Consider the following 72089-nt stretch of genomic DNA (forward strand, 5'->3'; position numbering starts at 1 on the left):
ATAATTAAGACTGAGCTAGCAGATGAGAAATCCTAGTCATTGGCCAAGCAGCATTTGAACTTGAGCGGCCTGGCGAAAAGCGCACATGTGGAAGCAGGGGTCCGGTGGCTGTGGTGGAAAGACTTATTGTAACACAGGCCCAAGGGTTCTTTAGAAAATACTAAAAGTAAACCAAAAGGATGGGGTATGCAAATATTTTTGTCTGAGTTTGAAGGCCTAGTACTTAGGAAGACAAATATAAAAGATGATAATCTGTGCATGTTATTTGTGATGTTTAAGTTTTGTTGGGAGCATATTATATTGTGACAGGGAGGACAGTGCAGAGGTTCTTCTATCTTGTATTCCTGCTGAGACCATTTCAGATTTAACTAGAATTTGATCTTCTTGATAGAGAATCCCATGGAAATTACCCAACTCCATTCTAGGAAGCCAAGCTCAAGATGCCCCAGCTAATTTATCTTATCCTCTGTTAAACTTCTTGCTTGTGCAGATCACCCCCCCCCCCAAGCTTACAGCTTATCTTGGCTTCTGTTAAACTGCTTGTTTTCACAAACCTCCCCCTTAAGTTGCTGATTAAGATAATAGGATGTGGTTTTTGCCTTTTCAAAGCCTGTTGGTCTAAATGCTACTGACTGGAATTAAGACTTTCAATTGGCTATAAACTGTGTCTGAGTAGTTGGCCATCTCTGTGGGCTGTCCGTAACAATAGCAAGTATTGTTATAAACATTTATACTCATTATATATCCTCAGAGACAGCCCTGTTATCTGCAAATGAGAAAACTGAGAACCCAAATCAAGGGTGCCCAACTAGCAGACGTGAAAGGAGGTGAGAGCTGATTGATGATGGCAATCTGGCTCCAAAGACCACACTCTTAAGCACAAGACTTTGTGTGCTCATTAGTTGATTGGTAAATGCCTTGTTATCTTACTAATGTCCCCAGTGTTTCTTAAGGGAGCATTAAAAAAGATCTCCACAGGAAAACATGACAAACTCACTATATCAGCAGGAAAGAGTGAAACTGTGTAAAAGCAACAAAACGTGGAAACTGTCATTTCTTTGACAAAAAAAAAAATGGTTACAAGAATATGGATTTTGAGGCTGTGATCATGGAACATGGAAGATACATAACAAGCTCCATGTAACTCTAGACTCCTAAAATGTATAGTATGCAAATATCGTGAAGGAGCCTTGGAGCAGGGATTAAGAGTCTATCCTGGACCACTAAACTAGTAACAGCAGGAAAAAAGCATTTTCAACTAAGACTCAGAATTACTCATATTTGCATTAAGTGCTTGTCATTTTCTTGGCATATGTTTCTCCTTTCATCGATGAACTACATGAGAGACTGTTTCAGGTCTGCCTCCCCGTCACTGAGGTTCAAAAACACAAAATTCCAGCATTCCTTTGCATGAAGGACTTTCCCTGACATCAAAGGTTTTATTCATCTGTACTAAGACCTAAAGAAGCGGAATTCCAGACATTATTCGTCTTTCTAACCCCTCCTTCACTTTTATTTATTGTTATTTACTTTTTTTGTGTGTGTGAGAAAGGGTCTCACTTAACCCCTGCTGGCCTCAAACTTAACATATAGCTGATGACCCTGAACATCTGACTCCCTACCAAACTGTTTTTAGAGCCTGGTGCCTGCTGGGCAAGCATCCTACCAACAGAGCAAATCCTCAATCTTTTGTATATACCTCTGCCTTTCCTGATCAATCTTCTATTTCATGCAGCAGATCAAAAAGCTCTTATTTCAAGCTTTGCTTGTGTTGGTCACCATTCTGTGTACTTTATACTTGTCAACAGTGTGAGGCTATGACAGAACATGTGTGTCTAACTCCAGACGGAGAGAGCAGGCTGGAAACATGTACACCTCTTCTATGCTTCCATTGTGTCTGCAAAGGGAAAACAAGGCTGCACTCTACTCACTTCACAGACAAGGGACTTGAAACACAGAAGATAATAGATTCTTTTAAGATCACAGTGCTGTAAAGAGGCAGGATCAGAATTTGAACCCAGTCTGACTCCAGAGTCTGCACCTTCATCCTCCCCTGCAGGAGCCTTGTATTCACAGACAAGCATTAGTTGAACCAGGCCATTAAATACACATTGTTGTTCCTTCAAAAGGAGAAACACATAACCTGTTTTCTGCCCAGAAGGCTGGGAATGCATGTGGTTAATAGCCTGGTGACTTTTGTGCTGTTTGTTTGCGACCACACAGGATCCTGTCTTATCATGAACTTGTCAATCTATAGAGCCCATCTTTATGGAAGGTGTCGCATGCATTTTACAAGGAGTTTTGATGTAGACATGTCTTAAGCTTTATTATGCACATGGGACTGAGTCACCAGGAAAAGTTTTCACAAAATTGTGCTGTGCTTAAGTACGTCTAAGATAAACTACTTGGTGTCAGACTCCTGAAGTATGAACTACTTGGTGTCAGACTCCTGAAGTTTGAACTAACACTGGCAACGTAAATTGTGTTGAACCAAACTGCCTGCTTTCCTCCATCAGATCATTACTCTGCAGGCCATGGCACGCCCCCCCCCCCAAACGCACCTTTCCTGGCCAGGTGTGTTGGTGCGTGCCATTGATCCCAGCGCTCCGGAGGCAGACAGATCTGTGAGTTCGAGGCCAGTCTGGTCTACAGAGTGAGTTCCAGGACAGCGAGGACTACACAGAGAAACCCTGTCTCAAAAAACAAAGTACTTTTCTGCTCTGTGTCCGTGGGCAGCTGAACACAGTTGAGGATAAGCAGCCAGGTTGTTGATTGTCTTCACTTCAAATTCATGCCTTGCATTGGTCAAGACCCTACTCTACCTTTTTGTTTTGTTTTTTGGAGACAGGTTTCTCTATGTAGTGTCTGCCTCTGAGTGCTGGTACTAAAGGCATGTGCTACCATGCCAGGGTTCTACCTTTCAAGTCAACTCATTTGTTGATTCTGTCACATCTTCTTTCTCTTCAGAACTGTGGTCACATGTCGATTGCAGTTTATTCTAAGATGGAAGCTCTCCTTAAAACTAAGATGCTAAGGGAGTGATGAAACAACAGGATATTTTAAAATGTTTACACAGAAGTGAAACAGAAGGGTGTTCTAAAGGGAGGCAGAACATATTCATTCTCACTAAACTCAGGTAGTAAGCACCACAAAATAATTTCAGAAAGCCCCAGAAATTGACCAGATTCTTTAGGCTGCTTATCCCCAAGCAAGACTGCTGAGAGTCACCGTTAGATAAGCTGAGCTACCTGGAAGAAGTAGAGGTCAGCACAGCTACCCAGAGGAGGCTCAGATGCCCAAACTTCCTTAAAAGAACACCCTTCAGCATGTGGAGCTGCCTGTAGGCTGTGCAGCGTGCTCCAGGTTCCCAGTGTTTGTGAGCTGTCATCCATGCATTCGGGGTGGATTTTGGTGATGCAACTGTGTGAGTCACTTCTGGTCCTGTAAGCAATCCCTTCGTTAGCAGTCCTGTAAATAACTCCAACACAACACATTGATTCACCAAGTTGGATTCTGGTAGCATTCATACTTTGGTCTGTCATGGGTTCACTATCTGTGGTGAGTAAATACATGTTTGTTCACACATCCACTGTTCTGTGTGAGAGGCAAAGTGATGTTTGCTCCTCATCAAAAGGGACCCTTCTAAAAGTAATACAGACTGATCAAAAGCCTATGTGCCCTGGGAGCCTTCACAAATGATGACTCACAAAGCCTGCCCAAGGAACATTTTTCTTGTCAGATTCATTGAAAGTAGACAAACTCAAGGATGAATAAACGTGACTATACAAAGAGGGCATAATTTGTCAGGTGGTGGTGGCTCACACCTTTGATCCCAGCACTCGGGAGGAAGAGGCAGGCAGATCTCTGTGAATTTGAGACCAGCCTGGTCTACAAGAGCTAGTTCCAGGACAGCCTCCAAAGCCACAGAGAAACCCTGTCTCAAAACAACAACAACAACAACAACAAAAGGGTATAATTTAACAGCATTTTTTTTTTTTTTCCTGAGAGCAGTGCTACCAATGACCTCCCCCGGGTAGCCCAAGTCTTCAGCACATTGAACCATTGTGACTTCAAAAACAAAGTACAAACACAAAGAATGTTTCCTTCTGGATTATCTGGGTTACAAATTTGTGGATTATATAAAAAAACTACCATGTGGTGTTTTGTTTTGTCCTTTTTTTTTGAGATCATCTCACCATGTAGCCCCAGTTTATCTGGAATTCACTATGCAGACCAACATGGCTTCAAACTCAGGAGATCCAAATGCAGCTGCCTCTGGAGTGCTGAGATTAAGGTCCTGCTTTACCTTGATTGGCCCAAGGTGAGCTTCTTGAGATACTTAAAGGTTTAGATCAGGCTTTGCCTAATAATGGTAGTCTACCCTTGCACCTGATGTTTCTTACAGTACCTGGAAAACTATTCAAATAACCTGGAAATCAACATTCATGAAGAACACTTTACCTAGGCCAGTGTGGTGACTTACTGGGCAAGGGGGCTTGCCCCAAAGCTTGCTGTTCAGAGTCCTAGGAACTAATATAGTAGAGCAAATTATCCTCTGACCTCTGCATGCATGCTGTAGGTCCACGCATACATATGCATGCATGTGTGCCCATGAACATGCACAATAAATGTAATACAAACTTAGAAATATAGCTGCTAGTATCATCAAGATCTAGTACTGTCGATATTACACGTGGTAGATTTGTATGATTAGTATTAGAAAGAACGTATTATTTGTGTAAATGAAAGATGCAGAAACGTGTGACAGTGTCATCTTCTTGAAACACGATGTGTAACAGGAACAGAAAGGAAAGGAGACAAAGCGAGCCGACACTCAGAGCTGGGTGCATCTGTGCTCAGCATTTCATACCCTTCTCCAGAGTGCCACATCCTCAGGGCAAATCTTTTTTGTTGCCTTTTACCATGGAGGGAGGTCAGAAGGTTAAGGTCCATCCAGCTACTGAGGGGGAAAGTCAAATTTGTATGTAGGGCTTTGACTCTTTTGCCATTTTCACCATGCTGCATTTGGGCTTTAAATCTTTCTACAGTAAGTCTTGTTTATTGTGCCAGTGAGTAAAGCCAGGAACCAAGTGGGGTGGGGGCAACAAAGGAGTTCTTTTTAGCCTGCAAATGTCAAAGGTGATAATATGTAGCTGTATTTTCACCAACCAGCTAGTCCCACAACCGGTTGGCTTTTGTGAACAATGGAGGGAACAAATTCTCCATGGCACTTATAACAAATCAAATAATGAGAAAATGTGTCTACAGGCAGTCACAGGACTTCACCTTTTCCTTGGAACCCATCCTATGATGCAAGAACATGAATCAACTAAAACGTATAAAGTGTATTTGCTCATCTGTTCTTGCCAGATACAACGAGGTTTTATACCTAATAGGGTTTAAGATCTCCCTGAACTTGCTTATCAGTGGGCAAAGAACTGTGATAAAAGGGCTATCTTTTACATGTGGTTCAAAGTATATCAGAGACATTTTCTAAAAAAGATACTTTCACAACTGCCCCAGTAGCAATAAATCTAAAACTACAAAAAAAAAAATTGACTTAACTTATTCAAGGCAACGTAATTTATTAAGTGCCATTTGAATGTCGAACTGCTGGGTACCACACACAAAGAAAACATAGTGTACTCAAACTAGTTAATAGCTTTAGAAATCCTTGAGGCCATCCTTTTGTGAGTTCCCAGGCAATGCAAAAGCTATTTGGGATGAGCTATATCCTGGACACAAAGAAATCATTTGGGTTGGCCAGCCCAACGTCTTCACAGTAAGGAGGACTGAAAAAGGGCAGTCTTGTTTCTTAATTCTTTGCACAACCAACCTACATTTAATCCTTAGGCACCATCTCAGTCAACCCATCTTGCACATTGCTTTCAATCTATGCAGAAACAATCTAATACTCTCCAGAGTTGGCAACACTTAGAAATTGTTATAAACCTTAGCCAACAATTCTCCTGAATAACACGTGTATTAAATTCAGTGCTTTGTCTTTTTGTTGGGATGGCTGCCCTACATGGTTTACTGCTTATATGCTAACTCCTTCAGTATGATAGCCATATTTTCTTTTTAGATTCATCTTATTCAGTTCTTTTGTTGCTGAAAATGTTCTCGACTTCATTCAACATTGTACTGTGCCAAGAATGTGTTTTGGTTTACATACATCCTTTTGTTTTTGTTCTGCTTTCTCAAGAATTTGCTATAACAGTCAACTTTCATTTGGAGCCACCAGTGTTACACTTTTCTTTTATGGAGCAGGACAATTGCTCATGGTGTTGGATCAGACTGTTAAATGTCAAGAAAAAGCTTATTGCAGTTCAAATCAGCCACACCTTTTCAAACTCATGTTAAGCATGTTTGTACTAAGATGAAAAACATACTTGCAAACAAGGGTACAACAGAAGGGGAGGAGGAAGAATGACACACTGCTTACGAATTTCCACTTATAAGGCCTAAAGGACCCCTCTGCCTGCACGTTTATACTCTCGAGTCTACTTTGGGCTTTTGAAAGTTCAGATGCAAGAAACCCTTACCTATGTAGGCAACCATATTTGCCCTAGGAACTCGTGGATGTTAGATATAACTTCCACGTTTGTGTTTTACACAACCTACCCCACTACCTTAACTCTCACTTTTATCATTCTTGAAGGGGTTGCTTTGAGAGCTCTTGCTACTCCCAAGACCTAGATGACAGTTTGGTGCAAAGTAGCTGTGAAAATGTTTGCTAAATGAAGCTGGGGTGCTTTACAAAGAAACAAAATGGTGGTGATTTGACTCTTTCCCCTCCATAGTTGATAGAATGAACCAAACATTTTAGGACAGAACTCATGTCCAGTCTCTGTCCTACAACTTCAAATGAATAATCTTTGTACTGATGAGTTTCCCATGTGAACTATGTTAGGTTATCACAATTTGTGGCATGTAAAATGACAACACATTATCAGTAGGCACATTTTGATTGGTCTGGTTTACAAAGTGAGTTCCAGGACAGGCAGGTCCCACAGTGAAACCCTGTCTTGAAAACCCAAAAACTTAACAGCTGAAAGGATTGCTATGGGCATGCTCCAGGGATGCAACAAGTCAATTTAGCTGGCTATCCTACTAACAATAGTTTATGGGTGTCAATGCATAATCCTTTGGTCATAGAGTTCAGGATTCGGTCTGAGCACATCTGCTGTACCTTGGTCATGTTAATTCATCCCACATGCCCTTGCTTACAAATGAGTATCTGAGTAGACTGTTTTCTTCTACTTAAATCATACAAATTTTTATATCGGTGACCATGATAGCTCCATAGTACACTAGTGAAGGTTTAGGAATGAAGAGCTTCTCATACAACAATGGTCTTAGTTTTGACCTATTAAAAATCAATGTGAATATGAATGGTTTTCTTTTATAATGTATTTATTTTCAGTGTGTTTTCGGGGTGCCTGCATGGCATGTGTGTGGATGTCAGAGGACAACTTGCAGTTCTCAGCACTTAATTCAGGTTATCAGGCCTTTACCTACTGGTCCATCTCACTGGCCTGAGAATAAGTCTTCTAAGATTGAGTTAAAAATCACAATGCAGAAAAATATTGAGTATTATGAGCTAGAGTATTTGGAGTTTTTGTATTTTCTGTACTTCTTAAAAAATATGTTTCCCCCTTTTTAAATATAGGCTTGATTTTACTTGCTATACAACCCAAGCTGGTCTTGAACCCACAATTCTCCTCCTTCAGATCTTCGAGTTCTGTGATTACAAGTGTACAATAATGTATCTGGGTCAAATTTTAAACTTTTAAAAGTTTTAAACATAAGAGTTTATCTTGCATATATGCTTTTATATATACAATTTCATCTTTTCTTTGCATATTCACTGTAAAGTGATATAAACAGGAAATGCAAAATATCATCAATTTAGTACACAAAAATCAATTTATTACATCACATTAAGAGAACACACACACACACACACACACACACACACAAAAAAAAAAAAAAAAAAACCCACCATGAGCTTGATGCAAAAAAACCTTTGGAAAAAATTCAATAGCCTTTAAGGGTAAAACGTATCAAATAAAGTAGGAACAGAAGAACTCGCTCAAAATAAGACCTAAGGGCCAGACTGTGGCAACAGCTTGGTGGTGAAGCCTACAACATGTGAAACACTACCCTCAGCATGAAGGAAAGAGATAAACAGGTGGGTATTTCCATAGAACCACACTGCCCAGATCATTAGACAAGAAAAAGAAAAGGCATCCAGACTGAAAAAGAAGAATAAAAGTATCTCTGTTTTCTGGTAACATCACCTTATCTGTAAAAAAAAAAATCCACAAAGACCTGCAAAGCTACAAAATATAATCAATACACAAAACATACATATACGCATACACGCACGCACACAAAACAGTAGCAACAAAGAAAAAATACATTTCCTAAGGTATCTAAAAGGATGCACTAAACTTAATCAAGGATGTGAAAAATCTGTACACAAACTGCTGTAAAACATTGCTAACCACCGAAGCTAGAAGTAACTGCAAACACATTCACGCCCATATGAACATTTCATACTGTACCGGGAATGATGCAGACTCACTGCGATGCTCACCAGTCACTGTGCATCCTTTGCACAGATGAGAAAAGCTACTCTAAAATTCATAGGGGATCTCAAAGGCATGAAAGGACTCCATCTTTAGATTCTTAAGGCTAATTCTACTTGGAAATGTGGAGACTGAGAAAATAAGAAGTATTTTAAATACACACACACACACACACACACACACACACACACACACACACACACACACACACACACACGCGCGCGCGCGCGCACGCGCGCGCAGTTACACATGCACATAGTTACCTGTTCCCAATGGGACTGTGTAAGCATTTGCAGCTACATCTCAGGTACTACAACTGGAGCTGTTAAACACCCCACATCAGCCTCACAACTGAATATGTGGTATATAACACATATAACACTGAATAATCAGGATAAAGAAAAAACAACAAAGCTGGGGCCACCATGACCTTGAAGACCATGCCTGTACTCTATTTTCCTTGGCAGAGCCTTTGAAGAATTACCAAGAGAGAGAACTCATGACTTACAGAGCTCTGTTAAAGCTAAACCAGGTTGGGCTTTATCTGTCCTGGGAAAGAAAGAGGTTAATAGTAAGTTTGGTGACTACAATCTCAGTTTGAAAGGGACAGTCCCATGTATACCAGTTGTCTAAGCATTTCTATTAAAAGAACCTTCTTCACCTGGTTTGAAATATAAACTATGTGTGTCAAATTATGGACAAAGATAAAAGCCTGGTAAAAGACAATGGCCACGGAAACAGCAAAGGGCATTGCTGTAGGAGAAACCCTGGTGTGGTACAATGACTGCTTGTTTCTAGTCCAAGTCTCTGGTTTATAAAATCCCAATAATGAGGGAAAAGAAAGGAAAAAAAATCTAGGAGATTTGGGAGAAACAATGACTTTAGTTTGGAATCTGACACACTGGCAGGAAATCTATGTTGCTGTGAGCAGCTTACTGGAAATATGGGACTAGAGATGGAGCCACTCATGTGGAAGTGATTACTGAAATCAGGAAAGTAAGGGAGGCTGGCAAGGGACAGAATGCAAAGATGGCAGAGAAGCCTGGAGCACATGGAAAGGATGGATAGGAGATCCCTCCAATTTCAAGTTTCAAATACAGTTACAGGCAGTTCTGTTAACTGCTTCCCTATCAGCAGTGCAGAGGAAATTACCGTGCAGAAAGCTGGGTTTAGATATAGTCAGGAAACCAACGGGCAACTTCACAGCCTACTTACTTCCTGCTTAGTATTTCCATCAAGTTTTTTCTTGGCAAAAGTGGGAGGCTGGAGTAGGAATAGACCAAGTTTAGAGCCAGCCTGGTCCACATAGTAAGATACTGTATGAAAACCAAAACCAAACACAGTATACCAACTCAGCTATAACTCTCTGAAAGTAGGTAATGCGTTTTAGTGTCCTCTTAGAAGAGAACGTATGTGTCCAGTTAAGAATGCCAAACTGGGCAATGAATTCAGGCTGTTGTGGGATTCTGCAAGGTGCAGATTTTACTACTTATCAAGGCAACCACTTTTTTTGGTTGGCAGTATCTTTCAAATATAAACATGTGTTCAATATGGTCACCATGGAGAGCTGCTGTGTACACATATACATGTGTGGGGTTCATGGACACCTCAGGTGACATTCCTTGGAAACCACTATATTAGTTACTTTTCTATTGCTATGATAAAATACCATGACCATGTCAAATTATAGAAGAATGTTTTTGGGCAAATTTCAGTCCCAGAGGGCTAAGACTTGATCATCATTATGGCAGAGAAACATGGCAAGCATGGTAGCAGGAATGGATGAGAGTTAACAATCTAATCCCAAGCAGGAAACCAAAAGCTTGCATTAGATGTAGCTCTAGTTTTTGAACTCAAGTTTGCCTCCAGTGATATAATTCCTCAAGCAAAGCTGCAACTCCTTAACCTCCCAAACAGTGCCATCAACTGGATCTAAGTGTTCAAATGCCCGAGACTATGGGAGACACCTTATTCAAACTACCAGAACTGTGCACCTAACCTTGTGTGGGCCTGTGTACCATGGCACACATGTGGAGGTCAGAGATCAACTTTCAGGAGTGGTTCTTTCCTGTCACATGGGTCCCTGGGATCAAGCTCAGATCACTGGTATTGGCAACAAGCACCTTTACCCAGGAAGCCACCTCATGAGCCCTCCAAGACAGGGTTTCTCACTGGACCTGAGACTCTCTGGTTAGGTTAGACTAACAGGCCAATGAGCTTCAGGGATTCACTTGTCTCTGCCTCTCAGCACTGGAATAACAACCCCAACATTTTATAAGGCTGCTGGGGATCAAATTCAACTCTGCCTGCTTGTACAGTAAACAATTTACTTGCTGAGCTATTTCTGAAGTCCCTGGAAAGCTTATCCTTTAATGCTAAGCAAACCCAATAGTAAGTTGTAGAGAGTCATGATTTCAGTTTTTTGAAATTGGACTGCAATATTCATTAGAGTAAAATGACCCTGACTCATGGCAGTTATGTTTAGGACATATTAGCCTATGCAGATGATGTTCCAGAATAGTTTTACAGCCAAATGATCTCATCAGTAATGTGTTTACAGGACATGGCAAAATTATCCATACTGTATGCTCTCTTAATTTCTGCAGCCTATTTAAAAGTTCAGGTCTTGAACAGATGCCCTCCATTTGAGTGCTTTCCTCACTTATGATGGTGTTTCCACCGATTATAATGACCTGAAAATACCTTCACTAGTGACATCACAGCTGTTCTAATGTTGAAACAAGACATTACTTATGTTGGTGATGATGCTGGTGAAAATAAACTTACTATGCTGTCAATTTCACAGAAATCTAGCATATGAAAAGTCAGGGTATGTGAGTGTGCCTCCAATACCAGGGAGGTAAAAGTAGGAGGTTTGCTGGAGCACAGGACAAATTAATGCCCTGGCCAATATAATAAAAACTTGATTTAAAACAAACAAAAACTAACTAATTCCCTGGCCCCCAGTAGAATTATGCACAGTAACTGGCTGATGACATACAATCAGGGTACTGGTTTATGACTCCATTATATTTTAACATAAAGAGTGGACTTCTAGGCAGGTGGTGGTGGTTCATGCCTGGAAATCAGCACTCTGCAGACAGAGACAAGTGATCTCCAAGTTCAAGGCAAGTCTGGTCTACAAAGCAAGTTTCAGGACAGCCAGGCTACACAGAGAAACCCTGTCTCAAAAAACAAAAGACTTTTAAGCCAGGAACAGTAGCATGACATGGGCTTGCAATTCCAAGCACTTAGGAGGTGGAAGGAAGTAGGACCAGATTTTCAATGTCATTTTCTATGCACACCATTTTGAGGCCTATCTGCACTGTGAGATCCCATCTCAAAAACAAACAAGTGGATTCTAATAAAAAGTATGCCATTGAAACAGCACACTGAATTATAGTGGCAGAAGAATCACACATCTGTCTATATCTGTCTGTGTAACTCTGCTGACCTCATCTAGGGTTCTGTTAGTGTTCTTTATGATGTTCCCACAATGATGAAACGAAAGGAGTTCTCAGAATGTATCCAATAGGAAATAACACAGCACCGTACTTTTACTGATGCAATACACCGAACACATGAGCTTCCATAAATTCTACAAGACTTTAGATATATTGTCACTGCATTGCATATTAAAACATCTCCAATAGAAAGCAAAACAATTTATTTGGGAGATTCTTAAAGATTGAATAATGAATTCAAATGATGAAATAATGAAAGTATTTTCGGACCATATGGGGCCCTCTTTCAATTCCCAGCACCACAAAATAAAACTACAGGGAGATTCATCAGTATGCCAATTTGATTTAATTAAATTCAGAAATTAAAATTCAGCAGGCTGTGAAGCTGGCCCATTGGGTCACCATACTGAATGCTTTCCATTTAAGAAAGACCATAAAAAGGCAAGAATGCCATTGTAGCACAAAAGCATGCAATCCATAAACAAATAGGGAAAAAATAACTCCTTAGTATATGGCTTAATGCCCCCACCCCCCAAAAAAGAGTCCCAAACAAAAAAACAGAACTACTGTTTGATGGCCTATATAGGTGTAAAATTAATTTGGTCTAAAACAACTGGTGTTGTATCAACTGGATTGTTCACTACATACAAAAACTGCATTTCGGGGGCTGAAGAGATGACTCAGAGGTTAAGTATGTTTACTGTTCTTTCAGAGGACCCAGATTCAGGCTCCCAGTACCCACATGGCAGGCAGCTCACAACCATCTGTATCTCATGTTCCTGGGGATCTGAGGCCCTCTTCTGGCCACCATGAGCTCCTTCATGTACGTGGTTTACATAAATTCACACCAGCACATATCTAGAATTAATAAAAATTTAACAAAATTCTAGCCTACCTTCTCTAAAACCAACCACATCAAGAGCAGGTGGAGTCTTTATATAAACTGTTGCCAGGCATAAAAACGGCACAGCTTTGGAAAATACCATGAAATTCTCTTTGAAATTTAAAGTATGAACCACTTGTTGCTGTACTTAGTCAAAAGATATGAAAGCACTGACCATAAAAAAGATTTGTCCACGACTCTTTAGGTAACTAATTGTAAAGGCCCCTAGCCAACAGGGTAATGAACAAATTGCATTATATGCATTCAGACAAACAGTATTTAGCAATTTCCAGAATGTACTATTATTGCCTGTAATTTCAAATTATGCCAAGTGGAAGCAAATAAATAAAAACATGATTCCAATAAAATTAGTAAAAATGTGAATTAACCTAGAGTTACTATTATTTCCCTGGGGATGTAATATCAAGCTGCTCATTTTAGGCAACGGTTACAAAGGTGCATGAACCATCTTGAGAAGATAATCATACATTAGATATTGACTATGCTTTTACTGGTAAATATAGCAGCTGTTACATATCAGACATGCACTGTCCCAATTTTACCTTAATAAAGCTGTTAAAAATTGAGTGAAGATATTTGAAAACTTATTTAGTTCCATCATAGGAATTTACAGGAATTTCTGTCAATTACAGGAATCTTTTTGAGACAATTTTACTATGTAGCTTTGGCTGGCCTCAAACTCTACTTCCCAAGTGCTGGGATCAAAGGTGTACATCACCCTACATTCACAACTTGAACTCACAGTTTGAAAAAGAGTTTTACTTAAAAAAAAAAAACGATGACCCATATCTCCAGAGAAAACCCAATGTAAAATACTTTTTCACCAAAGGGGCTTTGAACTTCTATAGGTAATGTATAGACTCTTATTCACTTAAATGAGACATAAAAGCCCATGAGCAAGAATAAACCTGTTAGCAGCAATGCACAAGAAGAAACCTGTTAGCTGCCTAAGTCTTCAGTCAGAACCTGAAATGCCACTGGCTCACTTTGGTTTTCCTAAGCTTTGACTGTTTGCCTCAGGACAAGTTCAGTCAGTTTGGCATTTTGTCTTTTAACTGAGGAAAAAAAAAAAAAAAAGATTGACAATCTTTTAAAAATAGTTTATGCCATGCAATTCTGTTCAGGGAACACGAGGAATGGTACTTTACATTATGTATTAAATTATCTTAGCCAGGCAGTGCTGGTGCATGCCTTTAATCCTGGCACTAGGGAAGTGGAAATAGGTGGATCTCTTGACACCAGCCTGGTCTACAAAGTGAGTTTCAGGACAGCCAGAGATACACAGAGAAATCATGTTTCATACTCCACCCCAAAATATTTATGTGTGTAAGTGTTCTGCACGAATGCATGTAAGTGTACCACTTGCACACCACTGCCCACAGAAGTCACAAGGAGTCAGATCACCTGGAACTGGAGTTGTGAACCACCATGTGGGTGCTGGGAACCAAACCTGAATCCTCTACAAGACAAATGCTTTTAACCACCAAGTCATTTCTGACTTGCATTTTTCTATACAGTAGCATGCTACATATAGACACAGAGGTATATGAATATTAGCATATTATTAAACTGTTGTCCCTGTGAACGCCCTTCTGGCCTTATAAACATTATGAGGCCCTAGCTCACTTGTTTTCACCTCATGGATACCTCTATTATTTGTACTTAAAAAAAATAAAAGTGTCATCTTTCATCCGTCATAATTTTGACTTGCACAGATGCCTATCATCAGAAATTACTCAGTAATAGACCTATCAACTATGAATTTTAGTTGTCACTAACTTTGAGGTAATCACATTTATAAAAATAAGGACTGAGCCGGGCGTTAGTGGTGGATGCCTTTAATCCCAGCACTCGGGAGGCAGAGGCAGGCGAATCTCTGTGAGTTGGAGGCCAGCCTGGTCTCCAGAGCAAGTGCCAGGATAGGCTCCAAAGCTACACAGAGAAACCCTGTCTCGAAAAACCAAAAAACAAAAAAACAAAAAAAAAAAAACCCAAAAAAGACCAAGAAGGCTATAAGTAGGAACACTTCCCCCCCCCCCCCCCTTTTGTTTTTTTCGAGACAGGGTTTCTCTGTGGCTTTTTGGAGGCTGTCCTGAAACCAGCTCTTGTAGACCAGGCTGGTCTCGAACTCAGAGATCCGCCTGCCTCTGCCTCTCGAGTGCTGAGATTAAAGGAGTGCACCACCACCGCCCGGCCTCACTCACCCTTAATGAAAACAGAGGCCATGACTTTGAAGGAGAGTGGGAACAGTTATGTGGGACGGTTTAGAGGGAGGAAATGGGAGGGAGACAAATCACCCTTTCAGGAGAGCACAAGGGCAGAGTAGATGTCAGGAGATGTCTATGGCCTCCTATAAAATCTACATGGCCTCGAGGCTGCATTTATTTTGAAAACTTTTTAGGACAAAGCTTTATTATGTAGTCTAGGCTAATCTAGAACTTCCCCCACCTCTCAGCCTCACAAGTGTCACAGGTTCCATCAGGCTGCATTTAAGATAGCTGGTACTTTGTCCTTTCAGTTAGAAAATTGCTTTGGGGGAAACATGAATGAATGAATGCACTAAAAATTGGAACAATCAGTTCAAATTAAATTACAGTTTTTTTCAGTTTTACATCATGAAACATGCCAAAATCATGGAACAATTACTTTCCTTCCCAGTAGGGGGTTGGGGATGAGTCTCCAGTATAAAAAAGTTAACAAACCAAAAACATACATAACTATTAAAACCAAGCTGGGTGATGGTGGTGCACATCTTTAATCCCAGCACTCGGGAGCCCGAAGCAGTCGGATCTCTTTGAGTTAGAGACAAGCCTGATCTACAAGAGCTAGTTCCAGGACAGCCTCCAAAGCCAGAGAGAAACTCTATCTCAAACCGCTTTCCCTCTATTGTGGATAACCAGAGAAAGACATCTAGGAACACCTTATAATTCTCAGCAGGTCAACCAAGTGGGGTAAGGTGTGTAATTACCACACCTAACTCCACATATTAACTGTTTTTCTGTCTAAATGTTAAATCACAAAACTACTAACCAAAACCAGGTTTACCTGCTCAGATTTTTTCCTTCTCTGGTCATTTTCAGTGTGAAGATTCCAGGATGAACACTCCTAAGCCAATGCATATTATCACATAGTATGTTTGTATCTTCTGAAGTTTCAGTTGCTGAAATAGCACTAATTAAGCATTCTCTGATACATTTCTGCACATGATAAAGGTTGTTCTAAAAACACACACGATTAGAAGTGATAATGACAACCTAACTAAGAATAACTAGAATAGTTTCCTAAGACATCAAAGTACAACTTAACATTCTCAGACTGAATGAAACACAGCTGCAGGCCGGGTGGTGGTGGTGGTGCACACTTTTTATTCCAGCACTCGGGAGGCAGAGGTAGGCGGATCTCAGTGAGTTCAAGGCCAGTCTAGTCTACAATGTGAGTTCTAGGACATCTAGGACAGGCAGGACTATTACACAGAAACCCTGTCTTGAAAAAGAACAAAACCAAACCAAAAAAACAAAACAAAACAACAACAAACACAGCTGCACCTTTGGAAGGAAACTAAAGTATAACTTACAATGGCCTTCCCCTGAACCATCCAGCTAGGTACGGATTGAACCCAGGGCCTTGTCCATGTCTTTGCATTACAGGACAAGGCTTACTAGATGCAGTAAGGCACATTAGGTCCTGGTACTTGAGCTCCATAAGGGTCTGCTAGTCTTCTGAAAATGAATCAGCAGTCAAAAATTTTGGTCTTTGGGACCAGGCACAAAATAATACCCTTGCATGGTAAATATCTTTGTGTTATTTCCACAAAGGACACCTCCATTATCACCCCTCCTATCACCCAAACAACAAACATAATAAAATCTAAAAAGGGAAAAACAAAACAAACAAAAAACCCACCAAAAGACTGAATAAGGTGGCACACTCCTGTAGCCCCAATACTTTGGAAGAGAGTTCATGATTACCCTTGGCTACAGTACAAATCCAAGGCCTGAACTATATTAAAACCCAGACTTAAAACAAACAAACAAAAAAAACCCAAAATGTCACTGCAGAGTTTGATCACTGACTTATTTGCAAAGTATTCACATTAATGGCTAGGCTATTAGAAAAACCAAATAACAATACACTTTCATTATTTCTGATATTCCCTCCTACAATACACATTCAAAACACAGAGAGATGATACCATAAAATAGGTTACACAGTTCAGGCTATATATATTGTCCAAAAAGATGTTGTCTCTGTGAAAAAAAAAAAAGTATAAAATTATCTATTTTATTGGATGAACAACAACAACAAAAAAAAAAAAAACAGTAAGAGAAAATATACAACATAAGAAAAGGTGTATTAAAAGTACCCTGTACTAATGTTTTATTCAGGTTTGTCACTGAAGATACAAAAAACTTTTGCCGGGCAGTGGTGGCACATGCCTTTAATCCCAGCACTCGGGAGGCAAAAGCAGGCGGATCTCTGTGAGTTCGAGGCCTTCCTGGCCTACAAAGTGAGTGCCTGGATAGGCTCCAAAGCTACAGAGAAACCCTGTCTCGAAAAGCAAAAAAGATACAAAAACTTTAAGGTTCATCACCAAATTCTACTTTAATTACGTGTCTATTAATCTCTACCAATTGAGAACTATTAGCTTTATTCAGCAAACAGTTATCATTAGGAATATATGCTTAAGGATCAAAAAATTCAAAACACAAGATTTTGGTAGTCTATTTTTTTTTAAAAAATCCATCTGCCTCTGCCTCCTGAGTGCTGGGATTAAAAGTATGGGCTACCACTAGCCAGCTTTGGTAGTCCATTTTTCATTCTGTTATTTTTTGAAATTCACTCACAGAAACACACATTTGAATTTGTAGTATATCAACAGCAAGCTAAGTACCTGGAAATATTTACCTAACAGTGTTTATAGTCCTATATTGAACAAATGTAATGAAGGTCTACAGTCTATAACATTCTCTATACAAAGTGTTCATCCTGGATAAGAGCTAGAAAACAAATTTCTCTTTACACTTTGAGGTTATCAATCAGCAAGATATACAATCTTTTCCTTAGTTAGATTTTGAAAGCAATTTTAGAAAACAGTTTTTTAAAACACAATTTTAGAACTGGGTTCTTCTGCACATTCTAAGAAAGCACTCTTACAGTGAGCTACATCTTAGTCCCCTAGTCAATACTGAAATTCACAGGTTAAAAAAAAAAGAGCTAAAACCCAGAAACTTAAGATATAATTTCTCTGAGGCAGAAAAGAGGTTAGGGCTTAGGTCACCTGATATTTTAATGCTATTTCATTTCCTTAGATAATTAAAAAAAATATTCTAAAAATCCACATTTGCAAATAACCCCATAAAAATACAATACCATGATGATTACGGTTATTTAGTACTAAGTATACCATTAAAAACCTAATGTCTAATGTGCCATTACTCTAAATTTTCAAGGAACATCAATGGCCAAAATCCTCAGCCCCAAGTTTTCTAGTCAATGTGTTTACCTTCCTGCAAACAGAATAATCAGATTCCAAGGAAGTATTTGGCTTAATTGTAGGGAGCATTTAATTAGGTTGGTGATCTAACAATTCTGGACCTAAAGAAACAGTACTTAGGTCTTTTTGGAAATGAAAAATAACAACTGTTAACATTGTCAGTACTCGGCTGGGCGTTGATGGCCCACACCTTTAATCCCAGCACTTGGGAGGCAGAGGCAGGCGGATCCCTGTGATTTCTATACCAGCCTGATCTACAAGAGCTAGTTCCAGGACAGCTTCTAGAGCCACAGAGAAACCCTGTCTCAAACAAACAAACAAACAAACAAACAAAAAATGTTAGTACTCCATGGTTATATAATATGCACCAAGAAAATCCATTAAGTCTGCCTCTGTGACACCTGTAACCAATATAACTAATATTTAATTAAAATACCAAGATAGGAATGTTAAGCAACTCTTCACAGGAAAAAAAAGGCTCATGGTAGGATTTGGATGTATGACGGTTTTTATTTACAACTTTATTGGCAAAAAGGGGGAGAACTTTAAACAGCTTTAACACAGGGCACTGTAGTTGACCTTGTTAGGTTGAACAAGTCTCATTCTCAGTGTCCACCTAATTGTCCAGATGTACAATACTGAACCTGCATATGCAGTTTCCTTTATCAAGTACAGTGCTCACCTTTCAGGCAGTCTTTAAAACATAAATACAAAGGAAAGGAAACCACTCATTAAAAACTGCATCAAACAGAAAGTATTTAAGTATGAATTTGTTGTTCCTGGAAGTTACACATGCCCAATGAAAACCAAAAGCTGGAGAAGCAGTTACACTTCCTACAGGAGTGGACAGGTACAACAACAATCATCTTCTGTAATGGCCACTTTCAATTAATCATCAACTACTCTGAACTTACTATGAGATGTAGTCAAAGTCAGAAGAGAGGACGCAGGGAGAGTATTCCTTTTTTGGAGGACAGTAGTCCTCCAGAATCATCGGAAGGAAGTAAACATCCTGTTGATTCTAGGTGGTAGAACAATTAACGTCAATTTCAGTTCATGTTGATCACGGTGAGCTGACCTAATTTTCTTCCTTGACTTGTTTGGTGTCATTCATCTAGATCAAGTGTGTTTAATTCTTCTTCTAGTTCATCCAGATCTTCCCCAGTGAACAGATTTTCATCAACAGGAACAGCATCGATGGACCCATTTTCTTGTGCTCCACTTCCGTTGTCCTCGTCCAAATCACTTCTTTCACCATTTTCAGCTCGACCTCCAGAAGCTTCACTTAATTTGTTATCTGAAAACCAAAACAAAACACCAAAATGAAACTGAAATCAGTGAGGCCTAGAAACAAAATACAGCACTACAGTAGCAGCCAAAAGGATAGACTAATATCTTCCTTCCTTTCCCCGAATTCCATGAAATTCCTTCAGCAAGGGCAGGCCTTCCTTTTCTGAGATTACTTGTACTGTACAATGAAATCCAATCTTTTATATATAATCCTGTGTTCCTTACATGATTTAGTAATTTGGTTCCAAAATAGTCAATTCCCACATATATTTTGTTAGAATAAAGGCTATAGAACAACTACAAGAAAGTGTCTATTATTAAGTAGTCACTTGGCTATTGGTTTAGCACATAGAGTACACTAGTTGTGATGCTTTGAGAACTGGGACTGGAGATGAGTTTAGGAGCAGAGGCCTAGGTCTGGTTTGTGGCACCACACAAGATCCTAGTACCACGCAACGTTAGCATACAGCTATGTGTAAATGAGAAACAAAAGATGCTGCCTCTTCTTGTTCAATGACAACATTTATAAAATGACAACTTCTAGTAGTCTTACTTAAGTTTTAGTTAATATAAACATTTCTGCATACAAGGTCATGGGGATCAGAACCTCCTTATCTCTACATTGTCTTGGTAAAACAATGACATATCCTAGTATCTCTTTGCCTAACTGCAACTAATAAATTATCTGTAATTCTACTTCCCGCCCCTTGAGTCTCTTAATCTTTTCACTGAGCACCGTTTTGTAGGCACCTCCCTTTTTGTCTGTCCTATGACACTGGTGTGTGCATATGTTCTAGACTGTTTATGCTATGCACTCTGACTAGCTGAGCTCCTTCATTCTGACACTAGTGCAGATGACTTTCAGCTTGTTTCTGTCTACAAATAATTATACAGAATTTTAGAAAATACCATTAAAAAGCTGTATCTCTAAACCTGTTTTTGGTCCCCTTCTAAGAAGAAGTTTAGTTCAGTTTCAATATCCACTAAACCATTCTTTTCTATAGATTCCACTACCTTTTATATTTAGCCAAAAGTTCACATTTCCAGTCTAGAGCCTGCATTCACTTGAGTTTGCCCAGGCCAGTTAGTTTCCTAGCTCTTTGGAACTCAGAAAAAGGCAGCACACTTACCATCTTTATCTGAAGCATACGTGCTGAATCTTTCAAGACTGGCTACAGTGATACCCGTCTCTTCTACATCTCTTGGGATGTACAGGCTTACATCTATGTCATTTACACCCATAGAATCATCCACCTTTAACAATTCAGAGAAAGCAGTTACCACAGTGAAGTTTCCTCAACTCAATTTTAATCTTGACACACTATCTTCAGGAAACAAAATTATTACCAATACCAAGTAAAAAACCCAAATGATAGCTACTGCTTGAAAATTCATCCCTGCCACCTAAATTTTTTTTTTTTGGGGGGGGAAGACGGGACGGGACGGACGGACGGACGGACGGACACTCTATCTGAAGTTTCCTTCTCTGGAATTACGGTTTTGGAGTATGACATTCTTTCAATGTGGAATTCTACGACATGACATAAAAAATTGTATGATGTATTAGCGAAACTGCTATTGTTGCATGCTCTTTACTATTCATGTAGTGGCCTTCTCCTTGACTGTTTTTACAGAACAAAATTTAAACAAAAAATTATTTTAAAGGGAGCCCCCCCCCACATCTACTGTACAAAGCACTTAAATGTATGCACCAAGCAGTATACTAAGTTATCAATGAACTCATTTATTCTCAGAAGTAGCCTGGGTTAGGAATTACTTACCTGCAGTGCTGGTCAGAGTGGAGGTCTAGAGAAAATTTCTTATTGATGGAATGGGATCTGAATTCCAGAGTCTGGCCCAGTGTTAGTACTTTTAACCATGTTTCTGTTTTCTCTACCATTTCTCCCCAGGAAGATCAATATGTAAGGTCGAAGCTTGGTCTTACCTCATCACTACCTGTTCCCTGAATGTAACGAGTATCATCTGCTTCCTCATCATCATCATTGACCAGCTCAGGACGAAATTCAAATACCTCACGACCACTGATCTACTCAGGAACACAAATACATCATCTCAGGGGAAAAGTTACCATTAACTTTAAACATTCTACATAGAGAAAGACAATCTCAAATTTTAACAACAGTGAGATAGAAGAATGAAGGACCACTGTTGTGAGTCTGGGACATACCACCAGAGCTTTCCCAGCTTTGAAGTCAGCTTTTCGTCTCTCCATATCTTGCTCAAGTTTATCGATCTTTTCTTGTCTTTTCCTTTTCTTCCATGCGAGAAAAGATTCTAGAGTGATTTTGGTAACATTTGGACCTAAGGCAGAACGCTGCAGAGGTAAAAAGATTTAAAGTCACTTAGAGTTAACAGCATTTTTCTTTTAATTCTTTCCCTATGATTGCCCTAAAATAGTAAACAGATGAAATTATGATACTTTTGCTTTGCATGGCAATGGGTGAAACAAGCATACACACTCACACACAAAAACAAACCTAACACCTGAAGTAAATCTCTTAACTTGAGCAGAAAAGTTTGTCATAAAAACTGTTGGTAAAACTAATAGATTTAAAAAACACCACAATAAATCCAAGCTTCATTTGTGTTCTTTCAGATGATAAAAACAAAATATCACTTGCACTTCTCAGTGGTAATAGGTAATAAATGGGTAGAAAAATATATCTGCCAGACATCAAGTGTTGGCGTCTCTCTCTCTCTCTCTCTCTCTCTCTCTCTCTCTCTCTCTCCCTCCCTCCCTCCCTCCCTCCCTCCCACCATGCTGATCTCCACAAATAAGCAGAGGGTGATGGGACATTTATCAAGCATGGACAGTTAGGAAGTGGTGGAACTTGGTGAAACCAATCTCAAGAATACTTGACTCTCACCCACACTTCATCATTTTATCCTGTGTGACATACAAACAACACAGCCACTTAAAGAGTGTATATAATCTTAGTATTAGTCACCCTCACACTGAAGCAAACACGATCATCTAGTGCCCCCAATAATCCCAATTGCACTCTATCCTCAATGCCCTTCAACTCGAACCATCACCTACTTTGCTGAGAGAGAACAGCTGAAGAAGCGTCTTTACTCAGACCACGTCTCCTCTAACTGGGTAGATCAGATACATAACCATAATGTGAAGAGGGGTGGTTTCTTTCCACACATTAGTGTGTTACAAAGAAAACAGGACACCAACAGGAGGCATAAACAAGCATTTAAAATGCCCCATGGTATGAAAACAGTAGTAGTTAGTACTTCAAAAACAAAGCAATCTTACATCTCCTATAATTAAAATATGTTTGGCTAATGTAAATGGGAAAATTTACATTTAAGATACTCAAGAGTAATTAAAGTATAGTAACTTTAGGAAAAGGACATGCTACTATTTTTCCTTTCTTAACATGCTATTGCCCAAGTGGTAAGTATTAGAACTTACAAAAATAGTTAAAAATAGCTTTTAAGAGAAAGGATACTTGTTACCTCTCTTTCAATTAGATCTTCTAATGAAATCTCATCTTCCTTCTCTTCTTTCTTTTTGTCTTTCTTCAGCACAAATCCAGGAGGAAGTGCATGGCGATACATGCAATTGTCGCCACCTCCAGGACACACCCAAAACCAGCCATACTTGTTATTTTCAATAGCTTCAAGGAAGTGTCTGCACACCTATAGAGAGAGTATTATTCAGAAGTGGTGGTGCAGTGTGTAAGTCCATCAGACGTTGAATTACTTAAGTATATGGAACAAGTAACAATACTCACATCCTAAGGCTAGCTTATGTGCAAAGCACACCTATACATAAAAATGTTTGAAAATACATCTAATACAAAGTCAGGCCTCATGGCTCACTCCTTTGTAATTCTAGCCCTCAAGAAGCCAAGGCAAGGCAAACTATTTAAAGAGTTCAAGGCCAGCCTGGCCTACATACAGTGCCAGACCCTGTCCCCAAAAAACAAGCTAGGGGTTAGAGAGATGGCTCAGTGGTTAATAACCACTGAGGCTTACAACTGCCTCTAGCTCTGGCTCTAGGGGAATCTGACTTGGCCTCTGGCTTCTACAGGCACTTGTACTCATGTGCACATACCACATAGACACTAATACACAAAATTTAATATATATAATTAAACCAAACTATGTAGTATAAAGCCAAAATCCAAAGCCCCTACTCTCGATGTGTTTCAGTTAGCCTTTGTAAATATAATTCAAAAGTCTGATTTTTAAAAATAAACCCAGCTCAAGGTCTAACTCCTAGCACTGCAAGGCACAATAAAGAAAAAAATAAAACAAAAACAAATCCTATGCGACAATGACAAAGCCTATTGGGATTACTTGACTAAACGGGCAGCTCTGTATATGAGTCATAAGGGTACAAGGTTCAAAAGGAACACAATAGTGATCTTAAACACAAATGGGCACAAAGTGCTAAAATGCCAGCCAATAACCTTCATAAATAAAAAAAAAAAAAATCACTAGTATCCATTTCCTAAAAAAAGCAGAAGTGTTTATGAAGCACAGTTTACTTAAGTCTTCCAGTGGAGCAGAGCCTTATTGGTCCTGTACGCAGGACACAGACACATGGACGTGAGTACAGAAGCTGAGCAGTAATAGGACTGTACAGGCAGATTTCCCAACACTAGAGCTATGACCTACCAAAAAACACTGTGGTGCTATCTTGTTTATGATCTAACAGATAGAGCTTGCCTGAAGATCAGAGTGCAGAGCCAGCCATACTAGTCAGCCACACAGGCCAGGCAGTGGTGGCACACACCTTTAGTCCTGGCACTAGAGAGGAACATGAGGTGTATGGAGACAGGAGTGCAGTGTGTTCAGTCTGCAGTCACTCTGAGGACAGTATCACCATTTTTTGATCTAGTGGTTGGCTGCTTTGCTTCTCTGATCTTCAGCTTGAACCCCATCTGTCTCTGGGTTTTTATTATTTCTGCCACAAAGCACATTTTGGAATTCGTATGTGAAAATATTTTTGACCTAGTAATTAAAAAAACTTCCCACGCTGGAGAGATGGCTCACGGGTTAAGAGCACTGACTGTTCTTCCAGAGGTCCTGAGTTCAATTCCCAGCAACCACATGGTGGCTCACAACCACCTTGAATGAGATCTGGTGCCCTCTGCTGGCATGTAGGCAGAAGACTGTATACATAATAAAATTAAAAACAACAACAACAACAACAACAAAACCCCAAAAAACCTCCCAAGTATAATTCAAACAATTTGTTACATGGGTTGGCTTAATAAGCCTACTTCCATCATTACTCATAAGACAGAAGATTGTTACCAGTCCTGCCTGGAATGTGCAATGGACCTACTGAGATTATAGGCATATGCTACCATGTCCAGCTATGCCAACCCCATAGTTAAGGAAGTCAAATCACTCTAGAAAAATTGCATTTAGGAGATTTTAGTTACTCAGCTTTTAGACCAATTTTGTTAAAACAATCTAATTAAAAAATGAAACAATCTGTAAATTCTAAAAATTAAAGCTTGATGTTGGTGAAATGTGATTTTCTAATATTCAACAATCCAGGAGAAAACATCAATACCTTGCCACAAAATTGTCCCTAATAATAAATGCTACAGCAACTCAATTCAAGAAAAGGACATACTATTTGAGTTTTTGGTTTTTTCTTTTCCGCCTCACCGTGCTTCTTGTTTACTACTTCTTCCAGCTTTTTCTCATCCCAATTATCCATAGTATCTAAATAAAAAGACACAGCAAACAATTTTTATCTCCTGCTCCCACAATATAGGCCTCTATACTGACAGGTACACTAAACTGTAATATTCATAATGTAACAATTTTCTCTGAAACAGGAAAGACAGCATACACAGTACTGCAAATTATCTACTCAAGTTCCCTAAGTTGTTGAGATAAATGAGACATTAGCACAGTCAAATCCAAATTAAATCACTGTATTCTAAGCATCTTGTATTTAAACTCTGTGCAAACCCTAACTGCTCTTTACAAATAATACTAGTTAATACTGTACTAATATGTTACTAAATAGTAAAGAAAATAAAAGGGATTTATTTTTAAACTTTAAGAGAAAGTTAAGAAATACCTTTTTCAAGTTCTTCATCTCTTGCATCAATGTAAACACTTCGTTTTTCACATTTTCTCTCCAAAGTGAGGTCATGAGAGAACTTACATTTATCTCCTTTAGTACACTGTCCTTGTTTGAAGAATGCACACACCACAGATTTGGGATCTGCACCTGTATCAAAGGGGAAGTAATACCTGTACTACAGGCAAGGGATCCATTTTTGGGACCTCCTGCCTGCTGCAGGGTATTGTTTGTTCCTCTGTGTCCTCAACCCCACCCCCAATCCTTCTTATAGGCTGCTAGATAACAAGCTTATATCTGGAATACAATTACTTCTGTTTAACTTACTATTTTCTATTTACTAATGTGAGAAAAAGTATTACTTAGAGGTCTTTGGTTAGATATTTCTTTAAAAGTTCTTTACATATCTTTTTAGCTATTTGTTTTTCTTTAATTCTTACCAAATAAGTGGCAGAAGTGGAAAAGCAAACACATAGGTTATTCTATAGGTTCTTGGCTGTGGAGTCAGTAAGACAGGAGGCAAAGAAAAACATAAATGGAAGAATACTGCCCCAAATATGTATGTGACTTATAATTTAAGAAACCATAGCTTTGTCTTGGCTACTAAAGACCACCCTCATCAAAACACAAAAATCAAAACTCCAGAAAACAATCAAGTTGTTTTTATTTTCTAAAGCAAGGTCTTGCTGCTTAGCTTTGGTTGGCCTCAAACACATACAGATCAGCCTGCCTCTACCTCCCAAGTGCTGGAACTAAAAGTATGTATTACCATGTCAGGCACAAATCAAATAAAAACCGTCACTCAAGCTCCCCACAAATCAAGTTTGAAACATGAATTATATTTGACAAAAACAGGCACTTCTAACATTTAAATTTTACCTTTACTTATTTTTTGTGCAGCAACTACAGGTTTGAACAACTCATTTAGTTCTTGCAGTTCTTTCTTCTTGTCATCTTTCTTCAGTTTCTTTTCAGCTTCACTTTGTGCTACCTACATTTCCAAGTTAAAAATGTAAATTTGATTGCTTACAAACTGTTTCACTATACAGTAATTACTAACATAACAAAGACATCTGCATATGTATACGAATGCAGTCTTTACATTAAGTGGCTTACACATTAGGTATTGTGGTTTAAACCATTAAAATTGATAAGCTTTGTCATAAATTCTTTTTTTGTCCTATACTGAGGCATCACACCTAATTAAAATACATTCAAAGCTCATGGCTAAAAAAAAAAAATCATGGCAACAAGCATTCATTAAACATTTAATCCTGGCATTTAGAAAATAGTTCTCAATTGAAGTATTTTTTTCCCCAATGAAAACAACCTATACCCTAGACATATGAGTGCATTTTGACATGAGATGAAAACATCCTGACATGTTCCATGACACAAAAATGGTCAGTCCCCAACAAACTATAGTGCCTTTATTGAAAAGACACTAATTTCATTAATGTAGGAAATAGAAGACACAATACATCCACAGTTCTAGTACATGTTTTACATACCTAATAAGATTAGTGTTACCTAAACATTCATACCTCAACCCCTATAGTAGAAGATATAATACAAGATACTTATATAAGGGGGAAGACTATAACCTAATATCTATAGTACCTTGAAAACAAAGAATGTCTATATGCTTAGAAAATTAGATTGAGCTGATAACTTTATAGAGGAGTTCTAATGAACAAGAAAGGAATGTAGCAAGAACCTGCCACTGTAAAGACAAAGGACCAGAAAACACCAAGATATGAGAAACATCAATGACAAGTTTGGATTTTATCAGTAGGTGAGAGACTATATATATATATATATATATATATATATATATATATATATATATATAAACACCAGATTAGGTCTCATTTTACAAAGACAGGGTGGCGACTTTGAGGACAGAATAGCAATCCAAGAAAGAATCTCCTGCAATTGTAGGTAGGAAGACACTAGTGTTTCAAATAGGTATTAGCACAAGAATGAGAAAAAAAAGAGAGCATTTAAGGAAGCAGAACTAAAGAACTGGCCATAACACAGAGGAGAAAGAGGAGCCTGGGATTAGCATATGCACAATAAGTGCTGCTGAAAAAGACAGGGAATACAGGAGGAACAGGTTTCAGGGCAGGAGGTGGAGATGAGCTCAGTTTTGGACATAGGAGCACGAAATGCTTACAGAGCATCTGGGTGGAGCCGTTTAAAGACAGCTGTACTGGACACGATACTGACTCCACTGCAACTAGACAGGGTCTAGTCTGAAATAAAACAGAACCTCATCTGTTAAAGAGACTCAAGAAACAGCAGGAAGAAAAATAAGTCAGTAAGAACAAAATGTGTTCAAAAAGGAAAAACAAAACAAACCTGGGAGAAGAATGAAAATGCTACAATTAGGTCATTCCAAATTCTGGCTTCAACTACACAGTGGAAGTGCTTAAATAACAATAAAATTCATTCTGCTTTCTTTTAAATAAACATAGTCCTTGGTGAGTATCTTATGTAGCATCTAGAAGAATACACTGGAGGCTACAAACCACTTGAAATATTTAGTTAGAAATTAACTGGGTCATAGTGGCACAGATCACTTAGTACTTAGTACTTAGGCTGAGGCAGGAAGACAGATCAAGCAAATGTTAAATCAAGGTGGTTGTCATTCTAGTTGACAAAAATCTTCTGGCCTATGAGGTTCAAATTTAAAATGCTCAGGGCTCCTTTTTATAGAGTTGCTCAACAAAGCATAGCAGTTGCAATGCAGCCAGTCCCTATTTATCCCTCTTTTGATTTATCCTGTCTCACAGTATCTATCTGTGTATGTGTTCATGGGTAGAAAGTGACAGGGAGGAAATGATATAGTAGTGGCTCTGCCCTGTATCCCTAGAGCACTCCTCTCAGGCTCTCAGGTAAACTGGCAGCACAACATATTCTCCCTGGAGATGGGAACGAGGAAGGGGCCTTCACACACCCTAACAGTTGCTTTGTGGAGCTGTGGAGCACAGCCTTGAGAGAATGTCTGGAAAATAACTAAGAGCAGGGCCATCCTTCCCGGCACACAACTCAGGGCAGATCCCAGGCTGGGTTTACAAACAGGATTGCTGTTCAGCGTCAAAGTAATATGTAGTAATTAGGAACTCTGTATTCAATTCTAGACCAACTTACCCAAGAAAGTATCACAAACACAATACTGAATGCAGTGACACACTTCAGTAGCTCATGAATTTCGTAACATTTCTAGGTCTATTAAATCTAAAACAAATATTCAAACTACTAGGAATATGTCAGAGGAAGGGGAAATAGTACTGGACAGGGAGCTTTAACCACCAGGGGAATCCTATAGGGGACAATTGCCCTTCCACTGTACAATAAAAACTAGTTATTTGTGAATAATTTAAAGTCATGTAATGAAGACTGAACTCAAGTCTATCGGGATCCAAGGCTTAGCAATATGGTGCCCTTTGGTACCTGTGGGCAGTGTTTCCAGAACTCTTCAGATGCCCAAAACCATGATAGATCAAGTTCTTGGAGTATTAGTTGAAATACCTAATACAATGCATGCTATCTAAACCATCACACTATATTGCTTAGAGAATAATAGCTTTCAAAGCTCTGTACCTATTCAGCACAAACACGATCAGCTTATTAGATTTAAATAGACCAGCCTTTTCTTTAAAAAAGAAAAAATATTTTTGAACTTAGTTGTTTCATACTGAAGACATTCTTACTAAACAATGAACAAGATAAAGTTAGCCCCCTGGAAGAACATTATCTTTTGGCTCTAGAATAAAGTTCTGATTCAAGAGAGAAAGAGACAATGATGGAGTCAGCATGAAAAGAATTAGGAGATGGAGATTAGTAATCTAACAGATATATTATGCTGATATTCTCAGACTAAATAAAAAACTGTACTTAAAAATATACTTGTGAGACCAGGCTAGTGAAACCCACAGAAACAGCTGACCTGAACAAGGGGGAGCTCATGGACCCAAGACTTATGCCTGAGAGACCAGCAGGGGACTGATCCAGATCCCTTGAACGTGGGTGTCAGTTAGGAGGTCTCGGCAATCTATGGGGCCTCTAGTTGTAGATCAGTATTTGTCCCTGGCTTACAAATGGACTTTGGGAGCCCATTCCATGTGGAGGGATGCTATCTTAGCCTGGAAGATGACTTTGGGGACCACTCATGGAGATCCTCACCCTCCCTGGAGAGGGAAGGGTGGGGGTGGGGTTTAATGGGGGGTGGGGAGGAGGGGAGGGAGATGGGACTGACATGTGAAACAGGCTTGTTTCTAATTTAAATAGAAATAAATTAAAAAACATAAGTAAACAAATAAAAACAAACAAAAATATACTTGATAATTTCTTTTCTACATTCAAAGAGTGTTGCCAAGAATTAAGGAAAAGAGACAATAAAAAAGGAAATACTGAAAAAAATAAAGATCATATTTGTAACACTTTATGGAATGAAAGGTCTAAAGAATCTGAAGAAAAACAAGTCAAAAGTGTTTGAATAAGTTACCAATTCTTATATAAGAACTTTCTAAGAAGCAGCAAGACTAAAAAGACACATTGTAACTAACAGCAGATCTATCTAGGTAGTAACCTTTTCACTATAATGAAAAACAATGTGATAATGACATAGACAATAAAAAAGCAGAACAAAAGAGAGAATCCAGAAAGAGATCCTAATGTATCAGTAGTTATTCAGTGGTGAAATGATACTGGACTGAGTAACTATTCAATTTTATAGACAATTTTATAGATATGTAAGATGTAGTAGAAAGTACAGACAGAAAAAAGGAAGCAACCAGAATGAAACAAGAAACTAAGAAAACTGTACATAATAATCCAACAGAAAGTGAGACAAAATTATTGTACAGCAAAATAGAGTTAAAACAAATTATCTGCAATGTTAACAAAAGTATTTCTTAAAATTTGTAAGAAAATTTGTAAGAAAAAGGCAGCTAATATTTGAGTGGTGGATGTGTAAAATGACAAGCATATGAGAAGACTCACTCTATTGCTGAGGAACACAATGAAATGCTACTTTAAACTTATTATCAGGGGAAACACTAAGAAACCTTAGCATCCGTATATACAGGAAATGAAAATGTGAAGTTTTAGCCCAAAGAATCTGTTCAGACAAACTTATTAAAATTAGAAGTTCAGGGTCAGAGAGATGGCTCAGTGAGTAAAGATATTTACTGCCAATCCTGAAGAACTCAGTTCAGTCACTGGAATCTACACAGTGGAAAGGGAGAACCAATTCTCACAAGTTGTCCTCTGACCTACAGACAAGCATTGTAGCATGTGTACTCATGCATAAAATAAATAAAAATGTAAAAAGTGTTATAAGTTCATTTTCCTTGTTCTAGAAAGAGAAAGTCTGTAGATAATTTATACAAGAGAAATAAAAGCTTAAGCACATTTAAGGACATGATGCACCAGAGTATTTCTTGTGCAAGTATTCTAAGTGTCAAAAAGATGGAAACAAAAGGATCACTTCTGAACAATGAAATAAAATAATATATTTGTACTGTAGAAGAGTATGCAATTATCATTAGAAAAAATGAGTTATATCAAAATGAGACACTACTGTAGAAGACGTAAGAAAGATTAAGATGTAAGAAGTTTCGAGAGGATATTCACGATGTAATCACAATACCAAGTAATCTGAGATAGATGCTATGTATCATATCCATCAGAAAATACAGCAATTTAAATTATTTACCTGACGTGGATTCTGTTGACCAAATTTCACTTGATGAGTGACAGCCTTAATAAACTTCTGTTGCTTTGCTCCTTTCTTATTCTTTAGACCGAAGGTTTTGTCCTAAATGAGAAAGAACATAGAAATATCTTTGATGTGTTAAATCATCTCTCTAGCCCTAGAAAATATATCCTTTATGATACAAAAATATATAAAACATCACAACATCAGGCAAAGGCAATATATCACTTAGTTAAGGGTTTCTATTGCTATAATAAAAATACTATGACCAAAAGAAACTTGGGGAGGAAGGATTTATCTTACAGCTAGAAGTCCATTATTGGGGGATGGAAAATGGGACAGAAACTGATACAAAGGCCATGGAAGAGTGCTACCTACTGGGTTGCTCTTCACAGCTTGTTCAACCTGCTTCCTTATAGCACTCAGGATCAACAACCTAGGGGGCACTGCCCACAGTGAGTTGGGCTCTCCCACATCAATCATCAATCAAGAAAATAAGGCCATCTTTTGAGGGCACTTTCTCAGTTGAGGTTTTCAAAAAATAAAAAAATAACTCTGGCCTGTGTCTGACATAAAACTATAATGAGCACAATGAATATGAACATATTTATCACTCAAAGCATCAACTATCATTATTCACAAAATCTGAAACTGTCACTGTCACCATTATATCTTACTATGCTGTTTTCCTTAGTATGTTTCAGATTATCAGTTCTTTGGGACCTGTGGAGTACTATTATACTGGTACAAGTAGTTCCATGGTCTAACAGGTCAAGAAAAATGCCATGAAAAGAGTATTCTTAACTCTTTTTCTTTTGCAGTGCTGGTAGTAGAACCTAGGGCAATCTGCATATGACGTAATCACTCTATTACTGAGCTGAACACCAAATCCTAGATTCTTAAGTCTTAAAATACAAGATATCTTAGCATCCCCTTTAGCAAGAGGGAATATACACAGCACTTTCAAAATTGAATTGATCTCAGGATGCACTTCTGTAAGCTTATGCTGAATCTGGTACTAATGTATAGGTGGAAGTTTTCTGTCTCGCTCGGTCCCACAGCCGTTTAGTCCCAAACAAACACACAGAGGCTTATATTTATAAACTGTTTGGCCCATGGCTCAGGCTTCTTATTGGCTAGCTCTCTCAATTATTAACCCATTTCTATTAATCTGTATCTCCACATGGTCTTGGCTTACTGGAAAATGTCCAGGCATCCTACCTTCCCAGTGGATTCTCCTACTACTCTTCTCTATCCCTATTTGGATTTCCTGCCTGGCTAAATCCTCCCTGTCCATTGACCGAAACAGCTTTATTCATCAACCAATAAGAGAAACATATATTCACAGCATACAGAAGGACATCCCCCATCACTGAGGAACTTACTTTGGGAAATACTGTACAAGAATGGGACACCTAAACTTCTGGACTAGTTTCTAGAACAACACCACAAATTTAACTGGGAAGCAATATTTTAATTAAATTTGGGATTTTATTAGTTCATTGGAAGCTTTCCATTTCGGAGGCTATCATTTTGTGTTCAGCACTTAGGATGAACCTTGGCTCTCTACCTCATATTTAATAGCTATGCTGAACAAAAGTCTTCAGAAAAGATTTCAGATATGTTTGTTTTTTTCGAAATAGCATTTCTGTGTAGCCCTGGATGTCCTGGAACTTGCTCTGTAGACCAGATTGACCCCCAACTCAGAGTTCTGCCTGCCTTTGCCTCCCTAGTGCTGTCATTAAAGGCATGCACCAACAGTGCCAGGCTGGAATTTCAGATACATAAGGATGCATACACATAGTTTTAGGTGCTGTAAGGAGATGAACAGCATTCCTTGGAAACTTTGAAAACCTGTATCTGCCACACTTCAAATTCGTCTTTATTTGGAAACAAGTCTTTGTGGATACAACCACAAAGGTTACACCAAGAGAAGGGAATGTGAAGACCGTAGAGAATTAACACAAACACAAGTTAAGGAACATCAAAGACTGCTGGATGACATCAGAAATGAGGACAAAGCAAGAAAATTTTTCCCTGTGGATTTCAGAAGGGGGACATGACCATATTGACACTTGGATTTCAGACTTCTCCAATCCAGAATGGTGAGAAAACAAGCTGTCTAGTAATGGTTTGGGGCTAATTTGTTAAAGCAGCCCAAAGAAACTAACACAGCGAGATCTGTCCTAACATGAATGGGTGGCACTACTATTTATGTAATTTCATTTCCCTGTAAGGATCTGGCAAGGAGAGATAAGAATGACTATAGGGCAGGGAAGGAAAACAGGTGGGGGACAGTTATCTTTTCATTCCTGCACAGATCCTGGACATTCTCAGGTCTATCCTTTGTTTTTTAGGAGTTAGAGAGGGCAGGTTTTACTATATGCATGCAAGAGAGCCTTGACATAATTCTCTTGCCTCAGTTTCCTGAGTATTTACATTATAAACGCACACTACCACATCTGGCTTCAGCCTCCCATTTTAACCACTTTCCCCATGGCCTCTGTGCCCAATGACAATGAATACACCACTCTCCATCTCTCCAAGGAATATACACCTGTTTGCTATGGTGGAGTCACCTTACTGAGCCGTAGTGGGTATTGACTATTAATGATTCTAGAATCTTTAATCCAGTTTCCAGCCTCCCACTTTCTGCACTACACAGTGTCTCCTAGTGTGGCGTTTCCCAGAATACTTCTACATATACATTCTACAGCTTATGCATACAAAAAAGGAAACATACAAGCTGAAATTATCTCTTATCAAGCTTTTTATAAATCACACCCTCTATTTTTGTACAAAGCTTAATATTCCAAGGTAAAATGGTCAAGCGTCATGTGACAGATGGAAGAGATTAATACAGGGCTGCAACCAAGTATGAAATGTCCCATCTTCTTTGTACAGTAATGAGCTATCGTGAGTGGGAAGAGGCTCTAGGTAAAATAACAGGACCAAAGTACATCAGCATCTATAAGTGCTTTGCCTGATATGCAATTATAGAGAAGCAGTAAACCATGAATAGATTAAACTGAATAGTAAAGCATATACTGACACAGAAATATTGAAGCAAGGAAAAAAACAAAGACCCCACAGGGGCGTGGCAGCTTGAGAACAAAGTACTTCCAACAGTAACTTCTAGCAAAGATATAAATTCCAGACCTGAAAAAGAAAAACAACAAAATACAAGAAAACAAACAAAAAAACCAAAAAAACCCCAACAAGCTTCCAGGTTCTAGCACTTAATTAACCACTTTAATAAATACTTTGGAAGGCTCCAATTTTAATTTATTTTTGAACAAGAATTTTTTTCTAGAGAAAGGGAAGACATTTACTAAGCACATTCCTGAATCCTCCCATCTATACAGACTCTATTGAGTCTCCTTCACAGACCTAAGATACCGCTTACCACAACTGTAGAAACTTTGACATGTTCCCAAGTTCTGTTTAAGAATATAATCTAAAATCTGGCACTAGGGAAATCTCCAGGGATCTACAAGGATGACCCCAACTAAGAATCTAAGCAACAGTGGAGAGGCTACCGTAAGTGCCATTCTAGTGCCTTCATCCAGTAGCTGATGGAAGCAGAAGCAGAGACCCACAGCTAAACACTGAACTGAACTCCTGGAATCCAGTTATAGAGGGAGGAGTGATGAGCAAAGGGGTCAAAACCATGCTGGGGAAACCCACAGAAACAGCTGACCTGAGCAAGTGGGAGCTTAAGGAAACCACTCTGAAAGCTGGGGAACCAGCATAGGACTGACCCAGGCAGGCCTCCTGAACGTGGGTGTCAGTTGGGGGACCTGGACAGTCTATGGGGCCTCTGGCAGTGGAACCAGTATTTATTCCTAGTGCACGAATAGTCTTTGGAAGCCCATTTCCTATGAAGGGATACTCTCTCAGCCTAGATCCTACCCCCAATGATGTGACAGACTTTGCTGATGCCCCATGGGAGGCCTCACCCTCCCGGAGGAGTGGATGGGAGTGGGATTGGGGGCTGGTAGGGGAATGAGAGGATAGGAGAGGGAACTGGAATTGGTATGTAAAGTAAGATTGTTTTTAATTTAAATAAAAATTAATTAAGAAAAAAATCTAGAGTCAAATTGAGCCAGGTAACTATGCCATAGAAAAATGAGTCTAACTTTAGCTTTCTAATTAAAGACAACAGTGAGGCACTACAGAAAGTAGCAAGGTCTGACAGCAAGGTCTTGGGGGCCTGACTTTCTGGGTTTAAATCCTGGGTCCTTGCTTGCCAGTTCAGTATACCTTGGGCAAGTTATTTAACTTTTGTGCCTGTTATTTCAACTGTATAATGGGTACTAATACTTATTTGAGACAAAGGAGCTATGTATCACTTATAGGTGGCTTTTCCCTTGTCTTCAAAATGAGAAACTGTCTATCTAGCTCAATATCCCTGAGCTATTCAATGACATAATATTTAAATTAAAATGTATTTGATCTAAGCCCTTACTCCTCCCATCACTAAAACTAAAACCTATGTTTTTACGAGTCCTGGTTAGGCTATAGATTGGTTTACTTTTGCACCCGCGCCGCCCCCCCCCAGCCACAAAGCCTAGGCTAACCTTAAACTGGACAGGTAGCTGAGGATGACTTTGAACTTCCGATCTACTTCCTTCTATTTCCAAAGTGCTAGAATTACAGAAACATACCACCATACCGTTTCTGTGGTACCATAGAGTAACCCAGGTCTTCATGTGTACTAGGGTAAGCACTCTACCTGAGCTACAAGTCCCAGTTACAAAAAGCTTTCTAAATAGCACATTCTGAAGTAACACTAGTACACCTTAAAAGTTGGATGGTTTACAACTCGGCTATTTCAATAAAACCTTTCTTGAGCTGGGAATAAACTCTTACCTAAAAATTGGTATGGATTTCGGAGTGGCAAGTATTAGGTAGGAAAACGTTTTATTACTCCCATAAAACTAGGAAAATACCTCTGAGGCTTCAAAAGTCAATTATAGGGAAAAAAGGGTATGTTTCAGTGGATGGACTCAACAGTAGAATGCAAAGAAGTCGGAAAAGAGGCTGAAAGGAAAGGACTGCTTCCTCAATCTCCACACACCCAATTCCAGACTTTACAACTCTGACCTCTTTTTTCTTCTGACCCTTAAGCAATCCTGTTCCCTTTACAGGGCAGCTTCTGATCCTTACAGATATTTAAGGAGGAGGAGGAGAAAGACAGTGTTCCAACGTAAGTGGATTCTGGGTTCTATTATTTGGCACCCTAAGGTAGGCAGAGGCTGATACTGCATTACTTCAGTGGTCTTGTCCAAATATACAACTTAATAAATTTTGTTGTCTATGAAATGAACACTTTGCAACTGATTCATTTAACTGCCAGCAACCAACAGCTTCTTCATTCTCTTTACAAGCCTGGGTTCTGTCTGCATAGGTCTCTTCAGACTATTCTTCAGTGCTTCATGTCCCCAGGGGGAACAAACATTCCTTATCATCTGCTTGCCCTAAACCCAAAGGCTCGCCCAACCCAAGCCAATGATTATACCTATTTTTCTTTTGTCCTTTTTTTAAAACAAAGATTTATTTTGACATGCCTGCACGTGTATTTGTGTGAAGACACCAGATCCTATGGAATTGCAATTAGATGTCCTGAGCTGCCACGTGGGATGTAGGAATTGAACCTGGGTCCTCTGGGAGAGTAGCCAGTGCTCCTAATCGCTGAGCTGCCTCTCCAGCCCCTTTCTTTTATTCTTTAAGACAGGGTTCTATGTTGTTATCAACGCTGTTCTCAAACTTGAAATCCTTGTGCCTCAGCTGGGATTCCATGCTCTGCCTGGTCTATGGTCGGACATTTTGTTGCTCAAAGCTGATCTCAATGTATTATTTCAGCTATAAGAAAGCAAAAGTTATATACTGTTTGGGACAATATGTGAATGGGGAATAAAACTTGAACCACCATATAATACATCCATATCAAGAAGAAAACACATATTCACACAAGGAAAACACATATTCACACAAGTGAATTCATAATGTCTCAGACAATTTAAAAGAGGAAGAGGAAAAAAATTCAATTTTCTTTTGTTACAAAAGTCAACAGAGGGCTGTTTTACATTAAATTTGACTAAGGAGACAAAATATAAACTTATTCCACCACTGCATAGCTCCTAATAGAAGTCATCAGGACATGCTAAGGTTTTAGAGAAATTACAAACCAAAACAAACCAGGCTTAATTCTGTTACTCCATTGGGATACTTGTAATTAGTTAAAGGATGTAGTTTTCTTTTTTAGAAAATGCAGTCATCTTCGAAGATGTCTTCACTGATAGAAACCAAATCAAGCTCTCTTTATTTCAAAAAACAAAAATAAATCAACCACCAAACAACATCTTTTTAACTAGGACTGTAGACCAGTGGTAGAATGCAACCCTAGAATGTGTGATACCTTGGGTACAACGCCCAGAAAAACAACAAAAGAAATCTTGTTATATGGTGAATGAAACATGATTCTTAGGTAGACAGAATACTATAACCAACTTTGCCTTTTTTTCTCTCTCTGAAGACAGGGTTTCTCTGTGTAGCCTTGGCTGTCCTGGAACTCACTCTGTAAACCAGGCTGATCTCGAACTCAGAGAGAGCTAACCACCACTTAAAGAAATATCTTTAGTCTTAATGTTGGTTCAATCTCAGTAGTTTTTAAGTTAAATGGTATCTCTGAATGTCTTTTGGTGGCACAGCATTGAACTGCCATCATATTATTATTCCCAGAATCCCAAATCCTGATTTCTTTTTTCAGATGTGAAGATGACAATTATTTTGCTTTCCTTTTGTTTTCTTTTCTTTCTTTCATTTTTAAGGCAATTTCTCTGTATAGCCCCAGCTGTCCTGAAACTCCATCTGTAGACCAGGCTGGCCTTGAACTCAGAGATCTGCCTGCCTCTGCCTCCCAAGTGGTGGGATTTAAGGCGTTCACCACCACCCTCAGCAATTATTTTGCTTTCAAGTGTTCTGGTTATGGTGGTTCTACTTCAGAGCTACAACAGCCAGGAGATGTCTTCTCATTAATTTTATTTAAATTAAATCAGCCAACTTTGGATTCTCACTGCTATCTTCCAAGACTGTAACAATCAAATGTTGAAAAACAAAAAGAAGCAAACATCTCATTTCAAAACACCAAAACATTCATTTTGGTATTTTAATAAGAATCGATCTATAGAAAGCTACTTTTTATTCAGATATGTTACGCTGTAAAAGGGTCACTGGTTTCCCCAACTATACCCAAAATCTGTGAGGTACCATGTTATTTTTAAGTATGAGGATTAGTAGGAAGATCTCACGAAAGAGATACATGTTGTTTACCGAATGTCAAATATAGCTAAACTCTTTAGGAAACAGTGTAAAGGTGATGAGGAACATCAATCCCTTGCCTCGATCACTGAAGGCCTACAGGTTCAAGGCACTGCAAGTCGCTCGTGTGTGTGTGTGTGTGTGTGTGTGTGTGTGTGTGTGTAAGTAAACTGGGAGCATCGTATTCAAAACAGGCAGTAACACAGTCTACACATTTAATTCGGACTCAAAATACTATGTACAAGACAGCTGGGGCACTGTTTGCCTGACCTGGAAGTTTCCAGATGGACCAAAAAACAAGACCCCCCCACACACAACCCCCCCCCGACCCAAACCAAAAAAAACCCAAGCAATTATGTTGGCGCTTGAGAATTAACATTGCTACGTCTCACTGATGAGGAAAAAAGAAACCAAGAGGCATTCATTAGGCCTGTCAGAGGCCGCCCTCCAGAACGGCGCTCAGCCTGTTTATTCAGGAACAGCCTGGGAACGGCTGCAACTCGTGAGCAGAGAAAAGGCCGGGCCGGGGGTCACTGGGCGGCCGAGTGGGCGCGGCGGGCGCGTGGGTGGAGACGCGGCGAGTGCGGGGGCGCAGCGGCCTCACCAGAGCGATGAGGGACGGCGAGCGCCACCCGGGCCGGGGCTCCCCAGGCGGGGCGCCGACACGTGGCCCCGGGAGCGGCGCTCCGCAGCCCGGCGAGCCCCGGCCCCGCGCGGAGGGGGAGGGTACGCACCTCGATGATCTTTTCCTTCTTCTTCTGCTCCGCCTTCTTGCTGCCCCCGGCCTGAGCCTGTTTCTTGGGGGGCATCGCGGAGGCGCGGGAGCCGAGCCGACTGCGACGCGGATGGCTACCGTCGGGGCGTCGGGCAGCGCGGCGGGAGTAGGAAGACCCAGCCGCCGCCGCAGCGCTCGGAAAGCGACTCGCTCATTCGCCGCCCGGATGCGGCCTTTGCGACAGGACGGCGCCGCAAGGCATTGTGGGGTGCGAGGAGCGGAGGCCGGAAGTGGAGCTGCGCGTGCGCTCCGGCGGCGGCGGCGGCGGTGGCGGCGGCGCCGGGCCAGGAGGGGGCGTGGATGAGACGTGGGAACGGGAAAAGGCGGACCACGTGACACCTCGGGCTTGTGGCGCTCCGGGCTTGCTAGGCTCACTCCTAACTTGCCTCGGCGAGTGTCACTGAGTGTTGCCTGTTTGGACTCTGAACTAGACAGTTCTAGATCTGGTTAGTACTCGATTCTGGGTGATAACTACTTTCTTGATCCCTGGGCGGGGGGAGGATGGGCAGCACCTTGCAATATGAAACGATGTGAAGAAAATAAAGTTTCGTTTGGAGATCGTCAGAAGTGGATAGAGAGCCTTTAATCTCTTTTGAAGTCCTGTATTAATTTTAGGTTCTTCGGGAAGGCCTTAACGATTCCCGAAAATCTCCATTTTACTCTGTAAAAGTTTTATCAGTGTGGGCTAAGTAAGCCCAGTTTAAGCTCACGATTTTACCCATAAAGGCTACAATGAGATAGGAATGGTTAGCTATTAGCACTTGAAACACAGAAGAGAAGCTGCCTAAATTCAAGGTAAGGTCTGAGACAAGGATTTCAGCCCGGACAGTCTTGCTTTAGTGCCTATGTTTCTTTTGTATTCTAATCCAAATTACGACTTGTCCTTGATATGAAAATGGGTCTATTAGTATTTGCACAACCAAAATACACACTTAAAACAACACACAATGAATGGCTGTTCTTTTGCATAGTTACTGTTTTGCTTGCCTTGACTAAGTAAGAATCATCCTTCCAGAGAAGAGAGTTACTCATTTTTCAATATTTTTCATAAGGAGAAAAAGGCTACTTTGGGCAGGTGGTGACACAATCCTAGTGCCACCATGGGGGTGTGGGCAGTGGAGGAGGTGTGTTTACCTGGTGGCTACAGAGACAAAGAGAGACACTTAGGGAAAGGATTCCAATATTTGTTTTAAAGGCTTGCCCCAAAGACCTGACTTCCCTTCACCCTTTACATGTTACACTCTCCCAGGAGTGCCACATGGGCTTTTGTGGGACAGTGGGACAGTTTTCTTTCTGTATTATTTATTTCTTTAAAGGTTGATTGCTGCTTCCTATGAGGATAGAATGTAGTGATCTTAATTTCATCCTTTTTAGTGCCTCAATGCCTTTGATTTTTGAGGATTTTTATTGGCAAGCATTATAATATAATATACATATAGGAATCTAGAACAATCTAGACTCTCACAATCGTAGCTGAAGAGTTGTTCACTATTACCTCTAGCTGCTCTTGGTTTCTTTTTTGTTTGTTTGTTTGTGGGTTTTGTTTGTTTGTTTGTTTGAGACAGGGTTTATTTGTGTGGTCCTGGCTGTTCTGGAACTCACTCTGTAGAGCAGGTTGTCCTAAGACTCAAGAGAACCACCTGCCTCTGCCTCCTGAATGTTGGGACTAAAGGTATGTGCCCCCACAGATCCGAAATGCCAACCCAAATACAGCAGTACTCTGTGGAGAAGGTTGAGGCTCTTCTTTTTGTTGTTTGTATGTTTTTGTTTTTCGAGACAGGGTTTCTCTGTGTAGCCCTGGCTGTCCTGGAACTTGCTCTGTAGACCAGGGGCTGACCTCCAACTCACAGAAATCTACCAGCCTCTATCTGCTACCACTGCCATTGCTCTTGGCTTCTAACTAAACCATGCTAATTCTAGCCCCTGTGGCCAATATTCCCAATGCATTCCCTTTATATGAAAATTAGAGTTATTTTTAGTTGTTTATAACCCAAAATTTATTATGGACTGAATTTTGTTCCCCAAATTCAAAGTTCCCACAAACTCTACTAGTTCAGGATGTGACTGTATTTGGAGATAGGGCATTATAAAGAAAGTAGTTAAGTTACAGTGAGCTTTTTCGGGCGCACCCTAATCCAATCTAAATGGAGTTGGGAGTTCTTATCAAAAAAAGAAAAGAAAATTTGAATAATTTGAGTTTAAAATATCTTTTGAGATAAGGTCTCCCTAAGTTGTTCACATTGGCCTTGAACTTTCTAGTCTGGGCTGGCTTGAATTCGCCTCCCTCCCACCTGAGCCTCCCAAGTAGCTGGAGTTGCATGTTTATGTCACCGGGCCTATTGTTAGAGAGTATCTCTGTGTAAAGAAGCAAAAAAAAGACAACATGAAGACATAGCCAGAAGGTGCTATCTGAGCCAAGGACAGGACTATCAGCGGTTCACAACCCATGTATCATGACCTATTTGGGGGTCAAACGAACCTTTTTCAGGGGTTGCATATCAGATATTTACATTACAGTTCACAACCATAGCACAATTACAATTATGAAGTAGCAGTGAAGATAATTTTATGGTTGAGGTCACTATGACATGAGGAACATGGCAGCTTTAGAAAGGTTGAGAACCACTGCTTAGAAGAAACCAAACCCAGAGATGATGCTGTAGCCTGCTTGACCGAGTGGTTGTCTAGAATGACCACAGTTTGAGGATTAATCTCCAGTACCCCACAAACCAAGCATGGTGGTACATGCCTGTAATCCCAGCATTTGGGAGGAGGGGACAAAGGAATCAGAATTTTTTTTTTTTGTTTTGTTTTTTGGTTTTTCGAGACAGGGTTTCTCTGTGGCTTTGGAGGCTGTCCTGGAACTAGCTCTTGTAGACTAGGCTGGTCTCGGACTCACAGAGCTCCACCTGCCTCTGCCTCCCAAGTGCTGGGATTAAAGGTGTGCACCACCAACGCCCAGCTAGGAATCAGAAGTTTAAGGTCATGTTTGGCCCCAGTGAGTTCAAGGCTAGCCTGGGCTACATAATACCTTATTTTTCATTTTCTACAGCCTCCATATTGTTTAACTACCAAATCTATAATACTCTGTTATGGAAACCTTAGAAAGTAATACTCTGATAAGGGATAGTACCATAGTATAGATGTTGTTATTATGTGGAGCAGAGGCTATTTTATTTAAATTATGTTTGGAAAGATAAGACTAATATAACCAACCATGTAAATTGCTGATTAATGATTTGAGATGGTACCTACCAGGAAATGTTTTTATTTAAATATTTAATGCTTCAAAATACTCTGGCATTCAGGCAGTCTCCTTTAAGACATTTTCCCCTCCAAAATAAACTATGACAAAAGACTTGCCAGTGTTTCAGTAGAGCATATAAAATCTCTTTTAACTTGTCACATTGAGTTTCTGTACTGTAACCCTTCCCTGCAACCTATACTGACATAAAATTTTCCTAAGTGGATGACTTATCTGTTTCTATTTGAAATACTTCGTGCTACTATTATAATAGCTATTATGGCATTTTTCGGGAAATCGAGTTGTACAGTTTCCAAATATATTTTTGCTTCACTGAAGCTTAAACCATTTTTTCATGATCCCCATCAATCATGTCATTTCCCTAGTAATAGCTTTCTGGTGGTTTCCCATGTTCTCTTGAATTCTGTGCAAGGAGTCTGCACTTTCCTTAGCACAGTACTGAATGATTTTTAGATTCTGCCACTTCAACTGATATTCTCCATTTGAGGCCAACTTTTCCTATTTCCTACCTTCACACGCCACCCATTACTGCCTCATGCATAAGAGCTTTTCATATGATCAAGGAAAAAGAAAGGAAAAAAGAAAAAAATGTTGTCTATTCTATCTAGCTACCATAATTAGACACTTCAATGCACTGTTTTGTTCTTCAGCCTCTGAACCCAGTCAATTCATAGCTATCCCTATCAATTCTGGGTAGAATTGGAGGCCTTACACAAGTGCATTATTGTGAGCCATAATCTCCTCCTCACCTATTTGGATGTCAGCTTTCCATCTCACAATCTTATCCAGGGCTGCATCGTTTGCTTGGACTGTTAGATTATGGTAAATAAAACCTTGATGTCTGCCTCTCATTAATATAGTACCTGCTGCACCTTGCTTATAAGAGCTCAATAAATGTGTTTATAAAAATGAATTTTGGGCTGGAGAGATGGCTCAGAGGTTAAGAGCACTGGCTGCTCTTCCAGAGGTTCTGAGTTCAATTTCCAGCAACCACATGGTGGCTCACAACCACTTTGAATGAGATCTCGTGCCCTCTTCTGGCCTGCATGCATACATGCAGTCAGAAGACTGTATACATAATAAATAAATAAATCTTTAAAAAAAAATGAATGTCCTGGCCAAACATGGTGGTGTACCCCTTTCTTCCCATTCCTGGAGGGTAGAGACAGGAGGCTCTCTGAGTTTGAAGCCAGTCTGGTGTACATAGTAAGCTCCAGGACTGCACAGAGAAACACTGTCTCAAAACAACAACAACAATGACAACAACAGCAACATCTCCAAAACAAAAATAAACCAAAACAAATAAAATAAACAGCAGCAACAAATGAATGATGCTGGGCCAAACAGATGGCTCAGCAGTTAAAACCCAGGCTCACAACCAAAACAAAAATGAATGGTGCCTAAGTGATAAGAATCCCTTACTCACTTGCTCAGTGGTAGTACATGTAATTTTATATGTAGTTTTATTATTGGAGATGGATTTTATAAAGGCTTCTGTGCTCTCTGGAGAGATGGCTCAGAGGTTAAGAGCACTGACTGCTCTTCAGGAGATCCTGAGTTCAATTCCCAGCAACCACATGGTGGCTCACAACCATCTGTAATGAGATCTGGTGCCCTCTTCTGGACTGCAGGCTTATATGCAGGCAGAACACTGTATACATAATAAATCTTAAAAAAAAAAAAAAAGCTTCAGTGCCAAGATGGCATGAGCACCCAGACTCATCTGGAGAACTTCCTAGTTATCATGGGATGCATAACTGTCACTCAGTGCCTCAAGTTCACAACAAAATTATGAAACAGAGCACTTCTGAGGATGAAAGTCTCCATGTTGATGCATACATTTGTAGGCTCCCTTTTTTTTTAAATAAAAAAAGACAGTAAATGATTTTATTTTATTTTTTCCTCTATTTCTACTTAAATTAGAAACAAGATTGTTTTACATGTCAATCCCAGTTCCCTTTCCCTCCCTTCCTCCCCTACCCTCCACTAACACCCTACCTATCCCATACCATTTCTGCTCACCAGGGAGAGAGAGTTCTGCCATGGAGGGTTTTCAGAGTCTGTCATATCCTTTGCGATAGGGCCTAGGCTCTCCCCCGTGTGTCTAGGCTGAGGGAGTATCCCTCTATGCATACATTTGTAGTCTCTTTTTTTTTTTCTAGTTTTCCTGATTACAGCTTATTATGGGATACAGATTTATAACATTGTTTTGGGAATTGTGGAAAAGGGGGATTGGTCTGTATGGAAAAGGTATTAATGTTACCATGCTGTTTATTTGTGCTCTAACTTTGAAATGACACTTAATCCCAACTACTTGTATTTTCTGAAACAAAAATTGAAAGAAATGGCCCCCAAGGGAGTGGCACTATTTGGAGGTGTGGCCTTGTTGAAGGGTGAGCTGTGAGTCTGTTTTGTTCAAGCTTCCCTGGGTGTGACTTTCAGTTGACTTCCTATTGCCTGCTCCATGTAGCACTCTCAGCTCCAGCACTACATCCGTCTGCATGACATCATGATCCCCTTCATGAGCACAATGGACTGACCTCTAAAATTGTGAGTGAGCCCCCTTGATTAAATGTTTTCATATATAAGAGTTGCAATGGTCATGGTGTCTCTTCACAGCAATAAAAACCTAAGATCCTGACAAATTTATGTTCTGTTTATTTGTGTGTGTGTGTGTGTGTGTGTGTGTGTGTGTGTGTGTGTGTGGTGTCTGCCTGCAGTGACCAGAAGAGAACTTTGCATCCCCTGGCTAGAGCTATAGATGATTGGTCCTGGGAACCACACTCTGGTTTTTTGGGAAAGCAACAGGGGCTTGTAACCACTATGCTGTGGTTACTTCCATGTCTCTACCCTCATTTTTCATCTTCTAATAAGAAGGCTAAGAAAGAAAATTTGAAAGTCCTAAAATCATTCACAACATACAGGTATCAGACAAATACTATCAGTGTATGACAAATGTTATAGGGTACAGGAAGTGAAAGGACTTTTGGACCAGCGAAGTTAGCTTTTTAGAAAATGGCCTTTCAAACCATGGGAATAAGAGTTTTCTAAGCAGAGCAGAGAATATTGGGTCTTCAGGCAGAGGAAGTAGCATGTGCACATGTATGTCTGTGTCAAAGTACCTGGTATTTTCAGGTAATTGATTGTGGTTTGCTAAAGAAATGTTGAGACAGTGGTAGGAGATGCAGCTAAAAACACATTAGGATAGATTTATTTTTTTTTAAGAGTCTTATATAAGACCTTAAAAAGCTTGAGCTTTAAAATGAAGTTATTAGTGAGCCATTCAAGGCTTTTTATAGAGATATATGAGCTCAGATCCATATTTTAACTGAGATAAACCTGACAAAAGATAAATTAGAATGGTGAGAGACTAGACAGTGAGATCAATTTTTATGTTACTGCTGTAGAGTAGGAGATGAATGACAGCCTGTACAGATAGTAATGATTGAGATAAGGGACTCAATTGAGTTATTTAGGACATATAAATAATCAGGATAAATCTATGTCAAAATCTGTGAGAGTTAAGAAGGACAGGTAGGAATTGAGAAGGAGTTTGTGTGTGGATAACAGCTGAAGATTTAGAGCAAGGAGTGCAATAGAGACATGGGGAGAGGAAAACAAAAAATTAGTTTTGGATAGGCTGTGATGGCTTTCTGGGTAGAGATTTGTGATACTCAGTTGAAAATTTAAATATGGGTTCACAGAGAGAGGCTAGGGTAAAGATGATTTTAGACCCATCTGTTATGTAGGTGTCAATAGAACTTCTGGGCATAGTTGAGATCCCTCAGGGTAGATGGAGTAGGATAAAATGAGAGAGCCAAGATAGGACTCCTGCGCAACAGTACTATGCAAGAATGGAATATGGAATGATGTGGGGATCACAAGGGTCATTGTGCCCACAGATTTCTCGGGAACCAGGAATGTTAAGCACCCAGGAACAATATATATAAGTTTTTTTTTTTTTACAGAATGATATGTACTTTGATGTAATTATTGTCTCCTTGTGCAATTGAACACTGGGGATTGTATTATACCAGGAAACTTTTTTTCCCAATTATATTGTGTTTCAATATGCTGGCAGTAAACTGCCTGGCATCAGACTTTCTAGAAGTTTGATCCAACCTGGCAGACTTAGTTGGGCTGAGCCTAGATTTTATTCCCACCTCTTTGAGGATCATTTCCCTGCCTGCTGTGACACCTTCAGAGACCCCCTCAGAAGGATACGTTAGCATAAAACACACCCCATTCATTCATTGTCATGCCAACATCCCCATGCCTTCAAGATGGGGAACCTGTCTCCCTTTCTCTTGAGTATTGGGCTGGATTAATTAATTGGCTTACATCCAATAAATGAATTTAAAACAGATTGCCAGAAGCAGAATCAACTACAAAATACTGTAACTGAGGACTGTAGTTCTCAACCTTCCAATTGTTGCCACCCTTTTAATACAGTTCCTCATGTTGTGGTGACCACCAACCATAAAATCATTTTTGTTGCTACATCATAACTGTAATTTTGCTACCATTATGAATCATAATGTAAATATCTAATATACCACGCCTGTGAAAGGGTCATTTGACCTTCAAAGGGGTCATCACTCATAGGTTGAGAACTGCTGGCCTAGGATATAAAACACCCCCTTTCTCTCCCTACCTCTCTTCCTTTATGTCTTTTTCTTTCCTATTTGACTATAAGGAGCAGATTGGCTAGGCAGGCAATGTATAAACTCACTTCCTACTCAGTCTTTCCTTGATTTAGCTTCACATCATCTATCTTTTTTTCCTTTTTTAAAAAATTTAAATTAGAAACAAACTTGTTTTACACGTCAATCCCAGTTCCCGCTCCCTCCCCTCCTTCCCTGCCCCCCACTAACACTCTACCTATCCCATACCCTTTCTGCTCCCCAGGGACAGGGAAGCCTTCCATGGCATGGGGGGGGGTCTTCAAAGTCTGTAATATCATTTGGAACAGAGCCTACGCCCTCCCCCATGTGTCTAGGCTCAGGGATTATCCCTCTATGTGGAATGGGCTCCCAAAGTCCATTCTATGCTAGGGATAAATACTGATCTACCACCAGAGGCCCCATAGACTGCTGAGACCTCCTCACTGACACCCATGTTCAGGGGGTCTGATCAGTCTTATGCTGGTTTCCCAGCTATCAGTCTGGGATCCATGAGTTCCCCCTTGTTTAGGTCAGCTGTTTGTGTGGGCTTCACCAGCCTGGTCTTGACCCCTTTGCTTATCACTCCTCCCTCTCTGCAGCTGGTTGAGTCGGGGAAAGAATAGAGGAGAGCAAGAAAAGCGTTACCATAATAGAGAGAGCCATTATAGGTTTAAAGAGAAATCTGGCACTAGGGAAATGTCCAGAGATCTACAAGGATGACCCTAAAAATCTAAGCAATAGCAGAGAGGCTACCTTAAATGCACTTCCCCAGTAATGAGATTGATGACTATCTTATATGCCATCCTAGAGCCTTCATCAAGTAGCTGATGGAAGCACAAGCAGACACCACAGCTAAACACTGGTCCAAACTCCTGGAACCCATATCATCTATCTTTTGTGTCCCGTTCAACTGCTGTCTAGTGCTGCTAAAGCCATCGCGTGAGTTGGGGTGTTGAGATGGCTCAGTGGGTAAAGGTGCTTCGATGAACCTTATGATCTGAGTTCCAGGCCTGGGAACCTAAATGCTGAAAGGAGAGGCAGAGACCCACAGTTGTTCTCTGATCTCTACACCCACACATGCACTAAGACAAATAAAAAATTTTAAAAATGTCTATATTATATTAATTCTTATGTGTTTTCTGCACAAGGACAATTTATTTACTTATTTTCCCATTATTTATTTAGCTTTTTTATTTTTATTTTATATGCATTGGTGTTTTGCCATGGCTGTCAGATCCCCTGGAACTAGAATTACAGACAGTTATGAGCTGTCATGTGGGTGCTGGGAATTGAACCCTGGTCCTCTGGAAGAACAGCCAGTGCCCTTAACCACTGAGCCATCTCTTCAGCCCTTATTTAGCTTTTTCAAGACAGGGTTTCTTTGTGTATCTCTGGCTGTCTTGGACCTTGAACTGTAGACCAGGCTGGCCTGGAACTCACAAAGATCTGCCTGCCTCTGCCTCCCAAGTACTGGAATTAAAGCTGCGTGCCACCACTGCCTGACTTTTTTTCTTTTGTTCTTTCTTTCTTAGGGATATGTTACCTAACTTTTTTTATTAGTGGAAGAATATTCCCACTGCTCCACTGAGGCCTACAGAAAGGTGAAGGGAGAAGCGTGCTGGGTCAGTATTGAGTGCCATGTAAATGCCAGAGCCTAACTACATGCAGCTTTTTTTAAATCTCCTATTTATTATTAAAGATTAATGGCCTATTAAACCAGTTTATTATTGGACTTCCCTACAAGTTGCTTTCTAACTATAATAAATTTACAAGTAAATTGTAAGAAGAGTTGGGGTGTATTTAATTCAAATGTCAAATGTGAGACTCTAAAATGCATCCAACAAATGATATTCTTCAATAAATGCTTATCTCTTCATACTCTGAGACAATGAGAGCACACACAGATATGAAAATCCTTCATGGAAAAGAAGATAAATGCAAAACACATTTTATAGCATCAATCAAGTTGATTTCCTATAGAAATGAAACAGAGCCTTCAAACACAGTAAAACAAGGAAAGTTTCCCTAACATTTATGTGTGAATATAATCTATAATTCACCTATCAGTGCCATGTGTCTAGCCTGAAAACCAGCAGACACTTTTGACAGTTAAATAGAAAAAAATTAAACTGCTGTAATCTGAAAGTAGTTTCAGTGAGGATGTTGTGATAGACTTTCTTGAATTGCTCCAACAATTCTATAGTTGTTTGAATGTTTCTTCTAATGTGAGCTTACACACTTGTATCACAGAAACTTGTGAAGGTCTTTATTGTTCAAGAATCACACTGCAATTTACATTCATTGTGCAGAATCATTTGTTGGAAATGGCAAGACCCACTTCTTGCTTCTAAACTAAGGTGTTTAAGTCATTAAGTAACACAGATCTCAATGGTGGTTGGGTTTTATTTCGCCAAGTATTGATGGAGTTTCTTCCCAGAAGTGTGTTTTTATTTGTACAAGTGAAACCTTTTACTTTCATTTATTTATACATAATTTGAGGATTTCATATGGTCCAGGCTGGCCATGCATTGGCTGTGTAGCTGAAAATGACCTTGAGCTTTGATCCCCCCTGATTCTACTCCCCAATATTGGGTCCAGTTTATACAGTGCTGGGGATTGAACCCAAGGCTTAATGCATGCTAAGCAAACATTTTAGGAACTGACCTACATCTCTGATGGGAGAGGTACTTCTGTGTATATGATTGTCTTATTGGTTGATAAGTAAAGTACTGTTGGGCAATAGGGAAGCAAGTTAGGTGGGACTAGGAGTGGAGGAGGATTCTGAGAAATGTAGTAAAGAGAAGTCTTGTGATCCAGGCAGGAAGTGACATACAAGCAGACTCAGAATATAAGCAGGGACAAGCAGGAAGATTGGATGCTAAGGCCGGTGTCTTTGATAAATCTTTATAAAATATATAGATTAATAATTATGTTGATACTTAAGACAGAGATAGCAGATAAGAAATCCTAGTCATTGGCCAGCAGCATTGTACCTAATATTAATCTCTCTGTGTTATTTTGGGCACCTATGTGGTGTCGGGGCTTGGGCGGCTTGGCAGAAAGACTTATTGTTACACATCTCCAATCCCTTTCTTAATTATTATTGTATGTGTTCATAAGTGTATATAATGTATGTGTTCATCTGTATATGTATATGATGTATTTGGGGAGGTACATGTATGCCACAGCATAGATATGGATGCAGAGGACAACTTTTTTGGGTTCTGGGGATCAAATGCAGGTAAAGGCACTTTGCATTTTCTTGGTGACCTGAATTTGATCCCCAGAACTCACGTAAAAGTAGGAGAGAACTGATACATATACATGAAGGGCAAACAATAATTTAATCAATACGTAGGCTAATAAAATGAAGAGACATTATTTTCTTTTAGTTTTTTTATTAACTAAATTTTTTCATTTATTTTACATCCTGACCACAGTTTCCCCTCTCCCCCTACCTCCTCCCATTCCCTACCTCCACTTCCCCTCAGCCCCCTCCCTAATCTACCTTTCCTCCCACCTCTGTTCAGAAATGGACAGGCCTGCCATGGGTGCCATCAAACCATGGCATATCAAGGTGAGGTAGGGCCAAACTTTTCTCCTTGTATTAAGGCTGGGCAAGAAACCCAGGATGAGGAACAGGTTCCCAGAAGCCAGCCAGAGTGTTAGGGATAGGCCCCACTCCCACTGTCAGGAGTCCCACAAGTAGACCAAGCCACACAACTGTCACACATACACAGAGGGCCTAGGTTGGTCCCCTGCAGGCTTCCTAGCTGTGGATCTATAGTCTGTGAGCTCCCATGAACAGGCCAGTTGCTTCTGTGGGTTCCCTTGTGATGACCCTGACCACACTGGCTTGTACAATCCTTCTTCCCTCTCCTCAACAGGATTCCCCAGTGTTTGGCTATGAGTCTCTCTGCATTTGTTTCCATCAGTTACTAGACAAAGGTTCTCTTATGACAATTGGGATAGTAACTAATCTGATCACAGGAGATGCCCAGTTAAGAGTACCTGTTCTCTATTGCTAGAAGTACTATTTGGACCATCCTTGTAGATTTGTGGGAGTTTCCCTTGCATCAACTTTCTACCTGACCCTGGAATGCACCCCACATCAAGTCATCTCTTTCATTGCTCTCTTCCTCCAATCACCTCACAACTGGATCTCTCATGTTCTTATCCCCACCTGCCCCCAGTCTACACAGGTAATGGAAGAGCCTTCCTTCCTTCCTTCCTTCCTTCCTTCCTTCCTTCCTTCCTTCCTACCTCTTTTTAAAGATTTCTTTATTTATTATGTATTTGCACACCAGAAGACCAGATCTCATTATAGATGGCCATGAGCCACCAGATGATTGCTGGGAGTTGAACTCAGGATCTCTGGAGGAGCAGCCAGTGCTTTTAACCTCTGAGTCATCTCTCCAGCTCCTGAAGAGATATTCTTCAAAGATGAAGTACAAATGGTGAATATGCGTATGAAATAATGTTCAACATTCTTAACCACCTGGAAAATTAAAATTGAAACTACATTGAGATTCCTATTTATCCCAGTCAGAAAGGCTACTGTTAAGAAGACTAATAATGGGCTGGAGAGATGATTCAGCCATTGATGGCTATGCTCACAACCAGAAATAGAAGAAGACTAATAACAAAAGTGCTAGGGAAGACAGAGTGGGGAGGAAGAAAACCCTGTTGGTAGAATTGAAAATTAGTTTGGCCATTGTGAAAATCAAAGTAAGGATACCTCCAAAATCCAAAAATAGAAATACCATATGGCCCAGTTCTACCATTCCTGGCACACACTCAAAGGTCTAAACTAGCACTCTATAAAGATACCCTTGCATCTATGCTATGGTGTCACTATTCACAGCAGAGATGCAGCTAGCCTATGTGTCCATCAACAGATGGATGGATAAAGAAATTTGTTGTAGCCGAGTCTTGTCGGAGAACCTGTAACGGTGTCCACGCCCCTTTGGGCGTGGCTTCAGGTAGACAGAAGCAGAAAGAGGGAGCTTGAGGCATGGTCTTACTTTCGAGGGCTCTTTCTCTTTTTTTTTTTTCATTTTTTATTTAAATTAGAAACAAGATTGTTTTTACATGTCAATCCCAGTTCCCTCTTCCTCCCCTCCGCCCCTGCCCCCCACTAACACCGTTCATATCCCATACCCTTTCTGCTCTATAGGGAGGGTGAGACCTTCCATTGGGGGGGGTCTTCAGAGTCTGTCATATCCTTTGGGATAGGCTTAGGCCCTCCCCCAAATGTCTAGGTTCAGGGAGTATCCCTCTATGTGGAATGGGCTCCCAAAGTCCATTCCAATGCCAGAGATAAGTACTTATCTACTTCCAGAGCCCTCATGGATTTCTGAGGCCTCGTCACTGACACACACATTCATGGGGTCTGGATCATTCCACGCTGGTTTCCCCAGCTATAAGTCTGGGACCAAGAGCTCCCCCTTGTTCAGGTCAGCTGTTTCTGTGGGTTTCACCAGCCTGGTCTTGACTCCTTTGATCATCAGTCCTCCTTCTCTGCAACTGGATTACAGTTCAGTTCAGTGTTTAGCTGTGGGTATCTGCTTCTACTTTCATCAGCTGCTGGATGAAGGCTTTAGGGTAGCATATAAGTTAGTCATCAATCTCATTATCAGGGGAGGGCATTTATGGTAGCCTCTCCTCTGTTGCTTGGATTGTTAGTTGGTGTCATCCTTGTAGATCTCCACACATTTTCCTAGTGCCTGATTTCTCTTTAAATCTCATAATGACTCCCTCTATTATGGTATCTCTTATCTTGCTCTCTTCTATTCTTCCTCTGACTCAACCTTCCTGCTCTCTCATGTTGTCCTCACTCCTTTTCTCCCCTTCTCATTCTAGCTCCCTCTCCCAGGCGATCCTATAGGAAGGGCAGAGAAGTGCTCCCATGGTTCTTTATTATTATCTGTGTAAGTGTTCCCCAATAAACACCCATTTATCATTTATCTTGGGTCTATTGAAATTATTACACCCTCGCCTTTTATTTGTTAGTTTTTAAACAACTCTAAAAACAAAAGTGCTTAGGAAAAGTGAAAACTCAGTAAACTTAGTCCTAGTGCCATTGTTTCTTCTCTTCCCATGCAGTGATGCTTCTCCTTCTCCCTGGACTGGAGGAATTATGTTTTTTTCTAGCTCTTCCACATCTTCTTAAAGCTAAGGCATGTTGACATTTCTGATACTTCTGAAATTGGTTGATATGTTTCCTTTCTGTTACCACTTTTACTACTCTAGTCTTCCTTCCTTCCTTTCTTTGGGATAAGAGGTTATTGTGAAATTCAGGATGACCTTAAACTTAAGCCAGTCCTCTTCCCTCAGTCTCCTGAGTGCCAGGATTATGGATTATGGATGTATCATCATGTGCAGTTTATAGCTTACCTTCTTGTTACATTATTTTTGAAGGGCCTCCAGCCAGTTTTCCTCTTTTAATCTGCTTTTACAAAGACTTGAACTTTGCTTCCTGTTCATTGTGGAGGATTTTTCTTTAAGGTCGGAATTTGTATATAAAGAAGTAGCTGTCTATTTCTGCCAGGGATGAGAATTAAAAATACATGAACTTCCTATATCCCAGCATCCACATGTTATAAGCACAGTTCTCAAAGAGAGACACATGGACGTGGGAAGGTTCTCTGGAACTTTCCAAGGAGGTCAGATGAAAATCATTTTCAAAATAAATTGCATTGGCCCTTTACATGTGTTAACATTTGCATGAACAGTGAAAGCAATGGGGGCAATACTGCAGGTACACCAACACAGTCAAAGCATTGACATCTAGTGATCTTTGTTATGATTTGAATATTTGTGCCACTTCAAAATTCATTAGGAAAAAGAATGCTGGCTCTTGCCAGATACAACATCTGCTCCCTCCTTGGTTGTGTGTTTGCCAGCCTCCAGCATAGTTAGAAATAAATATCTGTTGTTTATAAGCTCTCTAGTTAATGACATTATTTACAGGCCCTCAAATGGATTGTGTACCACTGTTAAACACTGATAGAAAGAAAAGTTTTCCTTTAGAGAGCAGTAGACATTGACAGAAATCTCACCACTAGTAGTTTTTATGTTATATTAATTATGTAATAATGGTTTCATTGACATTTTCATACCTGTATATAATGTATTATGATCGCTTTTGCTCATCACTCTTTTGCTCCCCTCTCACACATGTTGACTTCTTTCCTTTGGTCAGCTAGTCCCATTTCTACTTTCATGTCTTTTTTATGATCTAATGAGTTTAATTAGAGTTGCTTACAGGAATATGAATGAGTTATTTACCAGAGCATGGGCAACTTGCCAGTTGTTACATCACTGAAGAAACCCATGCTCCTATGGATGACAGTATATATGAACATACTAGAAGCATTAACTGGCCTTAGTGGGCTTTAAAAAATAGCACAAAGTTGGGAGAGAAAAGTATTGGGTATTAGGAAATGAGTTGGAGGGAAAAAATGGAGAGGTTGGATTCAGGAAAAACATTCTATGAATGTATGTAATTCTAAGACAAAAATATGGAAAACTAAGCCTCCCCCAAACTCAGTTAATAGTTGACAGTCTTAAGGCAGAATTCTTCTGTCTGTAGGAAAGATGTTTTGTTTCTTTATTGTCTTTTATTTTTAAAATTACCTACCTGCTTTTGTTGTTGTAGAAAAACATAAAGGCTAACAAAAGTCTACAAGGAATCAACAGGACACTTTTTTAGTAGTTTTTACAAATTAATAGTCTTTATAAACATATAAATTCTTATAGATAATTCTTCCCACTTTTTAATTCTCTTATTTTCTAGAAATTTGTGGTGACTTTTCACATGCAACTCATCTATTCCCCTTTCTCTTACTTCCTAATACGTTGAGAAATACTGACTAATTTTAACATTGACAATTTTTTTTTTACATTTGAAAGACTTCCACCAATCTGGAAGAATAATTCTTACATAAAAGCAGACATGTTATACTTTGGCATGAAACTGGAAATAGAAGTCGTATGAATTAGTTGTATTACTAAGGGGCATAAATGGGCTATTTAAGATGCCTTTCTCTCCACAGCACTCTCAAGGTTCTTTTGTTCATCACAATAAGGCGAAAGCACAGTTTAATCACTAGGAACGAGCTTGGTTCCAAGATCCGAGTTAGCCTCGGGGTGGATGGCTGTATTGATTTGGCTGTATGAATTTGAGGCAGGGTTGCATCTAAGGACTGGGATGGACTCTATGCTTAAAACAAATGCTTCTAAGTTCTTGGCAAATAAACTGGAGTTGTCAATAAGCTTGCCTGAGACAGACTCAGATAGTAGCTCAGCTCATACAGAGATTAAAAAAAAAAAAACTCAGATAAATATAGGAGTCACAAGATGTTCACTTGCAGAAAAACCTTTCTACACTGTAAGTATCAAAATACGTATGACCAGTAATATGAACTGAACCTAACCAAAGCACATTGAGGACATTCATGACTTTCAGTGTAAAAAATAGCAGGCCTCTAATTTCTTGTTCCTTAGGAGCTATATTTTTCTTTCACTTCGTCTCTCTTTTCTTGTATAACCTGCAATACCACATTCATCTCCAAGAAGGGCAGAGTTTAGCAACTTCTTAAATACTAGTTGAAACTGAAAACTGTGCTTACTCTTCCCTCTACTCTCCCACTCAGCACTGAACAGCAATGCAGGTGTAGTTCAGCTAGCTGAGCTCTTGACTCCTTGCAAAGGAATGCATGTTACTGTTGGTTATAGCATACATTTGTTTTAAGTGCTTTAGTTAAGCACAGTGAAGTTTTAAGTAAGCAGAACTAGAGTGTTTTTGTTGTTTCACATTATTTTATTTTTGACATGAAGGATGTGAATTTGAGTAAGGTGAGTGGCAAACGCAGGCCTGAAGCCAGCTAGTACCCAGTATTGTGAATTCTCCAATGGAAGTTTCCAATGATAATGCCAAAAACAACAAACAGGACCTTCAGATGACTGGAAATGCAATAGAATGTAAAAACAGGACTTGCAGTAAGTAGTTAGAAAATGTGTCAATTTGATAAAAAGGAATTTATTACTTTCAAGAATCAGGAAGAAAATATACACTAGCTTAACAAACATACTTAGATACACTGTTATGATAAAGCACCAGGGGAACCTTGGCAGATTCCATGGCAGGCGAGGGTGACTGAGGCAGGGAACAAACATGCCAGGCAGACAGAGCTTAATGGAAAGTTTTATTAGAAAGGGAAAGTGGGGGGGGGAGAGAAAAAGAGGTAAAAAGACACAGAGACAGAGAGAGGACAGAAGAGAAGAGGGAGGCAGGAAAAGTCCTGTCTGCCCCAGGGGAACAGCAGGAAAGAGAGTGTAAGTGGGCAGGGATCTTCCTTTTAAAGGGGTCCTCTGCACCTGTGTGCAGACTAGTAATGATGGAACCCTGGGCTGACCAGGGTACTGCCTGAGTGCATTTTGCCAGGTGACAGTGGCCTGAATCCTTAGATATATAACAAGAAGGAGCTGGTTTGGATGCTGGTGAGACAGCTCAGGGGTCCTTCTAAAGGACTGGGGTTTGCTTCCCAACATCCACATGCCTGCTGGTAACCATCTGTAACATCAGTTTCAGAGGCACTGACACCCTTTTCTGGCCTTGGTAAGTACCAGGCTGCACTCATATAATAAACAGACATACATTCAAGTGAAACACCGTCACACATTGTCATTGTTCCTCTTTTGTTGCTGTAATAAAACACCATGGCCAATGTGATTTATTGAAGAACAAGTTTATTTGGGGGCTTATGGTTACAGAAGGATGAGAGTCCATTATGGTGAGAAGGCCTGGCAGCAGGAACAGGAAGTGATAACTCATATCTTGAAATGCATGCATGAAGTAGACTTTGTAAAGTGGGAGTGAAGAGACTTTGAGCTCTCAGGGTCCACCTGCAGAGACTGCTTCCTCCAGCAGGATGACACCTCCTAAACCTCAAACAATGCCACCAAGTGGGGACATGAGCCCATAGGAGACATTCTCATTCAAATCACCACACACATAAGATAAAAATGAAAACATAAGACAGAATTGGGTAACTGTCTAAGGGTTACCATTGCAAAGGATTACCATGAGCAAAGAAACTTAGGGAGGAAAAGGGTTTATTCAGCTTACACTTACAGAGAGCACTGTTCATCATTGAAGGAAGTCAGGACAGGAACTCAAACAGGACATGACCTGGAGGGAAGAGCAGATGTGGAAGTGAGGGAGGAGTGCTTACTGGTTTGCTACTTGTGACTTGCTCACCAGGGGTGGAACCAATCCCAATAGGCTGGGCCCTCTCCCATCGATAACTAATTAGCCAGATCTTATGCAGGCATTTTCTCAATTGAGGTTTCCTCATTTCAGATGACTCTAGCTTGTGTCACATTGTTGTAAGACCAGACACCACAGCTACCACCTGTGTTAAAACCACATGTGAATGTAAACAAGAGAAATTTAGGAGTAACTCAAATACAATTTCAGGGACATAGTCAATCGAAAAACAAAGGGAGGGTTTTTTGCTTTTTTTCCTCTTCATATACCTATGTATATGAATTGGATAATCCTGTGCATGTGAGAGCTTTTTGAGGAGATAAACATACAGCTTTTCTCTATGGATGGTGAAATTAGTGGAGGTAATTCACAAAATTGTCCTGATTTCCTTACTCTGGTAACTTTTGACACTTACTATTGATCTCTGGGCCGAGACTGTAGCTTACTGACAGCGAGTATACTTAGCAGACACAAGGTCTGTAGGTTCAGCACCATCCCTCCCTGCCATTCAGCTTTATTTTTACATTTAGGGTGAGCAGACTTAGTCTGTTGAGGTTTTAAGAACTTGAGTCAGGATGAAAAAGAAGCTGCATCATAGCTCTCAGTTTCAGAGAGCTATGCTTGGGCTATTATAATTAAAGCTCTATTGAGAGGTTTATATTTAGTGTTCTATAATTTCCTTGTGCTTATTTGCTTCTGTTGTGTGTGTTATAAAATGTAAGTCACAGAAAAGTATTACTCTCAAAGTGTTTGCTTTTATCGGGATTTTGACTTTTTTAGGATGAATATGTCTTAGATGAACAAGGGAAATCAAATTTCAGTGAATGTTAGTAATGTTCTAATATAAAAAGTAAAGTAAAAAGAAAATCACCCTGAAGGCATGTTATTTGTTTTCTTCTCTGTAACAATTTATCCAAATTAATATTGCAGATAGAAAGAACAGGAGTTGCTCAGTGTGTGTCGGCATCCAGCCACAGGTCAGCTGGGTCCTGCTCAGCTGTCACAGCAAAGAGACTACTGTGCAGAGCTGTAGCCTCAAGGGAAGCTGACTCCCTTCTCAAGTCACTGGTGAGTTGGCAGGATTTGGTGTCTTGGAGCTGAAGGCCTGATGCCCGCTACTCTTCATGTGGTTTTCTCTATAACATAGTAGTTAGCTTCTTTGGGCCCATAGAAGAGTGCTGTTATGTTGGGTGTCTTTTAAACCTTATTTGATGGAGTCTGCCCCATCCAACATAGTCTTTCTTTTGGTGTACTCAAGTCATTTATTAAAGACCTTAATTATATCTGTCAAATTTCTTCACTTTTTCTATGTAATAAACCCAAGTGAAATAAATGATATTTGTTCACAGGTCCTTTGAATACTTAGGGAAGAAATCATGTAAAGGCAATTGTTACTTAGAGTCGTTTAAAGAAATCTGGGCCAGAAAAATGGCTCAGGAGGGAAAAAGCACTTGCTCTAAACCTGATGATTTGAGTTCAATATCTGGGACCTATATGGTGGAAGAAGAAAAGTGATTAAAGTTGTCCTCCGACCCCCCCCAGATGCCCCCCATTAAATATAATAAAACGTTTAAAATTTGCTTATCATATAGTTATTTAGCTATGTTTTCCCATCTTCAGAAATGAGCCAAGAAATGTTATGTTTATGATATTTAAGTCTTAGATGCTTTCACAGATCATTCTACAGAAATGTAAAGCAAGCCATGAATGTGAATCTCAGAGGAAACTTCAGAATTTTCAGTTACCCAGAAGGAGAGAATAAAGAAACAAAACAAATATATCTTAACAATTATATCTTTAATAACACCATCTCAACACACAGTCTTTATGGAGAATGTCCAGTGAGATATTATGCATTTTCATGCTAGAACTTTGAACAACATATCTACATTTAGAGCAGCTACATTGGACATACTCTGTAGGCTGGAGCTTGTTACTATGCAGCACGTACTGTCATTTCTCTTCTCAACATCCACCAGAGGTGATGGCTGTAAGCCATCAGTTCCAACACATTTGTTCTCTCTCCTGGTGACAAGAACTATGATTCTCTTACTATTCATTTACTTTTTTTTTTTTAAATTGTGCATTTGCAATATTATTTTTTTCTTATATAATTAAGAAGTCAAGCAATGTGTATTTTACTACTTCAGGAAGTTCAGACTCTGATGTGCATATCACACTCATCAGTTTTATGTTCTCTACAAATTTCGTTTTAGATGCTCTGCCTGCTGAGAGAGCAGATAATTTCTGCTTCCGTGTGTCCTCAACACTGAGTACTGCAACGCAATTCCTTTAAAGTTGCATCATTTCAAATTCCCAGGGAATTTCACAACCCCAGAAGCAATTGAATGGCATTTTTGTTACTTTCTCAAATGATCTAATAGAACACATTAAAAATAGAAATCCAAAGTTCCTTAAAGTGACAAAATTTTCTTTTGCAAAATCACACATTACTGTACTTGCCGGCAGAGGTCTGTACAGGTGTCACACAGTGCCCCCCAGTGGTGAGACTGTGGCACTTGCTTTTATCCACACCTACCCTTACTTTTGAGAAGCAGAATTCAGAACTTTTCCTTCCTTCCTTCCTTCCTTCCTTCCTTCCTTCCTTCCTTCCTTCCTTTCTTTTTTTAGACATATTACCCAGTTTATTATAGGCCCGGCAGAGTAAAGAGACTAAGAGAGAAGAGGAACAGGGTTAATGGCTGACCACCATGGCCGATGGCCATAAAGAGACAGAGAGAGAGGGAGAGGGAGAGGGAGAGGGAGAGGAGAGAGAGGGGAGAGGAGAGGCAGAGGGAGAGGAGAGCAGAGAGAGAAGGAGAGGAGAGGGAGAGGGAGAGGGAGAGGAGGGAGAGGGAGAGGGAGGGAGGGGGAGGGAGAGGAGGGAGAGGGAGGGGAGGGGGAGGGGGAGGGGAGGGAGAGGAGAGGAGAGGGAGAGGGAGAGGGGAGAGAGGAGAGGGGGAGAGAGGGAGAGGGAGGGAGAGGGAGAGGGAGGGGGAGGGGGGAGGAGGGGGAGAGGGAGGGAGAGGGGGAGGGAGAGGAGAGGGGGAGGGGGAGGGAGAGGGGAGGGAGGGGAGGGAGAGGGAGAGGGGAGGGGGAGAGGGAGAGGGAGGAGAGAGAGGGGAGGGAGGAGGGAGGGGGAGAGAGGAGAGAGAGGGGGAGGAGGGGGGAGAGGGAGAGGGGGAGGAGGGGAGAGGAGAGAGAGGAGAGGGAGAGGGAGAGGAGAGAGAGAGAGAGAGAGAGAGAGAGAGAGAGAGAGAGAGAGAGGAGAGAGAGAGGAGAGAGAGAGCGTAAATGGGCAGGGATCTGCGTGCAGACTTAGTTCCCATGGAACCCTGGGCTGACCAGGGTACTGCCTGTTCCGCCAGGTAACAGGGGCAGGCCAGCATAATGCCTGAACCTTTCAATCCCACCTTTACTTATTATTAAAAAAAGATGGGGTGTTAGACATGGCAGATTTAGGAATAAGGGCGTCAAATTCTCAAGACTGCTTCCTGCTGACATGGGAGGGGGTGTTGGCCATCTTTGAGGGACCTGAGAAAGTTGGGGTGATGCCACTTCCTGGGTAGCTGGTTGTTTCATCGCAGTCCAGGCTGTATGGAACTGCCTGGCTCCTCTTAGACCTGGCAAGATGTTGGCAGAGTAGAGGACAAGGTTACGTTTAGAAATTTTTTTTTCTTAGGTCCTGCCACTTGAAGGGAAGATTGTAAGATGAGGGAAGGGTTCCCAAAGGGGTCCCAACATGAGGGAAGGGAGTCCTGGGACCAGGGAAAGACTGAATAGTATTTATTTCGAGTGAATCTGACCTGTTTGTTTGGATCCAATTCAGCTCCCTGGAACTTACAAGAATCCTTAGAGTTTGTGGAAACATAAGTATTAGACATATTAGCAGCATATTTTGTTAGAAGCAATTTGGCTGAAAGCATTAACATTTTAAAATTGACATAGTTTTTAGGAGAATGAAAAGCATCTTAATCTTGATGTTGTAGTTATGATCCTATAGTGGTATTGTAGAACTTAACTATGAACAGTAGCATGCGAAATAGAGAAATCTGGAACATATTTCATTCTTTTTAATGTCTCAACTCACTTTATCATCACTTAAGCCTTTTTATCCTCAGACTTTCATAACTTTAATTCATACATCTTACATTACCATCTTAGATCTTCCATTTTCAGACCTTTATACCTTCCATTCCCAGACCTTCATATGCCTTACATTTTCCTATCTTCACATAGATAAACCCTAAAATACCTGTTCCTGAAATCTGTTTTGCTTTAAGCTGGCAAGACTACCAGTTGTCAAAAGCATCAGAGTTCTTGAGAAGGATAAGATTTTACCTGAATTAATGATTAAAGAATAACAGAGACTTGCCAGCAGGCTGCATGGACAGCTACCCCCAAGGTCCTCCATCCATAGTAGCGGGCTGTAGGACACCTGCCTTCTTGCTGATAGCATGTGACCCGTGGATTACGGACTGCAGGAAGGCTCCCTACCATTGTCCCAAGCAACGTGGGGAAAGTTGATTCCACTGTCCTCTTGTCCACGGTCTGGAGTACTTTGTAGCAGCTGAGGTGAAGGGCAGGGTTGCTCAGTGACCAGCATTGTCACTGACTCAAGATGAAGTTTTTCAGTGCCCATCAGTCTTCTTGGAGGAAATGGGGTGGGGCCAGCAGCTGGCCTGTCTCGCTGTTATGAAAAGCTTTTTAACAAAACATTTTAAATGCCATGTTCTCTAGATCTCTGAGCATTTGAGGGCTGTCTGTCTGTTTAGTATCTCAGCAGTCAAAAATTTGCCTTTAGTTAGAGAAGAATCCCCCTTTTGTAATAAAAAAGCTGTACCTTTGTAAATGGCTTACAGGATGGACTGAGTGGTATAAATATTTTGTTAATTTGAAATAGAACTTATTGATTTTAAACTTTCATCATCATTTAAAGATACATGAGTTAAAATTAAGTTGTATAGACTTAGCTTATATTTTAAATGTAAGACCCTCGGAAAGCTGAGGCTTCCAGAATCTTAGCCCAGGACCTCGGCCACCCCAATCACAGAATGGAGGCAAAAGCTTGATGCAAATTGCATGAGGTTTTATTGTAGTATAACGAGCTAACCCCATGTTAGCTCGGGTCTTTGACCCACCCACCATGGCGGATGGCTAGCAAAGACAGTTTGAAGCCGCTGCGCACAGATCTTTATAGGGCAGTGTAAGGGGAGTGTCTAGGGGTACGCACAGGCTCATGATTGGTGTGCCTCCAGGCTTGGAGGGCTTGCCCTGTGTTGATTGGTCAACTGGTTGTTATGGCCCATAGGCCCTCCCAGGGTGGTTGCTATGCTCTCTACGTCATTGCTGTGTGCTTGTCAGTAAAGCACACCCAGGGTCGTAAAGCATAGCACCACCAGCTAACTTCCGATTGGTTCCTTGTCACAAGACAGGCATCTGACTTTCTAGTGACTAACTTCTGATGGGTTCCTTGTCACGAGACAGGCATCTGACCTCTAAGTGACCAAGGCAGGTTTATGGCAAGCACGTGTTCGGCTGTTATGGCTGCCAAAAGAGAAGCTGGTCCCTTCATAAGTATAGTTAAATTAGACCTTTATGACTTTAAATGTCTGCCATCATTTAAAGATACATAGCAATTTAGAAATATGAGACAGCATAGTTTAATTTAAGTTGTATACCGTTAGATAGGTATAAAGTTAAATTACAGGTACAGAGACAAGCAGGACTGGATGACAGTAAAAGGAGCAACCAGAATGCAATCTCTGATCCGTACATTGTAGCAAACAGACAGGAGATTTAAAGAGACAGAGTAGACTTAAACAGAGGGTCCTGGAAAGACACAGTCTTCTGTAAACAAGCCATGAGCAACAGGGCCAGTGAAAGAAGAAATCACAGACAAAAACCTAAAAAGCAAAAAAGAATCTGACAGAAAGCAAAAGTCAGGTGGCCAGGTTTGCTGGCACAGGCTGCTGGAGTGGGCGTGCCTACAGGTAGGTCACATGGCCAAGATGGCAGCCCCCAGGTTAGCCCACATGGCCACGGTGGGCTAACGACCTTAAGCTGCTTTTTTGTTTGCAACCAGGAAGGTTCCTCAATGCATTTCCCATGGGTGAGGCAAATGGAAAAACTGGCAAAAGCTCCTCTCCGGATGCCCATTGGGAGTTGCCAGGGGCCTGGCCCTGAAGGGGACACAGCTGTCCCAAAACCGAAAAGGACCCACAGTCTGAACTAAAAAAGCAAAAAAGCACCGCTCCTGGAGCAGGATTCCAAACCTGACCTGTGGGAAATTCAAGGGATGTCTTACCTGATTGTAGCGAACAGGCAGATGAGTAGTGGGTTCCAAAGATGGTTAGTTGGAAAAGCGGCGAGTTGAAGTGTACAGAGTCCCAACATCTCACACCGCTGCAGCAGGAGTAAGTGCCAGGAAAAACCGAGATGGAAAGTGGGTTATGAATTCAGATTTTAGGATCCACAAAATTTCCCGTGCCCCTGGTGGGAGAGGTTTCGGGGAGAGCCTAAACCGAACTGGGTGCCAAATATTAGATTTTTTGTTTAAATTAAAGATAAAGAAGAGGAGGAAGGTGCAAGATGAAACACAGGATGAGGCATATTAGACATATTAACTAGTTTATTATAGGCCCGGCAGAGTAAAGAGACTAGGAGAGAAGAGAAACAGGGTTAACAGCTGACCGCCATGAGGCAGAGAGAGAGAGAGTGGAGAGAGCCAGAATTTTCTTTTGGTATTTGCAAGATGGTAGAGTATTCCTTTCTAATTGAGAGAGAAACTACTTTCCATTTTAATCATTTTCTAGACTTATTTTTTTTTGTATTCTCTTGCTTTACAATCTTCTAGTAAAAGTATGAATTTATCATATGTGTATGTGTATACACACACATATAGAAACTAAGGTTTCTCAAGTATTTCCATTAATTTCTAAACATGAAAATATGTGTAGATAGAGAGATGAATCAGAATAGAAATGTGTTTCTACCACTAATTTCATAAATGAGTACAGTTTGCTGGGATTTAAGTTTTACTTCAATGATTAAGCTCTCTGTCGTATTATTTTTTAAAATTCATTGTGTGTGTGTGTGTGTGTGTGTGTGTGTGTGTGTGTGTGTTTGAGAGTTTCAATGGTCAGAAGAAGGTGAAAGACTGAGTTACAGGCAGCTGTGAGACCCTCCACTCTACGTGGGTGCTGGGATCTGAACTCAGGGCCCCTGGAAGAAGCAAGTGTTCTTAACTGCTAAGCCACCTCTCCATCTGTCTTATTAGTTTTAACTCTATAATGTCTGTGGGATAAAAGTAAACCTACTTATAGTGAGGAACTATAATTATTTCCCAGGCATTGTTAACCAACGTCAGAATGATGACATCACCCTTAGAATTTCTATGCCAGGGAAAGTAGCAGCAGGTGCTACAGCTGGAGGGAAAAGGATGAGGAGCAGGAGCTGTAGATATGAATATTTCAAGGTTAAAATTAAGTAATGTGTTGGGCATTGGTGGCACACGCCTTTAATCCCAGTACTCAGGAGGCAGAGGTAGACAGCTCTCTGAGTTCGAGGTCATTATGGTATACAGAACAAGTTCCAGGACAACCTCCAAAGCAATACAGAGAAACCCTGTCTTGAAAGCCAAAGGAAAAAAAATTTAAGGTAATGCATTATTTTTGGCTTTCAGTTTCCAGAATTCTTTTTTAAAACATTCTCTAATACATTACATCCCAATTGAAGTTTTCCCTCCCTTTGTTCCTTCCAGCCCCACCCCTTTCCCTCTCTCCCAGGCCCATCCCTCCTCCCTTTCCCTTCAGAAAAGAGCATATCTTCCAGAGATATCAACTGAACACAGCATAGAAGTTACAATAAAACTAGGTGCAAACCCTCATATCAAGGCTGGACAAGGAAATCCAGTAGAAGGAAAATAGTGCCAAGTTCCAGCAAAAGAGTCAGAGACACCCCCTACCCACCAGTCCCACAAGAACACTAAGCCACACAACTACAACATATGCAGAGGATTTAGCTCAGATCCACAACGAATCTGTGATTGTTGTCTCAGGCTCTCTGAGCTCCTATGAGTTTCCAAAATTCTTTTTCAACATAGCCAAGGAAATACAGGTAATGTATCAATGCTTTATAAAACAAATTTCTGATGAAGTAAGTATAGGCCAGTAATACTTTTTTGCTTTTCAACTATTGACAACTTTTGTTTTGCAAAGAAATTTTAGCCATAAACAGTAGCCCAATTTGTTTGTTCTTTTTTTGAGAGCAAAATGCTTAGACAGTCCAAGAGATGGCAGTAAACACCCTTTGTAAAATAAACGTTATGTTGGCAGTTTATCACAGTAATTCTCCTAAAGTGGCTTCTTTATTTTAATAATAGCCCCAAACCAATCACTGAAAGAAAAAAAATCTGGTGAAATTCTAAATGTGGCTATTTTGGTTTAAGTATGCTAAAGAGACTGCCTGGTAAACTGAATAGATTGCTTCCTCCCTTGTCTCTAGACCAGTGGCTTATTGCACACTATTAACTCAGCATTGACTATTAAACAGGACAACTAAAGAATAAGTGCAAGATTAATATTTCATCAGTAAAAAATGACACAGCCAAGCTACTAATAACACAATTCAGAAAGTATGCCAAAACTAATAGCTGAGGTTTTTCTGACTACCATGATATTTTTGGCCTATTTAGACACAATTAAAATTAGCCTATAGAGAGATTCTTCACAATTCAAGAAAAGAATGACAAATTTTGTCAATACTTTTTTTCTGTGTTTGTTGTAAATCCATTACTGAACTAATTTGTATAATGTTAAACTATCTTGCTATGGGATGCTACAGGGTAAGGGAAATCTTCAGGAAAGCTATGCTTCCTTGTTTTAAAGCATTGTTATCATAGCAAAGGTTATGCATTGAAGGCTTGGTCACCAACTGGTAACACTATTGTCCAGTGGTGAAACCTATGGGTGAGACCTAATAGAAGTAAATTAGTTTGTTGAAGATGTGCTCTGAAGAAGAGAAGATAGGAGCCCAGGCCCTGTCTTCTTTCTCCTTCCGTATCCTGACAACCCAGGAGTTGAGTAGCTTTGTTCCATCTTTTTTCTCCAGGCATAAAGTGATGGGGAGAAGTGAGTGTGGACAAAAAGCTCTGAAAGAGTGGGGTAAAATAAACATGTTCACACCCATTGTTTATCTCAGGTGTTTTTTGTCACAGCAATAGAAATTTGACTAAAAGAGTCACGTGATACATTATAGCGAATGTTCCAGGAAGCTTAGCTTCTTTTAATAACCCTAAAATTCACACACAAAAATTGTTTCCTTAGTTAGTTTTGTGATGGTGTAGCAACTATTGCACACATAGTTTCCTAAACTGTAGGCATCTATTCAGAGTTCTGGCCATGACTTATCTGCAGTGTGAGCTTCCGGTCTCACAAGGCTGAAATCCAGGTATCAGTTTTGGTAAGTCCTCTCCTGAAGTCGTGGAATGATTAAGCTCTTTGTAATGTCAGACTGGGATCCTCATCTTGTTGCCGACAGTCACCCAGGGAGACTCCATTGAGTCCTCACGATTTGCAGTTATTTTTTATTTTTGCCAGAAAGAGCTCAGTTCCTTTAAAGGGCTTAAGGATTTGGACAAACTGGCTATGCGAACTCTGAGGACATTCTATTTTAAGGTTGACCATTTTGAAGCATTAATTATATCTACACAAAGCTTTCACATTGGCCCCTAGGGTAGTGTGCACCAGAATGACTTGGGTGAAAGTGTCCAGACAAGCAGAGACTGGGACTTTTGAAATTCTCTTTATCACACTTGACTCTATTTATTGTGTGTAAACATCACATTACTTAGAAAACACAGGGACCAACCTTCCTTCCTTCGTTCCTTCGTTCCTTCGTTCCTTCGTCCTTCCCCTCCCTTCCCTCCCTCCCTTCCTCCCTTCTTTCTTTCTTTCTTTCTTTCTTTCTTTCTTTCTTTCTTTCTTTCTTTCTTTCTTTCCTTCCTTCTTTCCTTCTTTCTCTCTTTTCAACAGGGAGGGTTTAATTAACAATTTGAGAAAGTTTTTATTAAGGGGCTGATGCCTTACTATTGCTTCAGTAAATTTGTTCTTACACACAATTTACCGAAGAAAAAGCCACTCACAAAGAAAGTTCGATGGAACTTAAAGAAGTAATGTAAATGGGAGAGCTGAGGCTTTGGGACCTCCAATTTACAGATAAGACAGCTTCCTTCCTTCCTTCCTTCCTTCCTTCCTTCCTTCCTTCCTTCCTTCCTTCTTCCCTCCCTCCCTCTCTCTCTCTCACCCTCTCTCTATGTACACACTGTTCTGCCTGCATATATGCCTGCATGGTAGAAGAAGGCACCAAATCCCTTTATAGATGGCTGTGAGCCACCATGTGGTTGCTGGAATGGATCTCAGGTCCTCTGGAGGAGGAGGAGGACCTGAGCCATCTCTCCAGCCCAAGACTATTTGACTCTTAGAATTTCTCTTCATAATTTCTTTTTGTTTTTGTTTCTTTTGAGATAGGATTTCTTGAATGTGTAGCCCTAGTTATCCTGGAACTCACTCTGGAGACCAGGCTGGCCTGGAACTCACAGAGATTCACCTGCTTCTGCCTCCTGAGTGCTGGGATTAAAGATGTGCACCAGCACCTTCTGGCTCTCAAGAAAGTTTTAATACCTCTTTTTTGACAGTAATTCTGATTTGGAAATTTATGTCAAAAACAAAACAAAACAAAATCCCCCAAACCAAGAAAGAACTTCCCCAGTACTTTTATTTTGTTTTGCTTTATTTTACTGTGCCATCCAAGCTAGCCTCGAACACATGCTTTTTCTGCTTCTTCCCTGCCAGGTGCTGGCATGACAGGTATGATGTCACCACATTAAGCTTCAGCACTTTAGTTCTTTAGCAAGATTTGGGGAAAATTTTTTGCAGAGCAATAACTTATCCAGGGCCTTGGTTTCTTAGAGATGCAGCCGCAGCTCATTTTTTCTCTAGACATTAATGTCTAATTCCTTCACACTGCATTTCTCTGATCTCCTACTGTGGGATTAGAAGAGGGTGAAGCCAAATTACATCATTGCAGAGATTGCTGTAAGGCCATACAGAAGAGCTGGCCAATGGTCTCAGTGACTTGCTGACATGGCTCTATTTCAACTGGAGAATTTCCGAACCAAGATTCAGTGCTGTCATTACAACTATGCTGTGAAAAAGACAACACAATACCTCAGTGTGGTTAAGTTTTGCTTGTGGCGTCCATCCTTGACCAGCAAGAAAGACGCCACATCGAGGAATCTTTTTTAAACATAGTTTAATTGGGAACCTCTTTGTTTTGTACAATGTATAATGGCGGCGGCGGCGGCCCCGGGCCGAGGGAGACGGGGCCTGATATAGTCTACATCTACCAATCACCTAACCCTACGTGGCGCGCCAGGATAGGTTGTCTCCAAGCAGAATTAAGAGGATACATGACCTTTGTCTAATTTGGAGTTGTTTACCACAGAGAGCGCTCGCCGTCGGGCTGGCGGAGGGCGGAAACCAGCGCCATCTTTTGGGTGCGGTTTTCTGCAGCTCCCTACATTTGCTAATGAATGTGTGTGAATATTCTGACCTGGTCTATTTAATGCTTATCCAGGGATTTGTGCTCTAGAGGCACAGATGCTGGGGATTGGTGGACCTTGACTTAACATACATACATATATATATATATATATATATATATATATATATATGTATATGTGTGTTTGTCTCTATATGTATATATATGTATATGTGTCTATATATGTATATACACATGTGTGTATATGTACATATATATGTGTATACCCACACATATATCAATTCCATTAACTAGTCTATTCTGACTCATTCTTGTGGTAATGACAGAGTTCCAGAAGACAGTGGACAAGGTGCACAGAATTCTTAAAGCTTATGCTCCAAAATGGTGCCTCAGGTTAGTTGGCCAAAGTTGTAAGGTCTGTGAAAATAAACTCTAGTGCTTGATTGAGAACTGCTGTAGCATTATACTGCAAAAGTAATGTATAAAAACAAAGGAAAAAACTCAGGCAATTAGCTTCTTCTCCTTTTATCATTTCTTCTAATTAATCTATCACAAGTGTTATAACTTACATTGGCTATAGTTTTGCTTTCCTCAATGACTGGCTTTTGTGCTGGTGAGATGGCTCAACAGATAAAAGTGCTTGCTTTCTTGTCTGTTGGCTTGAGTTTGATCCCTGGCCCTCACGAGGTAGAAGGAAAGAACTTACTCCCTTAACTTTACCTTTGACCTTGACTGAATGCTGTGGTACATGCCCCATGGCAATGGGCACACCTTGTTTAAATACATGTAAAAATTTTGTTAATGAACTGACTTTTGCCTCATGGCCACAGATTTGTGTTTTGATACTGTTATGAGTCAGTGATCTTGAATATCAATTTTCACTTTTGTTTTGGAACTATTTATTATTTTTTGAATAACAGGTATTGAATGTTGTATAATTTTTTTTTTTGAGACAGGGTTTCTCTGTGGCTTTGGAGGCTGTCCTGGAACTATCTCTTGTAGACCAGGCTGGTCTCGAACTCACAGAGATCCTCCTGCCTCTGCCATCTGAGTGCTGGGACTAAAGGCATGCACCACCACTGCCCAGCAGATGTTGGCGAATTTAAAGATTGAAATTTACTGGTTAAAGACTTGAGAGACAGATACACAATGAGATCCAAAGAAGAGTTAAAAACCATCAGACTTTCCCACAAGCGGTCTGCTTGGCAGAGGTAACTGATATTCAATAATTTGAAATTTTATTTTTAAATACATTCCCCTTTATATTTAAATATCATATCATGCTCCCTAAATATTATTAGAAGGGTAATATTGACAATAATGTCAACAAAAATATTTTATGATAGCACTATTTGTTACTTTCCATATGTTAGTTAAATTAACATAGACATTTCATTATAAAATGAAAATAAAAACCATAGGGGTACTTTTTACATAATTTCCCAAGAAGTAGCATCTGAGATGAAGAAATCTGAGCTATTAAATCATTTTCTTGAAGTCATACAAGTAATAATATCAGAACAGGAGCCAAAAACCCCCTATGAACCTAATCCTCAAGTTATTTTGGATATACTGCTCCCCATCATAGTCATCTCCACAGCTCCAAGAAATCAAGTTTTGTACAAGCAGATTTTCTGATAAGTTCTTGCTACATTTTGCTCACAATCTCATCTCTGAAAAGGTCAAGGAAGACTAAAGGGAATTGCAATTCTGTAGTTAATTCCAAGTAAGAAAGAATTGATTGATGATGTGGAACTGACATTCAGCTTGAGTGAAATGTCTGTAGGTTGCTAAACATATTAAACAGATTTTTAGAAAATTTCTCAAAACTTTTGGGGAAAAAAAGAGGCATGAAATTATGGTTGGAGATGTAAATGGAACTGTGTCTGAGGGTGACTAGGCAGTTAATGGTAAGGGCAAAATGTGTGATGGGCTCCAATGATAATGGATGGTGAGCTACAGTGGAAGGAACCAACACAAAGAAAATGCTGGATGACAGTGTCAGAGTCTGTGTTAGAAGACAGGAACAAAATTACTACGGAGTGCTTTGGGCTTGCAGACACCTGGCAAGAGACTAAGCTTTACAATGCACTCTGTTTTAGAATTGCTGTTACAAATAATTAAAGATGCTATTAAAACCTATTTTGAGACAAGAAAAAGGAAGACCAGAATGAAGTAAGGAAAAGTCTATTGTTTTGAGCAGTTGTTGTAATACTAGCAGATGCTAGGAAAAAATTCCAGATACTTAATGCATATTGTGCTGCAATTTTGGCAAATAATAGGGACTTATTTATTCAAATTGCAACAGAAATATAGTTGAGAGAATTGAACCCTAACATTGGTGAGAAGAAATGAAAGATCGTCGCTTCAATGAATTAACGTCCTTGCAATGTCTAAACCATGTTTTAAAATGTATGTAAGACCTTGAATATGTGATCAAAGAGTTGCTGGAAACTTTTGAAGAATGCTAATAAAGAAGTAACCAAAGTTTAGTGGGGAGAGAGAGTCTTGTTTTTATGAGAAATGACTAACACGAACAGTTCTGATTTTTGGAGGGAAAGCAAATGCTAGAAATTTCAGTGAGGAACTGGCTCTGAACCAAAGGCTCAGACGAGACCACCTCCTGCCTAATTAGCCTTCCTTTTGCTCACCCCTTCAGCTCTTGCTCGCCCAT

At 40.1% G+C, this 72089-nt stretch overlaps 1 protein-coding gene across 1 annotated transcript; it reads right to left on the bottom strand.

Annotated features, from left to right (window-relative positions):
* Positions 1-18941: 18941 nt before the first annotated feature.
* Positions 18942-39833, bottom strand: Zc3h15 (zinc finger CCCH-type containing 15). Its single transcript, XM_027420066.2, has 10 exons — positions 39611-39833; positions 31554-31655; positions 26711-26822; positions 25829-25981; positions 25373-25464; positions 23236-23418; positions 21935-22081; positions 21692-21793; positions 20877-21000; positions 18942-19753 (listed from the first exon to the last, which is right to left on the bottom strand). The coding sequence occupies exons 1-10, from the start codon at positions 39683-39685 to the stop codon at positions 19563-19565; spliced, it is 1281 nt and encodes a 426-aa protein (XP_027275867.1). The 5' UTR covers positions 39686-39833; the 3' UTR covers positions 18942-19562.
* Between the last annotated feature and the right edge of the window lie 32256 nt (positions 39834-72089).

The sequence above is a fragment of the Cricetulus griseus genome, chromosome 6 (genome assembly GCF_003668045.3).
Source record: "Cricetulus griseus strain 17A/GY chromosome 6, alternate assembly CriGri-PICRH-1.0, whole genome shotgun sequence".
Classification (NCBI taxonomy): Eukaryota; Metazoa; Chordata; class Mammalia; order Rodentia; family Cricetidae; genus Cricetulus; species Cricetulus griseus.

Coding starts and splice junctions, on each gene's coding strand:
- Zc3h15 (XM_027420066.2), bottom strand. CDS start 39,685: ATGCCCCCCAAGAAACAGGCTCAGGCCGGGGGCAGCAAGAAGGCGGAG. Junction 25,982..26,710: donor TGCACAAAAAATAAGTAAAG/GTAAAATTTAAA, acceptor CCTTTGATACAG/GTGCAGATCCCAAATCTGTG. Junction 25,465..25,828: donor AGATGAAGAACTTGAAAAAG/GTATTTCTTAAC, acceptor CTTTTTATTTAG/ATACTATGGATAATTGGGAT.